This window comes from Cornus florida, unplaced genomic scaffold (genome assembly GCF_030987335.1).
Source record: "Cornus florida cultivar Cherokee Brave unplaced genomic scaffold, ASM3098733v1 CherokeeBrave_3.0.0_Hap2_Chr10, whole genome shotgun sequence".
Lineage (NCBI taxonomy): Eukaryota > Viridiplantae > Streptophyta > Magnoliopsida > Cornales > Cornaceae > Cornus > Cornus florida.
Genome location: NW_026775580.1, coordinates 46527348 through 46599436, shown reverse-complemented (window position 1 = coordinate 46599436; position 72089 = coordinate 46527348). Strand labels below are relative to the sequence as shown.

Sequence of the window (72089 nt, the reverse complement as noted above, 5' to 3'; positions counted from 1 at the left end):
ATTTTCGCCTTTTTGGCCGTCGGGGGGTCGGATTTTGCATCGGTCGTTTTTGGGAGCCGCAGACCATTCCCGCGTGCTTAAAATCACTTATTACGTTTGCGTGCATATTCCTTTCAGCCTAAAAGTGCATTTAGGGTCAAATGTATGATTGATGCAAACTCACATTTTTGTCGTTTTGAACCTAAACTGAGCATAAGGGGTTTTCACATGAAAAATAAATGTTGGTCTTGACATGGTTGACTAGAAAACATGATTTTAAGGGGGGCTACTTCACAACTTTTTTTTTCCAAAAAAGGCCTAGAAAGTCCTCAAAATCACATTTTAAACTCAGTTTTCTGTTAAGCCTTCAGCAGAACGAGCGCTCGAAGATGTCGCACGAGCGCTCGAAGTTGGGGCAAAGAGTTTTGGCCCTTGGGCGTGTGTTGTACAAACGCTTGAAGCCCTTGCACGAGCGCTCGTGGTACTATTCATGCGTGTGTGTGTTTGTATCTTGGTTCAGCACTGCACCTTCGACTTCAAACTATCATATCTTTTTCGTTTTAACTCCGAATTGGTCCGTTCTTGAGTCTAAATTGACCGCGTTGAAATAATATTTCCAATGGTACCAATTAGAGTTTCAGATTCTTCTTGTATCTCAAGATATTCAACTTTTAGTAAGGTAGTGTATGTTGGTTCGAACCGAGATAGGGTTTCCCTTCCTTCGACTTCAGAACTTGATATCTTTGTTGTCCGGATTCCGAATCATGCGATTCTTGAGTCTATTCTTGTTGATTTTTCATTATCTTTCTAATGGTATGCTTGGTAGCATCTGTTTCTCTATGAAATGACCATTTTACCCCTTGGTTCATTTCTCTTCGGATTTGGCATTCTTGCTTCATTGTTTGGCTCATTTGAGTTCCATAGCTTTATGTGGAGTCATTTTGGTGCCTTAAGGATGACGTACATCTCCAAAGGTCACCTTTCTTCTTTTGCTTCCGCATTTTGGATCTACTTCGGGTCATCACAGGACACACTGGGTTGAAAAATTCAGGGTCGTCACATGTGAAATGTGGACATGCACGCAAACGTAAAAAGACATTTAAGACGCGTCCCAATAGTCCGCAGCCTCAAAATGTCCTAAATGCAAAATATGACTGCTCAACGGCCAAAAATGCCTTAAAATGCAATAAATGAAACCAAGGTGCGAAACTAGAACAAAATGGTGTTTAGCCCTTGGCCACACCTCATGCATGATCACAGAAATTCTACGAAAGAAAAAGAATGGAATTCTCACACCCGATGCAAACATGTTGAGGCAAAGACTTAACATTTTTTAATATTTTCATAGTGAACTTTAAAAACGAAAGTGCCTAGAATACATATTTGAATGCCATTGGCCTATGGCCTCAACTCATACATGTCAAATACATTGAAAAGAGTGTACTTATGTACACATTACATATATGGAATCAAAGATACAAGTTTCAATATACAAGGCTACAAAAAGACATTCCATGTTAACATTTGCATGAAATGGAAATTTAAAAGTTACAAGTCATCCAAGGAATGATGAGCATCACAAACCAAGTCTTCATACCTGAAAATATCCCAGTAACTTCGGGGTGAGTAACATAAAGCTACTCGTAGGAAATGGGCATGCATAGACCTAACATGCTACAATAATATCACCTTAAGGTGAAACATGTTAAAGGGACTCATGCCACCTAACGTTTATGTCAAAATGAGACTCAGGAAGCATCCTAAGCTACCTTAGAGTGTAATCAACAAGAATCATGATACATATACATATATGAAACGAATCAAGGTTGGGATAATCCAAGGAACATGATAGGATGGATACTTGAATATAAATCAACATGAATTGCATTATCAACACAATTAAGCAAGGTTTGGAATAATCCAAACAACATGACAAGAAGGGTACTTAGATATAAGTTGACAAAAATTACATTATCAATGCAATTAATATGATTGGAGCATTTCAATTAACACGATAGGGATAATACATGAAATCAAGAACATGACATAATATCTATGCAATTAACAAGATTGGGCATTTCACATAACACGACAAGTTTTAAATCTTCAAGGAATAGCAACTTGAAATTTAAAGAGTGAAATCAACCACTGTGGAAACTCGAATATCGCCCGAATTAAAACCGTACTCTTGGGACCACTTTAGGGCTACTAACCCATGGGTACCTTCCCCTAGTGTGCACTATAGTGTAGGGAACTCTCTATCTCCCGTACTAGAACCATGTCCTAACCATGTCAAATCTTGATTGATATCCCAGGTCCCAAAATCAACAAGTTGTGCAACCAAGAGTGTATCAAAATACAAGTAATGCATTAAACCACATTTCATGTACAACCAAGATTTTGGAACACACTAGTCATTCCCTAAGTTCTCAATTATGATAGCATGTGAAATGTCAAGAAATCATAGTGTGCATCTATATAGATTAGAACCAAGATATATAGCATATGAAATCTGTAAATATACCACAAGTATAATATTAATGATTCAATTATTTACTACGCAACACATGAGTAATTAAACCATTCCAAGACAATATTGTAAGATCATTAAGTACATTAATGAAACCAAGTTACAAGGGTCATGATGCTTGATAAAAAGATAAAAGTCCATGTAATACAAGTCCGGTTTATAAGTTTAACAAAGATTTAAAATCAAGGTATGATTAACTCGATGGAAGCTTAAAAGGGAATTTAATTTACTTAAGGGATTAAGTTCTCAAGATTACAAGGCAAGTCCACATTCTACGAGCAAATTATGTCAAGGATCATGTCATGGACAAGTTCAATATCAAGTTACAAGTTCATTTCATACAAGACACAACAATGTGAATTAAGCTCCATACAAAGGAAATAAATAAATGTAAGTCTCAAAACTTATCCGATCATTTTCAAACTGATACACGTGAATGAACTTGTCAAGAAAATCATGAATACCAAGTTAGAACTTAATCAAGCTCATAGAATTATTGAATGGATTTTAATTAATTCTCTAGATTTTGAAACTCATCCAAATGATCTCAAATTAATATATGTTATACAACATGTCAAGACTTGTTTTAAAAACATGATACAAATGAATTCCATGCAAGGTACGGCCATGAGTATTAAACTTTAACACTATAAAATAATTAAATGAAAGGTTTCAAAGCCTAATCAAATATTCCCGATTTAATATATATATATATATATATATATATATATATATATATATATATGAAAGTATATGGCATGCACATCAATAAAATGAAGTCAAAAATCCAATAGAGTGAATAGTGCACTTGGAATAAAATTAATTAATCTAATTAATTAATTATTACTAGATTTTAAAACATCTCCGATTACTCTCAAATTCATCTATGTTGAAGAGCCTGCTAGGGCCTAATATAATATGACATCACATATTAATTTCAAGCTAGATAAGGCCATATGAATTAAATTTTCATTTTAGAAAAATATTAATTAAAATCTTCAATACTTGTTCAAATGCTCTCAATTTAATATATGTCAATGAACATATCAAGGGTAATATAATTCCATACCACATGTTTAAACCAATCTATAATCAACCGGGAAAATCAAATCTCATACAAGAAAAATAAATAATAAAATTTCTAAATTTGATACCAAAGCATGTAAATAAGTTGCATAAACATCAATAGCATGCAATACTTCAAGAACATAAACTATAACACCCCCTATCTCAATTTGAGATGGAAATCTCAAATCCCCACCGAAAGAAAAGTGTTCCGAATCCGACGATACTTCGGGGTTTTGTCGGAGACAACACGATGATCATTAACCCCAAGGAAGCCCCATGGAAATCACGACTTAACCTCAAACCCAAACTCACAAAATAGTCAGAAATGGGTTCTAATAAGGGGGAAAGGTGTGCGTCGTCAAGGCGAACACAAAACACTAAGGTACTACAACGTTTTACATGAGGGAAGAGCTTCAAAGGAAGAGAGAGAAGGTGGCAGCCATGACTGCCATGGAATCTGGCCAAGAGAGGGGAGGAAGATGATGAAATCTGATTTTTTTATTTAAGACCCCCTATTTATAGAAAAACTCAAAAAAAATGCTCTGAACGGGTTCCGCCAGGTTCGAAAAAGTGAAATTTGAGCAAACGCGCTCAAACGGTGAAATTCTGTGAACAGAAAAGAACCAATATAAGTAAATATGAACAACGGAAGAAACGACGTCGAAAATTGAGTCCCGAGTAGAGAGATATGCTCCGAACAAGTTCGGCGGTAACCGAGGCCAAAAACCCTGAAACTGGAGAAAAATGACCAGAAGGAAATTCTAAGAGTACAGGACTAGACAAAATGTGAAAGTGAATTCTGTATGAGGATCCAGGCTCAAAACGAGGTATTTTGCAATAACTTTCGTTAATTGCATAATGGCCCCTTCAAAAAGGTTTAATTGCACTAATGACCCAGATTGAAAATATCTTCCAAAAATATTTTCTTAAAAACACCTGAAATAAAATATCTTTAAAAGATATTTATGAAAAACATCCCAATAAAAGAAAAAGATTCTGAAGAACTGTGCATCCATGCCCCTATAGACACCGGGAGCAACCAGAGTATTTTTCTACAAAAGTAAAGATACGTATTTCATGAAAACCACTTAGGATGAAGGCACGTGAAGTCACAAACCAACTCCACGCACAAAAAGTGAAATTGTGCCAAAAAGTGATAAACGGGGAAAAGACAAAATAGGGAAAAGGACGAAAAGTGAATAATGTCAAAAAAAATAAAAATGTGAAAATGACTCGGTCCTTAAACAAAGTTGTCAATCCAAATGAAAAAGTCTCAGAAATCATTTCTAAGCACTTGAGACGACACCAAGTGACAAGAAACAGAACTCAAAAAAGGAAATTAAAGGAAAAAAAAATTTCCATAAAATTTGAGAAAAGGAAAGGGAGGAAAATGACCGGGTCATTACAAAACCTCTATTTGTGAATTCTCACACAGGGATGGAGAACTCCTACATGAAGTGTGGGAGAGATTGAATGATTTTCTTAGGAAGTGTCCACATCATGATATTCCAAAATGGCAATTAGTGCAATACTTCTATGAAAGCTTATCGGAAACCCATAAGGGTATGGTAGATACTTCGTGTGTTGATTATTTAAAAGTATGAGTGAAAATTCTATGCATAGATCGTTATCATCTAGCAATCAAGCATCTTCCTCTCCCCATCATCATTCCAAAGAGATGTGCATGACATGTTCTAGTGTGCTTCATAATATTTCTAATTGTCCTCATGGATATGTTCAAAGTGAGCAACATGAACAAGTAAATGCCGCTTTCACAAATCAAGGGAACAATCCATTTTCTAATCAATAGAATCCGGGATGGAGAAATCACCCAAACTTTTCTTGGAAAAACCAAGGGGTTAGTGCAAACCCTCCTCAAAATCAAGGTTTCCAAGCTAAGTATGTTCCCCTTTATTTGCAAAATTCCAATTCTCAAGGTTATCGTCCATTTTATCCATCTCAAAATGTGAATCAATACTCTCATCCTCAAAGTTCCAATCCTTAATCATATTCTCAAGGTCCTTCTAGGAACACCGCTTTTAAAGAAAAAGTCTTGTAGGCTTTAGGTACCTTAGAGGCCAATACTCAGTTGCTTCATTCCCATTCTCAATCAATAACAAAACTAGAAACCCAAGTAGGACAAATAGCTAGCACTTTGAATGCCAAAGAGAAAGGGAAAATGCCTCTATAACCCGCACCTAATTAGACGGCCCTGGTTTTTCAAGCCAGTGTGTTCTGTGATGAACTGTAGTTTGACCCGATAACGGATCCGAAATGCAGAAGCGAAAATAGAAAACAAGTCTCTAGGGATATACAACATCCATAGGACACCAAAGTTACCTTCCATGAGACCATGGAACTCCACGAGAACTGACGAGGAAGAAAAGATCAGAAAAGACCAAATAAGCCCCTAAAGGCAAAATAGTCTTTTTACATGGAAGCAACATTTCTGGAAATGTACATCATTCCCAAGACACATCCATGACTTTGAATTCAGAAGAAAGCATAGCGGAAGCAAAATAAAAAGAAAAACAGAAAAGTTTAGCCCCAAGGGCAATCTGGTAATTTTTCGCAAGGTTTGAGAGTTACCGAGCACACCATTGGAAAGATGATAAAAAAAATTAATCAAGTTAGACTCAAAAATCACTTGATTCAGAGTCCAGATGAAAGAAAAAAGTCAAAACAAAGTTTTGACGTCGCTGCGGCTGTGAATAGTATTTTGACAGTAATGAATAGTGTTTTTTACTACAGTAAATAGTGTTGGGCAGAAAAATGGTGAAACCGGGTGCCGTTTTGAGGCACTAAACGACTTTTTTTGGAAAAACACGAAGAAAAAACGCCCCTCAAAATAATTTTTCCAAGCTAACCATGTCGAAAGAAAATTTTATTCTTAACATGAAATCCCCAAAATGTCCTTAAAATAGACTTTTTCAAAGAATGCATGTGTGCACAAAAAATTAGATTTGACACGGGGTTTTCAAGACCGAGATGGAATTTTCTGGAAAAATGTTGTGAATAAACCCCCCCTAAAATCACGTTTTCTATGTGAACATATCAAGTCCGGAATTTATTTTTTAAAAACAATTCCCAAAATGCCCATAGATCATATTAGGTCAAAAACGATAATAAATAAATAAATAAATAAACAACTTTGTACCAAGTGTTCATTCAATCCTAAATGGTGTTGTGTGCTAAAATATCATGCACGAAAATGTAAATAGTGATTTTAAGTGCGCGAAAATGGTCCACGACTCCCAAAAATGTCCGATGCAAAACACAGCCTATCCGAACCTCAAAATGCAAAGAAAATGCTTTAAATGGAAAACTTGAGACCAACAAGCATCCATTTCATACAAATGTGATATTTTGTGCAAGGTTAGCATTCACACAAACATAGTATACATATTTACATGCATTCCAATAGCCTACGGCCTCAATAGTCGCTAAATACAAAATATCACCTATTAAATCTCAAATTTTGCCAAAAATGGCTTTTAAAAGAGAAACTTGAAACTAAAATTATCAAATGGTCCCAAAAGTCCGTTTGGCCATTGGCCACACTTGATTTATAATTAAAGGGAACCTATGGAAGTGCTAAAGTCTACTTCCTACCACCCATGCAAATGTAGTGATGCTAAAACATGCCATTTTTCTATTTTTCAACATTATAACTTGAAAGTAAAAGTACTTAGGATACAAAATAAATGTCATTGGCATGGCCTCATCTCATACATGTCAAATACGTCACAAAAGGTTTACTTATGTACACATTACATATTTAGAACCAAATATACCAGTTTTGACATAAAAAGAAAAAAAATAGCATTTCATGCTAACATTTGCATGAATCAAAATTTTCAAGTCTACAAAGCATCCAAGGCATGATGTGCATGCCAAATCAGGGTTCCTATACTTGAAAAATATCCCCACTACGTGGGTGAGTAACATAAAGCTACTCGTAGGAGATGAGCATGCATAGACCTAACATTTTATTGTTTATTAAATTGATATAAATCAATACAAACAGTCCATGCCACCTAGCGTTTATGTCCAAGGTGAGACTCAAGGAGCATCCTAAGCGACCTTAAAATATTTCTAGTGTAAACTACATCATTCACGTAATTTAGGCAATATAGAAGCATGCGGTACACGCAACAAGATATTCAATATAGAAGTAAATGATGTGTGTTTTATTTATCAATAATAAAATACCACTCGCAATAGAACGAATCCTTGTAGGATAGGGCTATGTTGAGGGTGTCGAACCTCACGGACTGTGGTGGTTCATCGAGTCTTCAATTAATTACTATTTTAATTTAGAAGGAAGATTTGATTTACTGTGTTGTGAAGCAAGTCAATAACAGAAAAGAAAATAAACGCAAGAAAGGGATTGAGATCAAGAGATAGAAATACTTAGGGATTGACTTCACCACGAGCCTCATACTATGGTCAACTGTTCAACCTTGGGATTTCAATAATTATATATCATATGGAATTAAACTCAATAACAGTCATTTAATTCAAATTAAAGAAAGATGTTTCATGAATTTCAGTTAATAATAACCTATCTTCGGTTCTCACGAGTTATCTACCTACCTACTTCTAACTAATTTTGCAGTATAACTCGTCTTCCCTAGGCATAGATTATGAAAACATTCATACATGAAAAACGTTTGAACACCGTTGCATGATCTCCATTCTTATATTCGACAGGGCTCCGCCAGATATCGTCTAATAAGAATAGGTTGAATATAATTTAAGAATAATTAAATTTTTTACAAGGTATTAATTATTCAAAAACTATTTAATCATTAAAAATCAATTGAATTAAGCAATTGCCCAAAATCAAGCAATCAAAATACATATTATATTAAATTCCTAAAGTATAGAACAATCAAACCATAATATTCGGATTCGGGCTACATCAAAGCCCCAAGATAAGAATTAGCTACTCATGACGACGCAAGATATCATTTGTGTTATTGTGGTCTTCATCGCTATGGACCACCAAAACTCCTTTGGGATCTTCTTCTTCAAAACCCTAAAAGCCGTAGTGAGAAAGAGATAATGGATTCTTTGATATGATGGCCATGTGCCTCCTTTTATAGAAGAATTAACTTCTAATAAGGGTTGGACGGGCTTTTAGGTCTTTTGGGGTAATCTGGGCCCATAAGGAAACAAAGAAATATGATTTTTGGTCATTTCTGCATGTATTTACGACTTCCAGGATGTCCAGGCTTGAGCTTCAAAGTCCAAGGCTCGAGCATTGAGATTCAGGCTTGAGCATTTAGGTTCAGGCTTGAGCATCACCTGCCAGTAAATTGTTCTGACTTTGTAACGTGATTTTGACCCATTTAGAGTACGAATTTGGAGATGGCTATTAGAGGCAAAACTATTAGACTTCGAGTCTTTTTTCCATAGCCATTAAGTTTGCTCAATTTAGAGTTCTGAATAAAAAGTTATGGCCAAAATACTAAAATAGGTTTAGAGTTTTCAACCATGCTCGAGCATGAAGTGTTAGTGCTCGATCCTTTTGATTCGTGCTGGAGCCTCAAAGCTGATGCTCGAGCTCTAGGATCAAAAATTGTCTGGAACATCTTTTTATTGATGGTGCTTGATCATTTTTTCATGGTGCTCGATCCCAAGGTGTTGGGCTCGAGCTTTGGGGCTGTAGGCTCGAGCTTTAGGTGTTGATGCTCGATCCTTGAGGTCTGGCACGAGGTCTGGAAGCTTGGAAATCAATTCCTCCAAATTCCGAAGCCTCATGCTCGAGCTTGAGGGTCAAGGCTCGAGCACCCTTGGTTAAGGCTCGACCACCCTCTGGTCAGGCTTAAACATCATTTGTTCAGGCTCGAGCCTGAAGGTACAAGGCTCGAGCTTCAATGCCTTATGCTCGAGCTTTGGATTCTGACTTTTTCCAAACTTCACCATTTAAGCTCTCAGCTTGCTTTGAATAATCGGCAATGACGCAATAAACTTCATTCTCAATCTTTTCATCATAAAACACAAAATAAACATAAATCAGTATAAAATAGGATAGATGTATCACTTTAGGTCTTAACATATGTATATTTAGGGGTTCGAATATGCAATATTCAACGCTCATCACCCCCAAACTTACATATTGCTAGTCCCTTAACAATACAGAACTAAAAAACCGCTTTCGTGGAAATCACAGTTGTATTTAACCTATGCAACTAGCCTTTAAACCAGTGAAGATATCCACAAACTTCTCAAATCAGTGCCTTAATTGCACGATAAGCTTATTCAAACCTGTTTTCATATCATAATATCCCAACAATGCATCAATCAGTCAACTACAACAAGTATAAGGAACTATATTAAACAGAAAAAATCTCCAACTCTCAATATCATATCAGCAGCCATGGTCCCCATTTGTCAGTTTAATCACATGTTTAACAATCTCGATCTCCAAAATCCTTTTTAATAATAAACTTACAATTTTAAACATGTAGCCTACCATCTATACTTACATCTAACTCATGTTATCCCTCAATTCACAAGTATTTTTCCTAATTTTCTACAGGTATGCATTTTTTATTCATCACTCAATTTTTTTCAGTTTTTTTTTATTTTTTATTTTTTATTTTTTATTTTTAAGGGTACTGTGCAATGCTCAGGTTTATTAAGCTTTCTAAATCACTTTTGTAATGAGTTTTCAGCTAATGACTCCAAAACCAGATGGCTTTAGGGCATTAGATGTTAAAACACCCCTACGGACCTAATTGCTCAAGTAATCTAGGCAACCTAGACTTCTTATGTAACGAACTTTTAGCCAATGACTCCCAAACCAGTTAATTTTAGGGCATTAGGTGTTGAAACATCCCTAAGGACTTATTTGTTCAAGCAATCTAGGTACAAACCCAAACTTGACCATTTTTCTCTTTTTTCATTTGTTTCTTTCTCACTAGTGAAGATTTTTTTTTATTTATTTTTTTTTGTATACATACCATATTATTTCTTTCATTGTTTTTTTTTTTTTTTTTATACCTTGGTTCTCAAAATCATCAAATTCACCTGCTCATTTCAGTCTAATACAAATTAGAATAAGATTTCAAGTTTATACCCTACAGAATGCATGTAAGTGTGAACATGTGCAAAGTGAAGTATTCTAGGAATCAAAATCATCAAATTATAACTATCCTGACAAAGTGGACCACAGGCCACCAACTGATATCAAAAATTTTCAAAAATCCCTATTTAGCATGAATTGGCATACAAGCCATCTTAAACCAATATCAGACTGTATATGGACATCACAACAATCAACAGACATAAAATCATGCTTAAAACAATTAAAATGCGTTTTCTTATGCATACTCTATCAACAACAAAATTTTAAAGGACACTTCCTTACCCCCAAACTTAAGATGCACAGTATCCTCAATGTGTGAAAACAGATATAGAGATAGAAAGATATTACCAAATATGCCGAACCAGCAAAGATCAAGAATTGATAGCTAAGAGGAATGAAATCATCACCTCACCCCCAAACTTAGTCCTTTGTACCTGACAAAATAATCACACTCCACAATACACATCAGAGTATCAAGTATATTGAGTAAAACAGATATATCAATATCATGCACAAGTAAAATCAAAAAAAGTTTCTCTTTTTGTTTTTTATTTTTATTTTTTAAAATCAAAACAAAATAAAACTAACCTAATCTAAAAATAAAAGAAAAATACACAAATAAACTAACCTTTTTTTATATTTATTTTTATAAAAACAAACCTAAACTAACTTAATCAAAAAATAAAAAGAAAAATACAAAAATGAACTAAAAACCTAGAAAAACTAAAAAGAATAAAAAAGAAAAAGAAAATAAATCAAATCAAACTAAAGTACAAAACTACAAGTACTAAGTTTAACGTCGATAGCTTGACAGCATGCTAAGTTTAACGTCACTAGCTCGACTGTACACCACGCCTTAGCCTGTATCCAACAATTTAACTACCTCCCTTATCCCAAAGTCAGTTCTATGGGTGATTATGAAATTTGAAACAGGAGGAACCAATGTGGTTCAATTAAGACCCATGAAAGAATATTCAAGCTTATCCGGTGGTGGCTTAGGCTCAAGTTTGTGAGAGGATTCACAAGAAGGACAAGGAGGACTCGAAATCACAGGAGGAGGATCTTTTGTTGGAAAGATGATGACTGAATCCTCATCCATGACATTAATAAAGAAGCACTCATCTTTCTCTGAGGAATATGGATTGGCATTGAAGATGTTTAATTTGAGCTTCATGTTCCCAAAAGAAACATCCATAGCCCCAGTCCTACAGTTAATGTTGGCATTCACTGTAGCTAAGAATGGACGACCAAGGATCACATGAATATATCTATTAAGATCGTGAACAAATTCTGTATCCAGGACAAGAAAGTCAACCGGAAAATAGAACTTATCCACTTTAATGAGAACATCTTCAATGATCCCACGTGGTTGCTTCATAGATCGATCAGCACCATTGTTGCGGGTTAAAGCTCTTCCAAACCTAATTGCTCATACACCGAGTAAGGAAGAAGATTAGCACTCGCTCCAAGATCAAGAAGTGCTCTGTCTATCACATTGTTTCCAATGGTACAAGATAGGGTAGGAGCACCAAGATCTTTAAACTTACGAGGAATGCTATGTTGAATAAGTGCACTGACTTGCTCAGTGAGATAGATTTTCTTAGAGACTTGGCTTTTTGATTTTCTCTTTTGAGTATACAAGTCTTTCAAAAATTTCGCATAGGCAGGGATTTGATTGATAGCATCTAGGAGAGGAATATTGACTTTTACCTGTTTGAAGACGTTCATCATGTCTTGGATTTTCTCTCCTTGCTTACCAAAGTAAGAAGGTCCCTTGAGACGTTCAGGAAAATGCGTTTTTGGCTCATAAGTTGTCTAAAGGTTGGGAGTAGATGAAGAAGTGACTTCACCTTCAACTCTTTTGGAGCTTGATGAAGTAGGATGTGATGGAACATCTGTGGGATGTGGATTTGGAAGAATGGGATTGATAGGAATCCTATGCCTCTCTTTTTCTACCTCTTTTTCCTTAACTTGATTATCAATGATCTTTCCACTCCTCAAAGTAGTGATGGCATTAACTTGCTCATGATGAGAACTTGAAGGAGTAGTCTCATCAATCATGTAAGTCTGCCTTTTTGGATTTGCAATTAGCTGACTTGGCATTGTGCCTTCATCTCTTTGAGTCAACACTTTAACTATTTGCCCAACTTGAATCTCTATCTTGGCTATAGATTGGGAATGGGAATGTACCAATTGAGTGGTGGACTTAAAATCATTAATTGCAGCCAAAACCTTCTCTTTAAATTCAGATAAGTACTTAGGAGGAGGAGGATCAGGATTAACTTGATTCCTAAACTGAGGAGGAAAGTAGATGGAAGATTAAATGAAAGAATTATTTTGCAGAGGATTGGATGAATTGTGGTACTGTCCCTGAGATTGGGGAACAGTATTGCCTTGGCTTTGATTCTGCCATGATAAATTAAAACGATCTCTCCAGCCAAGGTTATAAGTATTGAAATTTAGATTGTAACCCAAACTGGAGAATGTAGCATTGGTTTGCACCTGTGGATTTTCAAAAGAGTGACCCAAGAGAGGATAACTATTAGCATAATGAGATGGACTAGCGTAGACAGAACACACCTCTTTGGGCAAAGATGAATGCTGAGAAGAACTAAGAGTACTGATAGCTGACAAAACTTAGTTAAACTTTCGATTCAACACTTCCATTTGAGTGGCAAGCTCTCTAGATTTTTCTACTTCATACAAACTTTCAACTTGATGGATACCAGGAGTGGACCTAGACCTAGAGCAAGAAGCATGTTGTACAGAATTTTCACTTAGGGCCTCAAACAGTTCCTAAGCGTCATCTGGGCTCTTATACAGGAAACCACCATTACTAGAAGCATCTACCATGTTCCTATATGGATCATGTAATCCATCATAGAAGATTTGCACCAAATGCCATTTAAGAATATCATGGTGTGGACACTTTTTTAGAAGATCATTGTATCTCTCCCAAGTATCATGAAGTTGTTCATTCGGGATTTGGGAGAACGCCATGATCTCTCTTCTCATTTGTGTGGTTTTACCCACAGTGTAGTATTTTTTTAAGAACTCTTGTTGCAACTTATCCCATGTGCTTATGGAATTATGAGGTAGGGAGTGCAACCAAGTTCTAGCTTTGTCCTTGAGAGAAAATTAGAAGAGTCTCATCCTAAAAGCATCATCAGAGAGAGTGGACAACTTGGTAGTTGAACATAATTCTAGAAATTCATCTATGTGCTTATAGGGATCTTCAGTAGCAAACCCATGGAATGTTGGAAGCATTTGGATCATAGCTGGCTTGATCTCAAAATGGGTTACATCAGATTGTGGAAATTGAAAGCAATAAGGGGATGTATATGAGGTGGGAATGAAGTGATCCCTCAATTGTGGTTGTGGTGGAGGAATAGGTGCGTGTGGCGAATGTGCCCCATTGGGATTATCACCATTATTAGCCATGTCTTATTTAGAGAATTCTCTAACAATTTAAGCTAATTTCAATGGTAATAAGTAGTAATCAAAAGAAAAATTTCAAGTGAAGAAAAACTACAAAAACTCATAAAAGGTCCTGAAACCGAAGCTTCTATTCCTTAGGCATTTTCTTCCTCGCTGCTAGATTCTTGCACTTGAAAAGAAAAAGAAATAAGGTGAGATATCAGAAAGTCCTAAAACTATAAATTAAACTAGAATTAATCTCGAACTCAACAAATCCATGACACAGTCCCCGGCAATGGCGTCAAAATTGATGTGTGTTTTTATTTATCAATAATAAAATACCACTCATAATAGAACGAATCCTTGTAGGATAGGGCTATGTTGAGGGTGTCGAACCTTAAGGACTGTGGTGGTACATCGAGTCTTCAATTAATTACTATTTTAATTTAGAAGGAAGATTTGATTTGTTGTGTTGTGAAGCAATTCAATAACAAAAAAGAAAATAAACGCAAGAAAGGGATTGAGATCAAAAGATAGAAATACTCAGGGATTGACTTTACCACGAACCTCATACTATGATCAACTGTTCAACCTTAGGATTTCAATAATTATATATCACATGGAATTAAACTTAATAACATTCATTTAATTCAAATTAAAGAAATATGTTTCATGAATTTCAATTAATAATGACCTATCTTCGGATGGCACGAATTATCTACCTACCTACTTCTAACTAATTTTGCAGTATAACTCGTCTTCCCTATGCATAGACTATGAAAATATTCATTCATGAAAAATGTTTGAACACCATTGCATGATCTCCATTCTTATGTTCGACAGGGCTCCGTCAGATATCGTCCAATAAGAATGGGTTGAATATAATTTAAGAATAATTAAATCTAAGACAATGTATTAATTATTTAAAAACTATTTAATCATTAAAAACCAATTGAATTAAGCAATTGCCCAAAATCATGCAATCAAAATATATAATATATTAAATTCCCAAAGTATATAACAATCAAACCATAATATTCGGATTCGGGCTACATCAAAGCCCTAAGCTAGGAATTAGCTACTCATGACGACGTAAGATATCATTTGTGTTATTGTGGTCTTCATTGCCATGGACCGCCAAAACTCCTTTGGGATCTTCTTCTTCAAAACCCTAAAAGCCGCCGTGAGAGAGAGATAATGGATTCTTTGATATGATGGCCTAGTGCCTCCTTTTACAGAAGAATTAACTTCTAATAAGGGTTGGATGGGCTTTTAGGTCTTTTGGGGTAATCTGGGCCAATAAGGAAACAAAGAAATATGATTTTTGGTCATTTCCGAATGTATTTACGACTTCCAGGATGTCCAGGCTCGAGCTTCAGAGTCCCAGGCTCGAGCATTAAGGTTCAGGCTCGAACATTTGGGTTCAGGCTCGAGTATTAACTGCCAGCAAATTGTTCCGATTTTGTAACGTGATTTTGACCCATTTAGAGTGCGAATTTGGAGATGGCTTTTAGGCTTCGAGTTTTCTTTCCAGAGCAGCTGAGTTGCTCAATTTGGAGTTCCGAGTCAAAAGTTATGGCTAAAATACTGAAGCGGGTTCAGAGTTTTCAACCATGCTCGAGCCTGAAGTGTTAGTGCTCGATCCTTTCGATTATTGCTCGAGCCTCAAAGCTGATGCTTAAGCTTTGGGGGAAAAAATTGTCCGGAACGTCTTTTTGTTGATAGTGCTCGATCATCTCTTCATGGTACTCGATCCCAAGGTGTTGGGCTCAAGCTTTAGGGCTTTAGGCTCGAGCTTTAGGTGTTAATGTTCCATCCCTGAGGTCTGGCACGAGGTCTGGAAGCTTGGCAATCAATTCCTTCAAATTCCGACGCCTCATGCTCGAGCACCCTTGGTTAAGGCTCGAGCACCCTTGGTTAAGGCTCGAGCACCCTCTGGTCAGGCTCGAGCATCCTTTGTTCAGGCTCTAGCATCCTTTGTTCAGGCTCGAGCACCCTTTATTCAAGCTCGAGCCTGAAGGTGCAAGGCTCAATCTTCAATGCCTTATGCTCGAGCTTTGGATTTTGACTTCTCCCAAACTTCACCATTTAAGCTCTCAGCTTGCTTTGAATGATCGGCAACAACGCAAGTAAACTTCATTATCAATCTTTTCATCATAAAAGCCCGGTTTTAACAGCTTCGTTGTGAAATCACCTAAAAACACGAAATAAACGTAAATCAGTATAAAATAGGATAGATGTATCACTTTATGTCTTAATATATGTATATTTAAGGGCTCGAATTTGCAACATTCAGCGCTCATCAGTATACGAACACAAGTATACAATCAATATTGAAATGCACTTAAGACAAGTATACAAGACACAAGTATACTAGGTTATCTCGAAAGTAAATCATCAATATACAAGTGTGCATACTAAGTACGCTAAGCAATATTGAAATGAAAGTACAACATATATATTCAAGTATACATTTCTAAGTGTACTAAGTAATGTTGACATACATGGCATACAAGTATACAAATCCAAGTCTACTAAGCAAGAAATGAAGTATCATGCATCCAAGCACAAGTTAAAAGTAATCCAAGATTACAACTAGGAATTGAATGAGAAATCAACTAGTGGTGGAAAGACAAAGGATATATGGTCTCAAAGACCAAGCAAGTGATTCCGGGTTACTAGTTCGCAAGATACCACCTAGTGCGCACTAAACCCGGAATAAAACCTTTATATTGGTATTTTTGGGTTACTAGCCCTCAGGGTACCACCCAGTGCGCACTATATGAAATAGAGGGAACTCTCATCCACCGTACTAGAGCCATGCCCTAGCTGTAACAATTTTCAATGTCCATACAAGCTTTCCAAAAATCATCAAGTTGGGCAACAAGTATATTACATATACACAATGCACCAAAATTAATTACCACGCACAACCAAGTCATGGAATACATGCAAGCCATGCCCTAGACATTCAAACTACAATGGCATATTAAATGTCATATAAGTAAAATGTGAATACTTAAAAGTTAAATCATAACTTTAACTCATGGAATACCATCATGTAATCATATAACAAGTTTCGAACTACAAATTAAGTAAGAATACAACATCAATGCCTAATTACCTCAATGGAAGCATAAAAGGGAATTTAATTAACTTAAATAATTAAATTCTCAAGATTATAAAGTAACTCCAAAAATTCTACAAATCAAATATGTCAAAGGTCATATCAAGACTATTTTAATTCCATGATACAAGTTAATTCTACACTAGACATCACTAGGTGAATTAAATTTCATGCAAGATAATAATTAAATAAAGTATTCAAGACTCATTTAATTATTCTAAATTCAAGGTATGTTAATGAACATATCAAGGCCTAATTTAAAATCACATTACAAGTTAATTATGCACTAGTTACAACTAGGTAAATTAAACTCAATGCCAATAAAATAATTAAATAAAGTTCTCAAAACTTATCTAAATATTCTCTATTTAATATATATGATAGAACATGCCAAGCTCATTAACAATATCAAGTCATAAATCCTTTCAAGTGAATAAAACACTTAAAATAAAATTAATTAACCTAATTAATTAATTTTCTCTAGATTTTAAAACAACTTCAAATGCTCTCAATTTAACATATGTTAAAGAACATACCAATGCCTATTTTAATATCACATTACAAGTTAATTTTATGCAAGTTACAACCATGTGAATTAAATTTTCATTCAAGAAAATAATTAAATAAAAGTTTCAATACTTAATCAAATACTCTCAATTTAATATATGTCAATGAACATATCAAGGCCTAATTTAAGAGCATGCCACAATTTAATTTCAAGCTCTTTACAACCATGTGAATTAAAACTTACACCTAGAAAATAATAAAATTAAATTCTATAATTAATATAAAAGCATGCTTACAAGTTGTATACGCTTATAAAATAATCAATAAAACATATATATAAACTTAAAACATCCCCTACCTCATTTTGTGATGAAATCACAAATCCTCACCGAAACGGAAACGCTCCGAATCTGACAATACTTCGGGGTTATGTCGGGGAAAACGAGGGGAACAACAATCCTTCACAAGGCCACACCAAAATCCCAACCTGAACTCAAAACCCGAACTCAAAAATGGTCGAAACATTTCTAATAAGGGGGAAAGGTCCGCCTCGCCAAGGCCTACGATAAACACTAAGGCACTACGGCAAAATTCAAGAGGGAAGTGGCCGAAAAAAGAAGAAAGAAGGTGGCAGCCCCTTGGGCTGCCATGGCTGGTCTGGAATGTGGGGAATAGAAGAGGAAATATCTGATTTACTTTTCTCAAGCCCCTATTTATAGAAAATCTCAAAAAGTGCCCCGAACGGGTCTCGTCAAGTCCAAAAAAATGAAATTTGAGCAGACGCGCTTAAACAGTAAAACATTGTGAACGAAAAAGAACCGAAATGAAAACAAATGAAAAATGAAAGAAACGGCGTCGTAAACCGAGTCCCATACAGAGAGATATGCCCCGAACAAGTTCGGCGGCAACTGGGGCCAGAAACCCGAAAACTGCAAGTAATGACCAGAAGACAATCCTAAGAGTACACGACTCGATAAAAAGTAAAAATGAATCCCGTACGAGGATTCAGACTCAAAAAAATGCATTTTGCAATAACTTTCGTTAATTACATAATGGCCCCTACAAAAAAGGTTAACTGCAAAACTACCCAGAATAAAAATATCTTCCAAAAGATATTTTCTTAAAAACCCCTAAAATAAAATATCTTCAAAAGATATTTATAAAAAATACCCCAAGAAACATTAATGTTTCTGAAGAATCCTTTCATCCACGCCCATGCGGGAGAAAGAAACAACCGGCGAGCTTTTCTCCAAAAGTAAAGTTACGCGTTTCGAGAAAATTAATTGGAATGAAAACTCGTGAAGTCAAAACTCAACTTCGAACACGAAAAGTGAGGTTATGCCAACAAAGTGACAAACGGGGAAAAAGATGAAAAGTGCATAAAGTCAAAAAACAAGAAATGTAGAAATGACGCGGTCCTTTAAAGAAGTTGTCAATCCAAAGGAAAGAGTCTCGGAAACTATTTTCGAGCACTCGAGACGATACTAAGTGACGAGTAACTGAACTCAGAAAAGAAAAATCAACAGAAAAAATTTATCCGTAAAAATCTGAGAAAAATGAAAGGAAGAAAAATGACCGGGTCATTATACCTAAACCTCAATATGTGGTGGAAACAACTCACCCATTGGGATGTCCTCCACTTGAGCAAGCGAATGCGATTACCACTTTGAGAAGTGGGAGAGTGATTGATAACAAAGTTGATATCCCTAATGAAGAGAGTGAACCGATGCAACCAAGTGTTGACACCCATCCCGTTTCCGATCCTATTCCTCCTTTACCTAGGCAAAAAGATCACATTTAGGAGAAACCATCATCATCTGATGTTTTTGAAAAACCTTGTGAGCCAAAGGCTCCATTTCCGCAAGCTTTGAAAAATCTTCATCTTTTGAGAAACAACAAGGTAAAGTCAATGAAATAATTGAAGTATTTATGTAAGTTAAAGTGAATCTTCCTCTACTTGACGTCATTATTCAAATACCGGTTTATGCAAAGTTCTTGAAGGACTTGAAGCACCTAGAAAAGTGTTGCTAACCGAGCAAGCTAGTTCCATCTTGCAACACAACACCCTCCCAAAGGTCAAAGTCCTCAGTTCTTTTACCACATCATGCACTATTGGTGATCGTGTCATTAATAGGGCTCTTTTGGACCTAGGGGTGAGTGCAAACTTTCTTCCTTATTCGGTATATGCTCAATTGGGTTTGGGTGATTTGAAGCCTACGTCAGTAGTTTTACAACTAGCCGACCGCTCCATTAAAAAACCCCAGGGAATCAGTGAGGATTTCTTGATCAAAGTTGATAAATTCTTCTTTCCCGTTGATTTCGTTGTCATAGACACGGAACCGGTTGCCAATCCAAAGAGTCAAATTCCCGTTATCCTTGGCCATCCTTTCTTGGCCACCGCCAATGCTAATATCAATTGTAGGACGGGGTTAATGAAAATATCTTTTGGCCACATGAAAGTAAAGTTAAATATCTTCAACCTGACCCCTAACTCTTGTGATAAACATGAAGATGTCAATGTCATTGAGCAAAGTGTTGAAAAAGTGGAAATTTCATCTCTTGTTGAAGTACCAAAATCAATTGAATTGCCTTCCAATGATTCTTCCCAAGGTTGTGTTTCAAAAGTCAAGTTTGAAAAGGCATGGAAGCCTAAAAGTCCATCTTTGAGTTTTGACAATAGTCCATCAAGCTTTCTTGAATCAAATCGAACAAGTTCCTTAGTAAATGGTTTGTTGGGTGGAATTCAAAGTTCTTTGCATCCCATTGAGAAAAGGATGTCAAACAAGATTTTTGATCCGAACTAAGTAGCCCAACCTCTTACCAGAGACGTTAAACACTAGCATTTGTAGGTAGGGTTTCAAACCCTATTCCCCCCTCATTTCTTTTATTTTTTATTTTTTTTGCGTCGTCTAGATAAGTTTCAATGTGTTTTGTTTGAGTTTTCGGGTATTTTTCTGCATTTTCTACAATCTTTGTGTCTTCCACAATCGATCGCCAATTGCAGAGTCCATTTTTACCTGAAAATCACCTCTCGGTATCATCCTTTGTTGGACTCCACGATTGATCGCCATTGTGCCTCAAAATTTTCAATCTTCCAGAGTATCCTTCGTTAACTTGACGATCGATCGCCGATTGCAGTGATCGATCGCACTAGAGCCAAAAATTCCTTTTCTAAAATTCAATTTTGGATTCGCGATGGATCGTGAATAATTCAGCGATTAATCGTCGACCCACGATCGATCGCCAAAGCGACTGATCAAATTTCAAAAATGCTTTAGCCGTTTAGCTTACCAACCCTAATTTTTAATCTTTCTTTTTCTCTCCTCTCTCTTACCTTTTTTTCTTCCTTCATTCCTTTTTTTTTCTTTTTTCTCCTCCCTCATTCTCCCTCTAAACCTCTCGACTTCCACCTTCCTCTCTTCTTTATCTCTCAATCTTACCTTCTCCCTCAACCGAAGCTCTCAAACCCTTGCCCCTATCTCCCTTCCATCTCACAACCCCTCTCATCCCTCACCACCATCCACAACCCCGAAGGCCAAACCTCTCATTCTCTCTGTTTCCCGAAGCCCCAAGTTCCTCTCTTTGCGCAGCCGTGATCTCGTCGTCGGCAGAGCTCTTGGCCAAAAAGGCTTAGCTCTTCTCCTTCTCTCTCAGTCCTCTAATCTCAGTTCTCTCTATCTCCCTTTCTCCGACCGACTAAGGCCAAGGAGAACCGCCGGCATCCTTTGCATTTTCCGGCGACATTTCAGCCGGAATCTCTCAAGTTCTCTTCCCTTCCTTCTTTGATTTCGTCTCTCGGGTATGTATTCATTTTTGGATTTTATTTTTCATTTATTTTTGTTGTTATTCAATTTTTCCTTGTGTAGATTTGCATCTTAGTTTAATTTGTTTATATTGCATTTTGTTTAAATTGAAATTGAAAAACCAAAAAGAAAATGAAAAACTGAAAAATCAAAAGAAATTGAAAATTGAAAAAGAAATTGATTGTTGGGACTTTAATTAAAAGTTGAACTATGGACTATGGGACTTGTTTGTGATACACTGTGATGTTGATTTTATGGATGGAGGTTGGGCAGTGATGTATTGAAAGGAGGATGGGCTGTGCATTGGTTTTGTTGTGGTTGTGGTGTTGTGAAAATGGAGAATGGGCAGTTGTTGTTGGGTTGCGACATGAATGGATTTTGTGAAATTTTCTTGATGTTGTGTTGTTGGGATTTGGACTATGAAATTAAATGGATGTTTATACATGCTATGTTTGTCTTTGTCTGAGAATTATATCATTGAGTTTAATGCATTTATAAGTTTTGAGAGATAATAATATTGAAATTTTTGGAAAATAAACTTGTGTTTTGGTTTAAAAATCTCTACATGGAACTTGGGTATTTTTGTAGATTTAATTGAAAAATGGAATTTTGTTGGAAAAGAATTGGAGAGTTGATTGTTGAGTTAAATTGCTTAAAAAGCAAAGTGGATTTGAAAAATTGAAATTGAAATTTGAAATGTCGAATTGTGTTTGAGATATGTTTGATTAGAAAGATACTTTGTGAAGCATGAATTGTTTGAAATGGAAATTGTTAGTTGAAATGAGATTGCTTTGAACTTGGAAAATTTCTTGAAAAATTGTTTGATGTAAATGATCCTTTGAGTTGAAATTTTTGGGGCATGCTCCCCACTTCATTTCATTTGTTAGGCCTAAGTGTGAATTGCATGGATGTTTGTTCCAAGTGTTCAAATGCATGAATTTTGTGACTTGAATGCAAAGTCTTGTGTTCTTAAGTCTTGAAAATGAAAAGTCAAATCTAAATGCATGAAAATGTTTTGAAATTGAACTTTTCGAAAAGTTTTGGCCTTAAATTGATTTATGCTCATGGTTAAGGTGAAAATTTGGAAAAATGATCTTTGAAATGTTGGAAATGTCATTTGTGCACCACTTCTTGGTTTTCAAAAAGTTGAAAAATAAATTTTGTACTTTGAATTGAAATGTGAAGTCAAGCTTTTAAATTCCTTCAAATGTTGAATGTTCAATGCATGATTCTTGTCATGATGAGTATCTACAATGCATGTGACTATTTGAACCCCAAAGTTTTAAAAATTTCAATTTTGAACCGAAGTTTTGAAAATTTCCAAAGTTGTCGAAAATGCCCTTAAATGAGTTGAACTTGTTCCATTTCATCTATTCTTTATCCAAATGCATGTATCAAATGCTATTGAGTTGTTCTTGTTTAATTCTTGATTCTTGCCATCTGAGGGCGTCTATTTGATATCTTTTGAGCTAAATTGTTGAGAACTTGAACTTTTCTTGAAAAATGTGTTGAAATGTCATCTTGAACCCAACTTTTTGAATTCAAATGTTATGATGTTGCCTAATAAGCTTGAAATCAGCCTAATGTGATTTTTCTTTGAATAAATGTTGTGCTTCTTGGAATCAAATGCAAGTTTCCTTGCTTGTAAATGCTTTTGTCCATAATTGCACATACCTTTGTCACATTATTGGTTTTGGAAGCATGTTTGCCCTTTTGAATAAATATTTGTTGCAATATCATAATTTCTTGATCTTTTACTAAGTTTGGGGGAAATTGGATGTTTTGAGTTCAAATTGAAATTCTAGGATATCTTGTCATTCTTTGGCCTTAGTACACACTTGTGAACTTGAATTGAACTTTGAAATGTCATTTAAAATAAGTTTGGGGGAATGTTATCTTGCTTCATTAGAATGTTGTTTTGGGCCTAAATGTGTTTAAACTTGAACCAAATTGTCAATTGTGGTTAAGTTTAGGAACGTGAACATGAAATGCCATCATCCTTGCATTATATCTTTGTGGTCCTTTCTTGGAAAGCTTGTAAGGGCTTGGACCGAGGTTCTTATCCGGTCATTATTTTTTATCCAGAAAGGGGTAAGAATCTCATTTATCTCATTCTATACCATTCCTTGCTTCTATTTTGTTTAGAAAGGGGTCGCGAGTCATAAGCGATCATTTTTGTCTCTATATTGCTTAGAGGGGGTCACGAGCCTTGAGCGACCGCAGGTTATTGATTTTGTGAAATGGAGGACGGGATATTTTTGTGAATGGAGTTTGACTTGAAAATTGCGCATCATTTCTCAAATGCTACATAGGTTGCATACCATGTTTAGAATTCATCTTTTGAACTTATTCATCATAACATGCTTAGGATAAAAGTTTTGCAACTGTGCATTTCACTTGGTCTTTATTTCATGATGTACATGCTTCTTGAGTTTTAGATAGATATTTGCCATGACTTGTTTCCTCCATATCACTATGATTACTCCATTGGTCTTAAATGTTGAATTTGTAGACATTCTTGCTTAAGAAATGATACGATGTCATCCTAGGGTCTACTTGTCTTAAAATTGCAAAATCTTCTTTAGTTTTAGGTTTGTGAACACATGTTGCATGTTCTATGTACATCACATCCTATACTTGTCATTTTGGTCTCCTTTCTGTAACCTCTTTGCTACCATTGCACCATGTTGCATGTTTGAGATTGTTTATTGTACCATGATCCATTCTTAATCTGTTGAAGCATGTTTAAGTTCTTAAATGTTGAAAAATGGTTTGAATGTTATTCCTGAAGCTTTCTTGTTAATTTATTGCACAGGCATGTCCATATCTGTGTATTCTCTGTTTCTAGTTGATTCAGACATGCTTAGTGTTTTCATTTCAGAAACTTACCTTATTTCTATACATATGCATTGACTTATATATATATTGTTTTTCCAGATACAGTGAAAGAACTCAATTGCTAAAAAGAGAGTTACCAGGCCTCGACAGCCACTTCCTTCTCCAGAGGAGGAATCTTCTTCTACAAAGTCTGAGGCGATTGCATCATCATCTACATTTTCTTCTGGTCCCGCATCTATGAATACAGAGGGCCCCATAGTCAGAGCAGTTCTTGACCCCTATTTTTCTGAGAGAGATCAGGAGTCGAAGCACACATTTGATACTGATTTCTTTGCCCGGTCTGAGCAAACCAAGTGGGCTTTTGATGAGATGACCCGGTACGGCATCGCAGCTATTCTTATGCTAACCAACGGTAAGGTGTATCCCTGGTTGGTTGCATTGTTCTACCAGCACCTCCGACGGGAGGAGGATGATCGACAGATCTTCCATACTATTGTGGATGGCCGATATATTACCATTTCTACATTCTCTATAGAGATTGCCTGCAGATACCCCCACATGTCTTCAGTGGTTACCGAGTCTGAGCAGCCTTTATATCCGATTATTACAGAGTTTCCTTTAGATACGGATATGGCTGCATCTCTCTCTCCTCAGACAGCTTATTTAGGCAACCCTTATGCCGAGCAGATGGACATTCCATCCAGATTATGATTTATTGACTTAGTGCTTTTCCGCAATGCCTTTTATCTGGGCATAATACTTAGAGGCAAGAGGAGATTTTGAAGGCCCTGTACAGTTTCAATCAGGGATGCTGGGTTTCGATTCCTGCTCTTATCTAGGAGATTATCCAAAAGTATTGGGATAATCTAGTGTTCAGATGGAATGAGAAAGCAAAATCCTGGTCCCTACCCTTTCCACTTGATTACACAGATCCTATTCGACCAGGGCTTTCCATTTGACCCAGAAGAGGAGACAAAGCTGCCCATCAAGAAGGATAAGAGGAAGTATGGTGCTACTTAATGGAAGAAAAGCTACAATGCCTATCAGACCAGTCTAAAAAAGGTTGCGTTGAAAAAGTTTTAGACTGCAGATTCACATGAGGGATCTCAAAAGGGATCACCTACCTCTTCCAGGCCCAGATCTAGATAGCGCACCACCTCCGGCACATCCCAGCCTCCCATAGCTTCCTAGTTCCCGACCGGCAATTCTTCAGCTCCACCTCCGCCTCCAGCAACTCAAACAGGCCCATCCTCTCAGCATGCCAACTCCGCGTCCAGTCTCCGAGGCGATGTTACTCAGCTCCAGTATGAGCTCCGACATTTGATGCCCGGATGGTTCAGCAAGTGGCCGATGTTAAGAGAGGTATCACCGATGCTAGGAGAGATATTGCATTGCTCAAGACTGATGTTGCACAGATCCGCACTGATATGACTAGCTTCCGCGGCGAGGTCACCGACATGCTTCATCACATCACTGATCTGCTGGAGCCGGATGTCATTCCATGATTACTCCACTCTCTCTATTACTCATTTACTGCTGTGATACTTATTTGCTACATTGCTATTTTGGGGATTTATATTGTTTTAATATATTCTGCATGATTTTGGATTCTTAGTTTTGGATATTGATTTTTGGATCATTGTTTTGGATTTCTGGTTGTGGATTTACTTTCAGATATTGGTTTTTGGATATCGATATATTTTGACTTTGAGTTTTGGATATTTTGAGTTTGATATTGCTATATGCCATGATTTTATGCCCATTCATTCCCAGTTCACCATTCTATCTCTCATTTTCATCACTAATGCATAAGCTTTGACAGTTGCTAGTGTGACTATTTTTAGACAGGTTTTTGGAATCTAAATTTGGGGGTACGCCTTCGAATGTTAAGCTTTTCATTGTCGAGTTCTATATGCTACGCCCATTTGGTATAATCTTTCCACTATTTGTTGCATTTTTGTACATTGAGGACAATGTACATATTAAGTTTGGGGGTGTTTAAGCATGTTGCACTTTATTTTCTATGCATGTGATATGATTTAAGAGCTTAGCACTGATTTTGATCTTTAGAGGTCTCTGCTGCTTAGAATTTAAAAATTGTTTGACTTGAGAGTTCAATATTCCTTGTATGCCTTTTGGATGCCATTTAGGAGCAAATTTTTTCGAAAGATTGATATCATGCTTGTTTTTGTGGTCTACATCATCTTGTTTGTGAGATTGTTTTGATATTCGACTTTAAAGTTCTACACTTACACAAGCACACACTAACATTCATTTGTGAGATACATGCTTAGTTGATTATTGATTTGGTTATATCCTAATTGAGTTAGTATTGCTTTGAAAGCTTTCATTCTTGACAAGATGAATAACAAACCCTTTTCACTGAGTAACCGGGAATCGTGCCTCATTAAGTATAGATTTTTGCGTAAAAAGGTGAAGGGCTCAAACTCTAAGTTTATAAAAATTCAAAAATAATAATTAAAAAAAAATGAAAAAAATAAAAAAAAGTGAAGACTTCTTGCCAAAGGTGAGGAGTAAGGAAATGATTAGATGAGAGTTATTTTGATTTGTAAGTTCTTAAGGGTATCTCTACACCTAATACCCTAAAGCCGTTCGGTTTGGGAGTCATTGACCTAACAATCGTCAAATGGATCTTCTAGAAAGCTTAGGAGATCACTACATTGTACCATGCTTTCTAGAGTTGTTTTGATTTACATGATTATCTTACTTGATGTGTGGAGGACCATATTTGCTTACTTCTTGTTGAAATTTTAAGAAATTGCTTAGAGATGGTTGAAAAATGGCATACTTAAGGTAGTTTTCTTTCAATACTTATTTGGAATGTTGGTGCCTCTTAAGTGAGAAGAGCTTGATGTTTGTGAGTATCATTTTTGGAAACCTTCACGAGACTTCACTCGTCCACTAGGGGTAACCTAGGGATTTAAAAGGCTTATTACATATGCTAAATGCAACCGTGATCCCTACGAAACTAGCGTTATCCTTTTATTGCTTTCTAGTTCATAGTTATATAGTTGTTCATTTCTTTCTTTTCATTCCGTAGTTTATTGTTAGGAACTGGCAATATCTAAGTCTGGGAGTGTGATAAGTGCTCAAATGTTGCGCATTTTAACACCTAAGTTAGGGTATTTTAGTCCATTCATCTATCTTACTTTCCCGTTTTAGTTCGAATTTGTGTTTTTGTCTATTTCAGGTCAATAAGGTTCAAACGGGCTAAAAACGGCCTATTAAGCCCTTTTTGGAGTCAAGAAGAAAATATGGAAAAAGTCAGAAAAACTGCGTTGGAGTAGTGGAGATCGATCGCCAGAGCTGGCGATCCATCGCAAAAGACTCGCGATCCATCGCAGCCACCTCAGTAAAGGATAAGACTACCACCTCATCATTCGTTCCAAATGGCGATCGATCACAGACATTGGCGATCCATCGCAATGCCACGTCAATACCAGCTAATCAGATGAGGTTAATCGATCACCGTGGTTGGCGATCCATCGCTAAAGCCGGCGATCAATCGCCATCCTGCTGGCAATGAGCTGTTTAATTCCCGAGCGCTTCCAATCTTCACCTAACTTTGGGCTGTGTGATTAGATATTTTAAAGGCTTATTTTCTGACTTGTTATGCACCCAAATGGCTTTATATACAAAGTAAAATGAACCAATTTGTAGGAGTTAGCTAGTTTTACATAGATTGAACTTTAGACATTAGAAATTCTCTCTTTCTAGATTAGGGTTCTTTAGAAGAAAAAAGGCAATATATTCATTATCCCTAAGGTTTCTACCAAGAAGACCAAGAGGAAGATGGATCCAAGCTTGAAGATAGTCCTTGAGGGTTGCAAGACAACATCCTTGAGTGGCTAAATTACCCTTTTGGGGCTAGGAAAAGCCCTAGGCTTGCACTCTAAACTCTAGACCTTTGTTATTTTTGGGGATTCTTATTGTAAATAATGTATTGACCTTGTGATTATATGGATCTTGATTTTATACATGATTTGTATGGTTTAATTCTTCCAATTAATTCTCCAATTTATTTACATGTCTATGTGTGATGAAATGGATGATTATATCTCTACACTAGGTTCTCTAGATTTGATGCATGTCTATGTGTATTTGAATTATGAATCTAGTGATGGTCAATGCATGGTTATTATTGGTTACTCTTATTAATTAATTTGATAGGCTATACTTATGTTTGATGTATTGTTCTTCACCCTTAGTTAATTAGTTTAATTTCATGTCTTAGTGTAGTTGTAGTGTAATTGCATTTCAATACCTAGATAGGAAGACAATCCATGTTTGTGTTTGATAGTCCATGTTTATGATTGCAAGTAGTACATTTCCCTGGATTAATGTGTGCTACAATTGTGGGTTTTGATGAGCGCTGAATATATGCATATTCGAGCCCCTAAATATACGTATGTTAAGGCCTAAAGTAATAGTTCTATCCATAGTTAGACTGATTTATGTTTAATATATGTTTACGGTACTTTCCCAGAGAAATGGTTAAAATCGAGACTTTATGATAATATCGAAACCTATATAGTCGTTGCCGGTCATTCAGAGCAAGCCGAGAGCTGATATGATAAAGTTTGAAGAAATTCAAACCCCAGAGCTCGAGCCCAGGTGCTGAGGCTCGAGCATCACAACAAAGAAAAGAAGAAAAGCCAACAAGGTATTAAAGCTCGAGCCTTGTACCTTAGTGCTCGAGCCCTAACTTAAGGTGCTCGAGCCTTACCTAAGGGTGCTCGAGCCTTGACCCTTAAGCTCGAGCATAAGGCATCAGAAGTTGAAGAGTTGATTTTAATTGAAAGGCTATGCTCCCAGGTTTCGTACCTCACCTTTAGGATCGAGCACCATTCATTGAAGCTCGAGCTTGGAGTCCCAAATGCTCGAGCCTAGTACCTAGTGCTCAAACCCATGAAGCTTGGATCGAGCAATGTTAACAGATTTCAATCCCAAAAATATTCTAAGTGTTAAAGAAAAAGACGCTTCAGAAAATAGTTGAAGAGAATTGGCTAAGTGTCAAAGTGAAGATCGAGCACCAATTCTTGAAGCTCGAGCATCAATCCAGAGAAGCTCGAGCCTTGTTCCTAAAGCTCGAGCCTAAACCTTAAAGCTCGAGCCTTTGTCCCTAAAGCTCGAGCCTTCCATGACATGGCAGATTTAAAGTACGAGATTGTTCTCTTTATTAGCCTTATCTCATCCCAGATGGGCCAGAAGACCTAAAAGCCCATCAAATCCTTATTTTCTTCTATAAAAGAAGGCGTAAGCCTTGATAGAAGAGGTTCGAAATTTTAAGTTCTTTTTACGGTGGTGTTCAGAAAGCTGATAGCGTGGTGACTTTTAGGGTCTCTACTACCTTGAGAGTGAAGATCTTAAGAAGAGAAGTGTCAGCCGTGATGATGGAGATAACTCCAACACAAATGACACCGACATCGTCATGAGTAGCTAATTCCTTTCTTAGGGCACTGATGTAACCCAATCTAGTATTATGTTTTGATTGTTTTAACTCTGAGATTTTATTTTAATATATAATATTTTCTTGATTATATGACTATGAGCAATTGAGACAACTCAATTGGTTTTCATACTTTAGTAGATTTTAAATTGTTATCCCCTTGTCTTAGATGTAATAGTTTATTATCTATTCTCAACCTATCTTGTTGTGCAATATCTGGCGTAGCCCTACCGGACACAAGAATAGAGGTCATATAATGGTGTTCTAATGTTTTTTGCAAAAGAATGCTTTCATAGTCTATGCTTAGGAAAGGTGGATTGTTTACAAAGTAGTTAGAGTAGGTAAGTGGATAGTCCGCGCTAACCGCAGATAGGTTATAGTTAACTGAATTTTGTAAAACATATTTCTTTTAAATCCGAATTGAACGAATGTTATTGAGTTCAATTCATTTGAAAACATAATTGGTTAAATTCCCAGAGTTGATTCAATTGATCGTCTATGATGATTGTGGTGAAGTCAAAGCCCTAAGATTTTCTCTCTCTGATTACTTAGTTTATTATTTCGGTTTAATTTTAGTTTGTTTTTAATCGTGACAACCAACAAACTTTCCAACAAAGTTACCTGTAAACCATAAAACGAAATTAAAGACTGAAATAAATCTCATCTCCCTGTGGGTTCGACAGCTCTTTCTATAGCACTATTCTACACGGAATCATCCTATTGTGAGTGGTAAAATTAGACACACATCAATTTTTGGTGCCGTTGCAGGGGAGATTAGTTTTTATTTAGTTTTAAATTAGTTTATTTTGGTTTACCAGTCTTCGGACTTTCTGATATCTCACCTTAATTTTTTTCTTCTCAAGTATAAAGAAGTAGCAGTGAGGACAAAGACGCTTAAGGGATAAAAAGCCTCGGTTTAGTAAACCCTTTATGAGTTTTTATTGTTTTTATTGTTACTTGGAATTTATTTTTTTTATTTTTTATTTTTTTTTGTGTCACTGTTTAGGATTAGTGGAACCAATGCATGTTAACTCGCCAAACTAGGTCAAAACCTTTAGTGCATGATCTTGAAATAGAGAGAACTTTGAGTCAGTTAAGAAAACTTAAAAATCATTTGAATAATATAGATAGTTCCTCTGATAACATGGCTAAATATCGTAATGCATCGGGTAATAATGGTAATGGTAATGGAGAACGGGATCCACTTGTACTTCTACCACAACCACAATTGAGGGATCATTTTATTCCTACCACATATACTTCCCCTTCGTGCTTTGTTTTTCTGGATACTGATGCAACCCATTTTGAGATCAAGCCGGCTATGATCCAAATGCTTCGTACCTTCTATGGGAATGCAACAGAGGATCCTTATAAGCACTTGGATGTGTTTTTGGAATTGTCTTCAACTACCAAGTTAACCACTCTTACCAATGATTCATTCAGAATGCGTCTTTTCCAATTATCTCTCAAGGATAAGTAAGAACTTGATTGCAGTCCCTTCCAACAAATTCCATATCTACATAGGACATGTTACAGCAGGAGTTCTTGAAAAAATACTACACTGTGGGTAAAACCACACAAATGAGAAGAAAAATCATCGCATTTTCCCAAATCCCGGGAGAACAGCTCCATGATGTATGGGAGAGATATAATGATCTTCTAAGAAAGTGTCCACACCATGATATTGCTCAATGGCACTTAATACAGATTTTCTATAATAGTCTTACAGATTCTTATAAAATCATGGTAGATGCATCTAGTAATGGAGCTTTTCTGTGTAAGAGTCCGACTGACGCTTAGGAACTGTTTGAGGCCCTGAGTGAAAACTCAGTGCAACATGCTTCTTCCTTTAGGTCTAGGTCTTAACCTGGAATGCATAAGGCTGAAAAACTTTATAAGGTAGATAAATCTAGTGAGTTAGCTGCTCAAATAGAAGCCTTGAACCGTAGGTTTGATTAAATCTTATCATCTAGCTTCACTCTTGTAGTTAATCCACAAACTGTCTTACCAAATGAAGTTTGTTCAATCTGTGTTAATCCTAACAATTTTGCTAACACTTGCCCTATGTTGGGACAATCATATGAGATCCCACAGGAACAAGTGAATGATGCATTCTCTAAACCAACATATAATCCATATTCTTCTACATATAATCCTGACTGGAGAGATCATCCTAATCTATCATGGCGTAATCAAAATCAAGGAACCACTGTTCCTCAGTCCCAGGGGCATTAATTCTTTCAACTAATCTAGTATTTACCGTCCACCTCAGTTTAGGAATGAACCCACTCAAGCTCCAAATCTTCCACCTCCTCCTAGAAATTCTACTTTTGAGGAACAAGTACTCAATGCTCTTGTTGATATTAAAGCCAATACCCAACTTCTTAATTCTTATTCCCATGCCATAGCAAAGCTAGAGGCACAAGTTGGGCAAATAGCGAGTACTCTATTTTGAATAGAGGATGGAAAGTTGCCTAATCAGCCAATAGCCAACCCGAAAGGGCAGACTTACATGATTGATGAAACCAATTCCTCAAGTATTCATCATTAGCAAGTTCAGGTTATCACTGTATTAAGGAGTGGAAAAGTGGTTGATAACCAAGTTGCAAAAAGATAGGAGGAAAAAGAAAGGATTAGGATTCACATTGTTCCTATCATTCATAATCCACATCCCAAGGATGTTTCCTCAAATTCTATTATACAATCCATAAGAGGAGTTAAAGGTGGAGCACTTCTTCATCTACTCCTAATCCTGAGACAGCTTATGAGCCAAAAGTGCCTTATCCTGAACGTCTTAAGGAACCCTCCCACTTTGGTAAATAAGGGTATAAAATTCAAGATATGATGGAGGTCTTTAAACAGGTCAAAATCAATCTTCCTCTGCTCGATGCTATAAAGCAAATTTTAGCCTACTCCAAATTTCTAAAGGACTTGTATACTCTTAAGAGAAAATCCAAAAGCCAAGTTCCTAAGAAAGTTTGTCTCACCGAGCATGTCAGTGCTATTCTTAAGTATAACTCTCCTCTTAAGGTTAAAGATCCTCGTGCTCCTACAATTTCTTGCATCATTGGAAATAATGTGTAGAGCGAGCACTTCTTGATCTTGGAGCAAGTGTGAATCTTATTCCTTACTCGGTGTATGAAAAGCTAGGTTTGGGAGAGTTAAAACCTACGTTGGTTGTTCACAGCTTGCTGTTCATTCTGTCAGACAACCACGAGGTATTGTTGAAGATGTACTCATAAAAGTGGACAAGTTCTATTTTTCGGTCGATTTTCTAATTCTTGATACAGAACCGGTCCACGATTCCAAAAAGTATATTCCAGTTTTTCTTGGGCGACCTTTTCTAGCCACAGTAAATGCTTGCATTAACTGTAGGACTAGAGCCATGGATTTATCTTTTGGGAATATGAAAGTCAAGTTAAACATCTTTAATGCTATTTATCATCCCCACGATGATAGTAAATGCTTCTTCCTTGATGCTATTGCTGAGTTGGTTGAGGAATCACTACCAACTATTTTATCCAAGGATCCTTTAGAAGCTTGTCTGAATCACTTTAATTATGAAGAGTTCGATATCGATTCTTCAATAGCTGAAGTGAATTCTTTGCTAAATTCCACTCCTATTATAGATTTTCCTCCATGGAAATCTAAGTTAGAGCCTCTTCCACCACTTTCTAGCACTCCGCCTATTCCTTCTTTAGAGTCTCCACCTAAGCTTGAGCTTAAGCCACTACCGGAAAAGCTCAAGTATGTTTTCTTGGGTTTAAATGACACCCTCCTGGTGATCATTGCTTCCAATCTTACAAGTTCCCAAGAAAATAGTCTCTTAAAAGTTCTTGAGCAAAATAAAGAAGCTATTGGGTAGAGTGTGACTGATTTGAAAGGAATTAATCCCACCATTTGCATGCATCAGATTCATTTGGAGGAGGATTCCCGAACATTTCGGGAACTCCAATGAAGATTAAATCCTAATATGAAGGAGGTAGTTTTGAAGTTGCTAGATGCGGGAATAATCTACTCCATCTCAGATAGCGAGTGGGTGAGTCCCACAGATCGGTTGATCAACTATACATCAACCTTCGCAATAGCACGAATCATTGTAAAATAGGGCTATTGGTCGGGTAAGTCGAACCACTGGGACTGCACTAATCTATGGCAACCTAAGTGTCTAGAGTCATTTTAGAGTGATAAGGGGTGTTCATAGAGGGTTTGTTTTGTTTGTCACTAAACTACAAATTCAGAATGCATAAAACAATAAATTGAAGGAGATTAAAATAGAAGATTTAGAGAAGGAAGTCTAGGGAAGTGAATCCACTCCAAACCTCTACACAAGCTAATTATATGATTGATTTGGGGAATTAATGTAGAAATGACCTTGATATATAATAATACATGACTACTATAATATCTTCAAGAAATTCAATTAATTAAAGAGTAAGAACAACCTATCAAAGCTTCACATGGTTGAGTTACCTAAACTAAGATCCAACCCTAAACATGCTCACTAAGCTAGAGATTGTCAAACAATTAATCAATTGGTGGAAGCACATGATATCAAGTCACAAGATTAACTCATCAAAAGAAATTCTTAAGCTATGGATTAACAAACTACTCAAAACCATGCCATTAAAACCGTTCCATAATCTTAGTTCCATTGTCACTATGAAACTATAAGTCGTACAACTATGAGATTAAATAATCTAAGACAAGAGTATGTAAATCAACATAGTCATTCAAACATTCAAAATCTTCATTACAATTTGTAATATGCTCTAGACCATGGAACTAGCCAAATATACATTTCATTCCCCAAAATAAATCAAAAACTAGACATGCTTACAAGGTAGAGCTTCATCACCTCCCTAGATGGAGGTTTAGTTACCCATTGATGCACTAGAGGAAGGAGGAAGCAAAGCCTTGACCTCCATTTTCGAGCTCCCCTCTTCTAGCTCCAAGAACACACCTTTTTTGCTCTCTTCTCTCTCCTCTATCTTGTAAAAATGAAGCTTATGAAATGTGTGGCTCTTATCCCTCTTATCTACCACCAAACTAGGCTCTCTCTCTCCTCCAAAAACATCCCCAACCACCTCATAAAAGAGGGCCATCCAAAATTGGAAATTTCAGAGCACAAGTGGGCTGTCTCGTGGAGCAAACTGCCCAAATTTCGAGTGCTCGAAATAGGGCCTCGAGCACTCGAATTTAGTGTGAAAAGCTCCATGCTTCACTTGTTCCGCCCAGACCTACTTTGATGAAATGGCCATAACTTTGCGCTCCAAACTCCGAATGATGAACCGTTTAAAGATTTGGAGAGCTGATTCAGAGCTTTAAAAACTTCATGTTTTGATGAAGACCCAAATCTCAAGTGTGGTTGGTCGAAAATGGGGAGAAAGGCAGTACTTCAGTGCTGCCAGGCAGTTCTGCGCACCTCTGGTAACAAGGCCATAACTCTCTCCTCTGAGCTCCGAATGATAAACCGTTTGAAGATTTAGAAAGCTAATTCAGAGCTCTAAATCTTTCATGTTATGATGGAAGTCCAGTTCTTGAGCTTTCTGGGTCAAAATGGCGAGCAAAGTCCTAACTCCACTGCTGATCTCGTGAAGCAATCTGCCCTAATTTCGAGCACTCGAAATAAGGCCTCGAGCAATCAAAAATTGGCCAGAATGCCCTATGCTTGGTTTGCTCCGCCCGGACCTACTTTGGTAAAACGGCCATAACTTTGCGCTCTGAACTCCAAATGATGAACCGTTTGAAGATTTGGAAAGCTAATTCAGAGCTCTTAAAACTTCATGTTTTGGTGGAGATCCAATTCTTAAGGATGGTTGGTAGAAAATGAAGATCAAGGCAGAATTTCATTGCTGCCAGGCAGTTCTGCGCACCTCTGGTAACAAGGCCATAACTCTCTGCTCCGAGCTCTGAATGATGAACCGCTTGAAGATTTGGGAAGCTGATTTAGAGCTTTAAATATGCCATTTTATAATGGAAGTCCAGTTCTCGAGTTTACAAGGTCAAAATGGCGAACAAAGTTCGGGCTTCACTGTTGCCAGAATTTCAGAATTGGCACCTTGATATTCAAAAACTCTACAAAACACCCTTCTTGCTCCTTTATTGCAATTGAACCTAAAAATGCACAAAAACATACAAATGAAAGTAACCTACATAATTAAACGAACAATGGACTTAACTAATGCAATTAAGGGCGCTTGAATATGCAATATTCGGCGCTTATCATACCCCTAAACTTACATTTTGCTAGTCCCTTAGCAAAACTACAATGAAAAGACAACCGTGGGCATGCTACTACAAAAATATCATCCATGGTAAAATGAGATAGATACATAGCTCAAATACAACTTGAAACAGACAAAAACTGGAGATGGGGTCATTAGAAAAACTACCTTGCATATATGAAGCATTGATACAAAAATTGGCTAAATACATTTCCACATACATGCATCAACATCAAAGTCTATATAAATAACTCAATTATCATCTCTTGAATGGAAATCAACTCTAGCTTCAGTGAAAGTGAATTGGATTCTCAACATGCGGCTTTTACTTTCTTTTCCAATTCCAAAGCACAAGTTTTCAAATCATTAAATTCTCCTTTAAATGAGGTCCCTAAGGCATGATTTTATTTACAAGACAACTTTTATTGCTTGTTGACAATTTATTGTAACTCATAAGTGAAACATAGAATGGTTGTGCAATGCTGAAGTCCCTTAAGCTTTCTAACCAACTTATGTAGCAAGCGTTAGGCCAACAACTCCCAAACCAGATGGCTTTAGGGTGTTAAGTGTAGAGACACTCCAAAGGGCTTAATAGCACAAGTTGGAAAGGCTACGAACTCTAGCGAACCATGTTTATTATAATTTTTTTGAATGACCATGCAATGTTTAAGTCCTTTAAGCTTTCTAACCAACTCCTGTAGCAAGCGTTAGGCCAACATCTCCCAAACCAGACGGCTTTAGGGTGTTAAGTGTAGAGACACTCCTAGGGCTTAATAGCTCGAGTTGGAAAGGCTACGAACGTCAACTGGTCATTATTTTCTTTCCTTCTCAGTTTTTTTTTTTTTTTTTTTTTTTTTTTTTTTTAAGATTCTTGCCAAAAGTATTCATCCATTAGGTTCATCAAATCAGATTAACTAGGCCAAGATCAAGGTCAATCAAGTTGCATGCCTCACAGTTAAGTTTCCAATGTGCATCTGTGCATTGTGAAGCTTAAAAGAGTGTCAAATCCAGCGAGAATCTAATTGAGACATTTATACAGACTAATTTGAATCTACATGATCATTTCAACTCAAATTTTTCTTTATTTTCAAAAATGTCAATTGCTTCTATACACAAGGTATTAAACATATGCTTCGTCTTCGACAAGTTTCAAATTACATTATCATTGCTTAGCAAAAATGCAAAACCAAAAATGCATAAATGCACCCCCAAACTTGAATGTCACATTGTCCTCAATGTGAGAAGACAAGTAAATCAAAATAAGCGCAAAGAGGGTAAAAGAACAATAATACCAAGTGGAGTGACGACGACGTAGATGTTCAGCCATGTGAGTGCGCAACGGCGTCCCCCAAACTTGGATATGAAGACCTATCCAAACATAACTAATGTACACAGGTAAAAGCATAGGTCTCGGAAGAAAAACCAAAACAGAAATAAAAAGACGAAGATGAATTTTATTGAAATAAAAAGAGCATACGAAACACAAATTTGCACACATTAGCCACAAGTTTGAAATGGATAACAAATTAATGCCAAAACGGTGCCATTTTACACTTCTTTTTTTTTATATAGTTATTATTATTATTATTATTTTATTTATTTATTTATTTATGTTGTTATAATAATAATAATATTATTATTATTAGATATATATATATATATATATATATATATATATAGTAATAAGCTTTTGTTTTTTTTTTTTTGACATGGAGGCATGGCTCGGGTGGAGAGAGAGAAGGTTTGTGGGTGATGGGGGTGTGGGTTTGAGGGTGGTTTGATGATGGTGGTGAGGTGGGGGAGGTAGGAGGAGGTTGGGTTGGTTTTGGGTGTGGATGAGGGAGGAGGGTTGGTTGGGTTGCCGAGAGAGAGAGAAGGTTGGTTTGAGAGGGATGGTTTGGGTAGGTTGCAGGAAATGGGGGTTGGTTGGTGGGAGTGGAATGCATGCCGAGAGAGAGATGGTTTGCATGGAGTGTGGGTGGGTTGGGGATGGTGTTTTGTGAGGAAGCCGAGAGTAGGTTGGTTGTAGGTTGAGGTGTGGAGTTGGGTGAAGGCGAGGGTTGGGTGGTGTGCTTGAGGGCATGCATGGTGAGAGGTTGAGGGGGGGCCGAGTGCTCGGATGGGGCATGGTGGTAAGAAGTTGAGTAGCTGCGAGCACTCGAAGCTTGGCTTCGAGTGCTCGAAAATTCTGCAGAGAGTGAGAGATGAGGGATGGTGATGTATGGTTTGGTTTGGGAAGAGAGAGGGAGGAAGGTTGGTGTGCATGGTGTGAGGTTGAATGGTTTGAAGTTGGCATGTCTCAAGTTGCCGAGAGAGAGAGAGAAAGGTTGGAGGGGTGTAGATTGGTGATGGTGGGTTGGAGTTGAGGGAGAGTTGATGAGGGATGGTGGTGGCTTGCATGATGTGCATGCATGGTGAGAGGTTGGTGGGTTGGAGAGGGGTTGGTTGCAAGGAGTGGTTGATGAGATGGTTGTGAGGTGGTGGGTTTGGAAGAGATGGATGAGTTGCCGAGTGTGAGCTTGCATGGATGAGGTTGGTGAAAGCATGGTGGGCATAGGGTGAATGAAGGTGATGGTGGGTTTGTGGAGGAGAGGGAAGATTGGTTGTATAGTGAGGGAAGGAAGAAGATGGTTGTGCATGCATGCATGGGGCTTGCATGCATGCATGCAGGGCGTGGGAGATGGTTGAGGTTTTGGTTGAGAGGGTTAGTTTGGTGGTTGATGGTGGGAGATGAGTGAAAATGAAGGTGCATGCATGCATAGGGCTTGCATGCATGCGTGCAGGTCTGCATGGTGGCTGAGAGGTGAGGTGGTTTGCATGGGTTGGGTGGGCTAGTGGGTGAGATTGCATGGAGGTCATGGTTGATGGTTGACATGGTGAGGTGGTTTGTTGCATGAGGGGCAGTAGGTTGGTTGCTTGGTTGGTTTGGGGAAGGGGATGAGCCGAGAGAGAGAGAGTTGGTTGGGAGTGGGGATGGGTTTGTGGGTTTAAAAGAAAGAGAGGGAGGCTTGGTTCGAGAGAGGGAGGCTTGGTTCGAGCACTCGAAGGCTGTCTTCGAGTGCTCGAAAATGGGGCAGTGGGTTCGGAATGTGAGGATGGTGAATTGCTCCACACTTCGAGCACTCGAAATGGGACTTCGAGTGCTCGAAGTCTTGGCAGTGAGTGAGAATTGGTTGGTGCATGGAGTTCGAGCACTCAAACCAGAATTTAGAGTGCTCTAAAATGGCTCAGAAGGCTACGGAAGTTGGGCTGAAAATTTGGAGCAATCCAAACGGGAAGCTAGAGTGCTCTAAATGAAGGCAGTGAGCTTGGGATTGATGGTTCACATTTAGAGCACTCCAAATGGGAGCTAGAGTGCTCTAAATGAAGGCAGTAGGCTCATGGAAGTTTGGTTCACAATTGGAGCAATCCAAATGGAAGCTAGAGCGCTCCAAATACAAGTAGTAGCCTCGGAATGATGGTGAGGAAGTTTGGAGCAATCCAAATGAGAGTTAGATTGCTCCAAATTTTGACAGTAGCATTCGAATTAATGGTGAAGACATTTTTTTGCAACTGCTGCACCTGATGCCAAGCAATACATAGATGGATTTTCAGACCTTGCATGCATTATTCCAAACCAATGCATGGATGGAAATCAAGAACTTGGCAACTTCATGCAATACATGGAAAATTTGGAAAATGCTTCAAACTGTACAAATTTTTTACAGTATGGAAAATTTTTAAAAATTTCAAATTCAGTCCATTCCAATGCATGGGTGGAATTTGGTTTCTTCAAATGCATGGATGAATGTAGGAAAATTTTTTAAACCTTGCAAATTCATTCCATTCCAAAGCATGGATGAAAAATTTTGAAAACTTTTCAACTTCGTTCTAATGCATGGACAATTTTCAAACTTTAGAACTTCAATCCATTCTAATGCAAGGAGGGAAAATTGTCAAACTCTACACTTCATTGCAATGCATGGAAAATTTAGAAAATTTTCAAATTGTGCAAATTTTTTTTTTTTTCAATGAGTGCATGGATGATTTCAAGAAGATTTCCCAACTTTTGCAACCTCACACAATGCATGGATGATTTTGAGAAAATTTTCAAACTTTGGAACATCTCTTCAATGCATGGATGAAATTAAGAACATTTCAACAATGCATTGAAGATGAGAGGTTATGCATGTGAGTGTCATGTCGAAAGTCCGAGAAAATTGCCTGATAGAGCCGGAAACTTCCGGGAATGAAAACAAGAGTTGAGAAGGTCTAAGAAGCCGGTCTAAAATTGTGGAACACAACTGAAGAGCATTCCAGGAAAATCAAATTTTTGGCTTTTCGAAACCATTTCCCAGAAAATTTCAAGGCTCAGGCAATTGAAAGGAGGGAAGCTTGGAAATTGAAAGAATTGCTTCCCATGAGTGCTAAATTTAGCGTCGATAGCTAGACGCACCGAGATCAGGTTAGTCCTCATCACCCTATACCATGTCTCTCAAGAGATTCAAGCTTCCCTAAATAAGAAAGTTCTTTTGGAAGCGGAAGAAAAAGAGCTTGAAGACAGAAGTTGGAAAGAGGTAATGGAAAGACCTCTATCCACTCTTCATCCTCAATGAAGAATTTTGGATTATGGGGCTTATTTGGATTATAGGAAGATGGAGTAGGTGAGGGTGCACCTAGCAAAGGCTTTTGAAGGGTCATATTGAGCACGGGAATGCTCGACAACTTATCCTTCAAAATTTCAACATCCTCTTCACACTTATCCGGCGGTTCGGGCTCAACAACTTGAGACAACTCAAGTGAGGGAATGGGATGAGATGCAAGCTCCCAAGAGAGTGATACATTTGATGTTGACCAAGGAAGAGAATGAATAGGTGGATGAATATTAAGCAAAGAATTCACCTTCGAAATGGAATTGTCAACATTAAAATCCTCACAATTGAAATGAGCCAAACAAGCTTTTAGAGGATCCTCCATTGAAGGAGGTGCATCAAGCAAAGGATTATTTAGGGGTTGTTCTGGAGTTTTAAAAGATGCAATCTCATCATCTTTTTCCTCATTTTTAACCACAAATTCTTCCATTTTATGAGTGGCAACAATTTGATCTTCAATCACCATTTCATCATTTTCACATGTAATAACCACTTGATCATTCTCATGATGAAAGTTACTAGGAGTAATCTCATCATTCATAGAATTTTCTTTTGGATTGGCCATAAATTCAAATGAAAATGTTTCCTCCTCTTCAAGATTTTTAGCATTAATCCTTTGTTGAATTTGAGATATTTGGTCATCTATCATTGCACTAACTTGGGACTGGTGATATGGTACCACTTGATTGATAGACTCTACTGTGTATTGCATGCTAGCAAGGGAGGCCAATAGTTGATTGTTGGAGTCCATCATTTGCGTGTGCATAGACTCCATCATTTGTTTGTTAGCAACAATTAGCTCATCCAATGGAGACGGTGAAAAAGGAGAAGAGGGCTGGAAATAATGATCATTGGGTTGAAAATTGGCTTGAAAATGTTGCCCATGAGATTGTGGGGCTGAATTTTCCATGTCATGCCACAAGAAATTTTGGTGATCTCCCCTACCCGAGTCATAACCATTGAAGTATGGATCACTACCCGGTTCAGAGAAATTTGCATTTGGTTGCTCTAGATAAAAATCCAAGAATTGTCTCATTGGAAGACAATCTCTTGTATGATGTGTATTACTAGAGCAAAAAAGCACAAAACGCATGTGGTGTGTAGAATTGAGTTGGAAGATAACTACCCTCCATCTAGGACTTAAACATCAACAACACACAACATAATCAACACAACAATTCTTTATCATCAACTCCACATACAATGATCCCTTTCTCCTCAATTATCAACAAGATAGGAAATAAATGGCCACGACAAGGACCGATGCTTTGCAATATAGTAAAACAAAAATAGCCTCGACAAGGGCCTCACAAATAAATTAACTACTTCTAAGCTTAACACATGCACAATATCCACAATTCGAAACTAGAAGTCACGAGACTTACCTGGGGTCCTCTAGACTCACAATTTGCTAGCATTCCCACGGCGAGCTTCGAGTCCCTAGGATCTCACTTACAACTTAAAGATGATTAAAACACACAAGGAATATTCACAAAACACGATATTAACAATCAAACTAAAATTAACCCTAGAACTTTGGTCGCTAAACCGTATGCAAGTCCCCAGCAACGGCGCCAAAAATTGATCGGTTGATCAACTATACATCAACCTTCGCAATAGCACGAATCATTGTAAAATAGGGCTATTGGTCGGGTAAGTCGAACCACTGGGACTGCGCTAATCTATGGCAACCTAAGTGTCTAGAGTCATTTTAGAGTGATAAGGGGTGTTCATAGAGGGTTTGTTTTGTTTGTCACTAAACTATAAATTCAGAATGCATAAAATAATAAATTGAAGGAGATTAAAAGAGAAGACTTAGAGAAGGAAGTCTAGGGAAGTGAATCCACTCCAAACCTCTACACAAGCTAATTATATGATTGATTTGGGGAATTAATGTAGAAATGACCTTGATATATAATAATACATGACTACTATAATATCTTCAAGAAATTCAATTAATTAAAGAGTAAGAACAACCTATCAAAGCTTCACATGGTTGAGTTACCTAAACTAAGATGCAACCCTAGACATGCTCACCAAGCTAGAGATTGTTAAACAATTAATCAATTGGTGGAAGCACATGATATCAAGTCACAAGATTAACTCATCAAAAGAAATTCTTAAGCTATGGATTAACAAACTACTCAAAACCATGCCATTAAAACCGTTCCATAATCTTAGTTCCATTGTCACTATGAAACTATAAGCCATACAACTATGAGATTAAATAATCTAAGACAAGAGTATGTAAATCAACATAGTCATTCAAACATTCAAAATCTTCATTACAATTTGTAACATGCTCTAGACCATGGAACTAGCCAAATATACATTTCATTCCCCAAAATAAATCAAAAACTAGACATGCTTACAAGGTAGAGCTTCATCACCTCCCTAGATGGAGGTTTAGTTACCCATTGATGCACTAGAGGAAGGAGGAAGCAAAGCCTTGACCTTCATTTTCAAGCTCCCCTCTTCTAGCTCCAAGAACACACCTTTTTTGCTCTCTTCTCTCTCCTCTATCTTGTAAAAATGAAGCTTATGAAATGTGTGGCTCTTATCCCTCTTATCTACCACCAAACTAGGCTCTCTCTCTCCTCCAAAAACATCCCCAACCACCTCATAAAAGAGGGCCATCCAAAATTGGAAATTTCAGAGCACAAGTGGGCTGTCTCGTGGAGCAAATTGCCCAAATTTCGAGTGCTCGAAATAGGGCCTCGAGCACTCAAATTTAGTGTGAAAAGCTCCATGCTTCACTTGCTCCGCCCAGACCTACTTTAATGAAATGGCCATAACTTTGCGCTCCAAACTCCAAATGACAAACCGTTTAAAGATTTGGAGAGCTGATTCAGAGCTTTAAAAACTTCATGTTTTGATGAAGACCCAAATCTCAAGTGTGGTTGGTCGAAAATGGGGAGAAAGGCAGTACTTCAGTGCTGCCAGGCAGTTCTGCGCACCTCTGGTAACAAGGCCATAACTCTCTCCTCCGAGCTCCGAATGATGAACCGTTTGAAGATTTAGAAAGCTAATTCAGAGCTCTAAATCTTTCATGTTATGATGGAAGTCCAGTTCTCGAGCTTTCTGGGTCAAAATGGCGAGTAAAGTCCTAACTCCACTGCTGATCTCGTGAAGCAATCTGCCCTAATTTCGAGCACTCGAAATAAGGCCTCGAGCACTCGAAAATTGGCCAGAATGCCCTATGCTTGGTTTGCTCCGCCCGGACCTACTTTGGTAAAATGGCCATAACTTTGCGCTCTGAACTCCAAATAATGAACCGTTTGAAGATTTGGAAAGCTAATTCAGAGTTCTAAAAACTTCATGTTTTGGTGGAGATCCAATTCTCAAGGATGATTGGTCAAAAATGAAGATCAAGGCCGAATTTCATTGCTGCCAGGCAGTTCTGCGCACCTCTGGTAACAAGGCCATAACTCTCTGCTCCAAGCTTTGAATGACAAACCGCTTAAAGATTTGGAAAGCTGATTCAGAGCTCTAAATATGCCATTTTATAATGGAAGTCCAATTCTCGAGTTTGCAAGGTCAAAATGGCGAACAAAGTTCGGGCTTCACTGCTGCCAGAATTTCAGAATTGGCACCTTGATATTCAAAAACTCTACAAAACACCCTTCTTGCTCCTTTATTGCAATTGAACCTGAAAATGCACAAAAACATACAAATGAAAGTAACTTACATAATTAAATGAACAATGGACTTAACTAATGCAATTAAGGACGCTTGAATATGCAATATTCGGCGCTTATCACCCACTCAGGTAGTACCTAAAAAGACAGGTATTACAGTAGTTGAGAATTCCGAGGGAGAATTAGTTCCACAGCGCACTACCACTGGATGGCATATGTGTATTGATTACCGAAAACTCAACTCCGATACTAGAAAATATTATTTTCCACTTCCATTCATTGATCAGATTCTAGAGCGATTGGCTAGACAGAGCTATTATTGCTTTTTAGACTGATATTCCGGCTATAATCAGGTGGCCATTGATTCTAAGGATCAAGAGAAAACTACTCTCACTTGTCCATTCGGTACGTTTGCATATAGACGGATGTCTTTCGGATTATGTAATGCGCCAGCAACATTCCAGAGGTGTATGATATCTATCTTTTCGGACATAGTTGAAAAGTTTCTCAAAGTCTTTATGGATGACTTCTCTGTTTTCGGGTCTACATTCAAAAACTGTTTCCAAAATCTTTCCCTAGTGCTTCAGCGTTGTAAGGAAATTAATGTTATTCTTAGTTGGGAGAAGAGCCATTTTATGGTTCAAGAGGGTATTGTTCTAGGACATATCATTTCAAAGAGAGGTATTAAAGTTGATAGAGCTAAAGTAGATTTGATCTCTAAATTGCCTCCACTTACCTTCGTAAGGGGAGTGTAATCATTTCTTGGGCACGCCGGGTTCTATCAACACTTCATTAAAGATTTCAGCAAAATTTCCCTTCCTTTGTGTAATCTACTTGCAAAGGATGCTCCTTTTGTCTGTAATGAATCGTGCCTTAAAGCTTTTTAAAAGCTTCGCTCTCTTCTTTCTTCAGCTCCTATAATGAATCCTCTGGACTGGGCTCTTCCATTTGAGATTATGTGTGACACATCTGATTATGCTATGGGTGTTGTCTTAGGATAATGAGTAGATAAACTTCCTCATGTTATTTACTATGCGAGCAAAACTCTATCAGATGCACAATTGAATTATACCACAACTGAAAAAGAGTTGTTTGCAGTTATCTTTGCTTTGGACAAGTTCAGATCATACCTATTGGGTTCCAAAGTCGTAGTCTATTCTGATCATTCTGCTTTGAAACATCTTCTTTCTAAAAAGAAAACCAAACTCCGTTTGATTCGATGGATCATCTTACTTCAAGAGTTTGATTATGAAATCCGGGATAAGAAATGGTCAAAGAATGTGGTAGCTGACCATCTTTCTAGAATTTTGATTGAGGATACCTCAACGTCACTTCCAATTTGTGATTCCTTTCCGAATGAACAACTGTTTACCTTGGTTTGCTGATATTGTGAATTACCTCGCAATAGGCAAAATTCCTTTGTCTTGGTCAAAGCAGGAAAAAGATCGATTCTTCTCCCAAATTAGGATGTACTATTGGGAAGATCCCCAGTTATTCAAATATTGTGCTGATCAAATCATTTGTAGATGCGTTCCTGAGAGTGAGTTTCATAGTATTCTAACCTTCTGTCACAGTTTGACATATGGAGGTCATTTCAGTGCAAAGAAAACTACAGCTAAAATTCTTCAATGTGGTTTCTTTTGGCCTTCGCTCTTTCGGGATGCATATTTATTCTGTAGGTCATGCCTTAGATTTTAGCAATTAGGATCAATTTCTAGGAGAAATATGATACCCTTGACTCTAATCTTAATTATTGATGTGACGGCCCAAGTTTTGTAAACCCAGTGCGTCAATGATGACCAAAAGATGACCCGATAACGGATCCGAAATGCGGAAGCGAAAGGTGAAACAACGGTCTCTAGAAATACAATGCGTCTTTAAGACACCAATGTGACCCTCAATGAGGTCATGAAACCCAAAGGAAAACAAATGCGGAAGTGTTGTTTCAAAAACGGACAAAAAGGAACCTAGGGGCAAAATGGTCATTTTTAAAATTAAAAAAAAATGGATTCAAGTGCTATCGAGCACACCACTGGGAAGACAATGAAAAACTAATGATGATGGACTCAAGAATTTCATTATCCGGATTCCGGACAAAGGAGAAACGACAAAACAAAGAAAAACGAGCAATAAAGCTAAAAGGGTAAACTGGTAATTATCCCGAAATATCTGGGTGTAACCGAGCACACCGTTGGATAGATAATGAAAAATTAATTAATTTTTTAAAAAAAAACTCATTTGATTTGGAGTCCGGATGAGGGAGAAAGGTTAAGAACAAAATCGACGTCGCGGCGGCCTGATGAAGGCCGTGACAGCTACAGTGCCATCAACCCACTACTGCTGCAATTGAGAGTAAAAACGGGTATCTAAACGGACTTTTCTGGAAAAACTCAAAGAAGAAACCCCCCCTAAAATCAAGTTTTCTACCCAACATCGATGACGGAATCGAAAAAACTCACTGTAAAATCCCCAAAATGCCCCTAGATCATTCTTGAGTCCATCTTGATTAGTTTTTCGTTGTCCTTCCAGCGGTATGCTCGGTGGTACCCGAATCTACAGTTTTCAGAAATGACTATTTTGCCCCTGGGGGCTTATTTGTCATATTTTCGATCTTTTGCTTCCGCATCAGTTCTTGTTGAGTTTCACGACCTCATAGAAGGTCACTTTGACTTCTTAGAGTCTTGTTTTCTGTTTTCGCTTCCGCATTCGGATCCGTTATCGGATCATCCTTACGGTTCATCACAGGACACAATTGAGGTTTTTGATGTTTGGCGTATTGATTTCATGGGTCCTTTTGTTCAGTCTAATAAAAATGAATACATTTTTGTGGCTGTAGATTATGTGTCTAAATGGGTTGAAGCAGTAGCTACTAAAATCGTCGATCACGCAGTCGTGGTTGAGTTCATTTAAATGAACATTTTTAGTCGGTTTGGTATGCCACGAGCTATTATTAGCGATGGAGCTGCTCATTTCTATAATAGGTATTTCCGTACTTTGGTACAAAGATACTCCGTCAATCATAAAGTTGCTTCTCCCTATCATCCTTAAATAAGTGGCCAAGTAGAAATATCCAATCGTGAAATTAAGAGAATTGTTTAAAAAATGGTTAAGCAAGATCGTAAAGATTAGTCTTATAGACTGAATGATGCTTTGTGGGCTTACCGTACTACTTTTAAGATTCCGATTGGTATGTCACCTTACCGTCTCGTCTATGGTAAAGGGTGCCATCTTCCTGTAGAGTTAGAACATAGAGCTTTCTGGTCCATAAAAAAGCTCAACTTTGATATGATATCTGCGGGTTCTAATAGAAAGTTTCAACTAACTGAGCTTGAAGAATTACGTAATGATGCTTATGAGAGTGCTAAGGTTTATAAATCAAAGACTAAGGCATTTCATGACAAGCATGTCTTGCGTAAGACTTTTGAGCCTGGAAAGAAGGTTTGGTTGTTTAATACATGACAGAAACTTTTTCCTGGAAAGTTAAAGTCACGTTGGGAAGACCCATACATGGTTATTTCTGTTACGCCTTACGGTGCAATTGAGATACAAGACTGTAAGACTAGAATATTGTCTAAGGTTAATGGACAGGGACTAAAACCCTACATAAAGGGTAGTATGCAGAGAGGTATAGTTGAGGCAGTAGAACATCATGATCCTATTTACTTGGACTAAGAGAGTCAGTTTACGTCGAACTATCGACGTTAAACTTAGCATATTGTTAAGCTGTCAACATTAAACTTAGCATTTGTATGTTGTACTATAGTTTATTTTGATTTTTATTTCTTTATTTTAATTTTGATTTCATTATTTTCTTTTCTAGGTTTTAGATTTATTTTAGTCTTCATTTAGGTTTAGGTTAGTTTAGGTTTGAATAAAATAGAAAAAGAAAATAAAAATTGAGAAAAATCCAAAAATATGTCTCAATGCTCGAGCCTAAAAGTTAGGGCTCGAGCATATCTACCATAAGTCTTTCTTTCAGAAGTATTGTACTGATTTCTGATATATATACATGATTTTTGCTTCTATTTTCCTTGTGTTGATATTTTAGTTCACTATGATATTTCTCTATGCTTACTCCATATACTTGATACTCTGATATGTGGTGGAGTTTATTAATTTTGCCAGATACTACAGATTAAGTTTGGGGGTGATTTGCTTAACAGCACCATTTGGTGATTTTGAGAGAAACCACTATGTTGAAGGAGACGATGCTGGATATTCATTTTTACCCGTTTGTACATTATTTTGTCATATCTTTGCTGGTCTACTTGAATGGTAATATCTTTCTCACTCTCTTCTGTTCTCACACATTGAGGACAACGTGCACACTAAGTTTGGGGATAAGGTTGTGATGGGAAATTTTTAATTTTTGGCTTAATCTGTTTACATAAGGACATATTTTGATAGTTGATGATATAAGCATGTGTTTGAGTCTGTTGATGGTTATGTAATCTGTTTGTAGTCTGATGTTGGTTAAATATGGTTTGTATGCTAAAATATTGTGAAAAGGGATTCCTTGAAAATTTTTGAATCAGTTGGTGGCCTATGGTTCACTTTGTTAAGATGATTATTGTTTAATGATGTTGATATCTGAGATGCTATACTTTGTACATGCTCACACTTACATGAATTCTATAGGGTAGAAATTGGAAGTCTTGTTTTATTTTGAGTTAGACTAAGATGAGCAGGTAGATTTGATAAATTTGATGACCAAGGCATAAAAAATAATAATAAATAAATAAATAAAATAAAATAAAAAGGAAACAGAAAAAAATTGGTATGTATGCAATACAATAAAAGAAAAATTATTCACCAGTGTGAATGCAAAAGAAAAAAAGGTAGAAAAGGATCAAGTTCAGATTTGTACTTAGATTGCTTGAGTGATTAAGTCCTTTGGAGTGTGTTCTGACACCTAATGCCCTAAGATCATCTGGTCTGGGAGTCATTGGCTGAAAGCTTGTTACATAAGGAGTTTAGGTTGCCTAAATTACTTGAACAATTAAGTCCTTAGGGGTGTTTTAACACCTAATGCCCTAAGATCATCTGGTCTGGGAGTCATTCGCTGAAAGTTCATTACATAGGTGATTTAGAAAGCTTAATAAACTTGAACATTGCACAGTATCCTTTTTGGAAAAAAAAACAGACTCATAGAAAAATAATACTTCCTTGGGAATCGGACTTTGAAAAGTTTGCCCGTGAATTGAGGAATAGTAAGGAATAAATGCAAGTATGGACAGTAAGCCACACGTTGAATTATAGGATCACTTTCGAAAAGTGTTTTAGAGATTAAGATTGTTGAATAAATGATTAAACTGATATGTAGCGACTATGGTTGCTTAATTAAAATTGGAAGTTGAAAGTTTTTCTTATTACATGATTGGTATACTTGCTGTATTTGACTGATTAATGGAATGCAGGGATGATATGATTTGAAAACAGGCTTGAATAAGCTTACTGTGCATTAAGGCGCTGATTTGAAAAGTTTGTGGGTATCTTCATTGAAACCCTTACGAGACTACAACTCATCCACTAGGGGTAACCTAGGGGTTTAAAGGCTTGTTGCATAAGCTAAATACAACCGTGATTCCTACGAAAGCGGCTTTTTAGTTCCGTATTGCTACGGGACTAACAATATGTAAGTTTGGGAGTGTGATAAGTGCTGAATATATGCATATTCGAGCCCCTAAATATACGTATGTTAAGGCCTAAAGTAATACTTCTATCCATAGTTAGACTGATTTATGTTTAATGTATGTTTACAGGTACTTTCCCAGAGAAATGGTTAAAACCGGGACTTTATGATGATATTGAAGCCTACATAGTTGTTGCCGGTCATTCAGAGCAAGCCGAGAGCTTAAATGATAAAGTTTAAAGAAATTCAAGCCCCAGAGCTCGAGCCCAAAAATATTCTAAGTATTGAAGAAAAAGACGCTTTGAAAAATAGTTGAAGAAAATTGGCTAAGTGTTAAAGTGAAGATCGAGCACCAATTCTTGAAGCTCGAGCCTTGTTCCTAAAGCTCGAGCCTGAACCTTAAAGCTCGAGCCTTTGTCCCTAAAGCTCGAGCCTTCCATGACATGTCAGATTTAAAGTACGAGATTGTTCTCTTTATCAGCCGTATCTCATCCCAGATGGACCAAAAGACCTAAAAGCCCACCAAATCCTTATTTTCTTTTATAAAAGAAGGCGTAAGCCTTAATAGAAGAGGTCTGAAATTTTAAGTTCTTTTGATAGTGGTATTCAGAAGGCTGATAGCGTGGTGACTTTTAGGGTTCCTACAACCTTGAAAGTGAAGATCCTGAGAAAAGAAGTGTCGTCCGTGACAATGGAGACAACTCCAACACAGATGACATCCGACATCGTCATGAGTAGCTAATTCCTCTCTTAGGGCATTGATGTAACCCAATCTAATATTATGGTTTGATTATTTTAACTCTGTGATTTTATTTTAATATATAATGTTTTCTTGATTATATGACTATGAGCAATTGAGATAACTCAATTGGTTTTCATGCTTTAGTAAATTATAAGCTGTTATTCCCTTGTCTTAGATGTAATAGTTTATTATCTATTCTCAACCTATCTTGTTATGCGGTAACTGGCAGAGCCCTTCCGGACACAAGAATAAAGGTCATATAATGGTGTTCTAATGTTTTTTGCAAAAGAATGTTTTCAGTCTATGCTTAGGAAAGGTGGATTGTTTACAAAGTAGTTAGAGTAAGTAGATGGATAGTCCGCGCTAATCGCAGATAGGTTATAGTTAACTGAATTTTGTAAAATATCTTTCTTTAAAATCCGAATTGAATGAATGTTATTGAGTTCAATTCATTTGAAAACATAATTGGTTAAATTCCCAGAGTTGATTCAATTGACCGTATATGATGATTGTAGTAAAGTCAAAGCCCTAAGATTTTCTCTTTGATTACTTAGTTTATTATTTCAGTTTAATTTTAGTTTGTTTTTAATCGTGACAACCAACAAAATTTCCAACCAAGTTACCTGTAAACCATAAAACGAAATTAAAGACTGAAATAAATCTCATCTCCCTGTGGGTTCAACATCTCTTTCTGTAGCACTATTCTACACGGAATTGTCCTATTGCGAGTGGTAAAATTAGACGCACATCAGGTGTATTGAATGGTTAATGCCTTAACTTGATGAGTTGTACTACATACTAGCTTAAGTAAACAATTCACACTTGTTTTGTCATCCATGCTCATTGTTTCAATTGGTAGCACACACTTGGTTTACAACATTGAATTCCCCTAAATTGTCAAAGGCTAGTTGTTTAGAGGAAGAGCTTAGTGGTGACTCCTATGCCTTAAGACCTCTCTCCTATTCTCTACGCTCTATCTCATTTAACTTGTTTTCTCTTACATTGCTTAATTTAGTTAATCATAGCTTAATTCAACCAACCAAACCACTCTCTTGATCATTCGACCTACTAATCTGAATTTAATTCCAAATACCCTTGCAATCTCTTGGGACGATCCCTTCTCACTTCATACTACATAATATAAGTGTTAAGTGGTTTTTATAAATTTTTAAATGTAGTGGCCACTTTTCACACTCTTTTTGTAGCATATCGGGGTAAACACCACTTTGGTTGTGCTTGTTACTCTTCTTTTTCAAGGCTTGGGTGTTGGGGATAAATGTCGGCATTTTATTCTGGAATTCTAGACTTCTGAGTTTCTGAATTTATGGACTTCTGGATCTCTGGATCCATGAAATTCGGGACACCCTCTAAATTTCTGGATCTCTGGATCTCTCTGAATTCCTGACCTTCTGAGTCTCTCAATTTCTGGCCCTCTAGATTTCTGAGTCTCTGAATTTCTGAACCCATCCTCCTTCCTCCATGCCTTTATTTATAGGTTTCTTGGATTAAAAGGACGATGACATGTGTCCTCTCTTGATAAGGACATAATTATAACTGGGCCGAGCCGGTTATATTGTGATAATTATCCATTAAAATAATTATTCCAAATGTATTTTATTAAGAATAATTATCTTTTTCTTTAATCACATGGGTTGGGCTAATTAAATAATTTAAGTTGACCAAGTTTGGGCAAATTAAATAATTTAATTAAACACGAGACCCATATTTGATGGGTCAATTTGTCAAAATAAAAACCCATGAAATTTTAGTGTCTACACTTACTCCTTAATCCTTGTAGAAGAGTTGCTAGTAGAACACGAAAACTCCATGAATGCTCCGTCCCTTCGTAGATCGATTAATTCCTCATTTCCTTCAAATTTGAATTGGTGAAGGTAAAAGAATAACTCTGCTTTTTTTAACGTAGTAATGGATCTTCGATAACTTAAACTCCATTAAGAGAAAGAATAACATCCTAAATCACTCATATGTACAGTATGCGCTCTCAAATTGAAAATAAACACTCTAAAAATGTCATGAGTGGCTCTCCCAAAAATTACAAAAATTTGATTTCAAAAGCCATTAAAACCCTAAAAAAAAATAATAATAAATAAAAATAAAAGTTATATAGTTTTTGTAGAGACCTAAAACAACTTGTAAAAGAAGTCTAATTCGTGCAAAATCGTCCTACAGAAAATCTGATAAAAAATGAAACCAAATTTGAGTAAAATTGAAGTTTCTAAATTGGTTCCAGATGAGTTAGACTGGTCCAAGGAAACTTAGATTGGTTTAACTTTCACAATTTCAAAAACAGAGATTGCAAAAACAAGTTGGACCAATCCATGTTTGGTAGTCAAGAATATTTTATCAACCTCAAAACTTTCTTTTGACCTAAGACTATCTAAAATGAACACATATATCCTCACGCACACATACCTTAACTAATATTGTTGTTCTCTTCGACTCGGAGTATGTAAGCACGCTTCACAATATTGTTATTCCGCCTCTAAAATCGAGACTTTAGAATAAAACATAAAAATACAACTCGATTAGACTAGTTTTGACACCAAAGTTTATCAATTACAAAGTTTTATCTCACACCATTGCCACTACCACCATTGCCACCTCTTTTTTTCTTATTCTTTTCTTACTTGATCTTTCTTCCTACCGTTGTTGTCGGATCCCTCTCCACCACCACTGCCTCCCTATCTCCACTATCTACCCCTTTCCGCCATCATCGCTACCACTCCACCATTCTTTCTCTCTCCATCCACTATAGTTCTTACTCTTTCTTTCTCTTCTTCCACTGCCCCTTCTCTCGACTGTTGAGATCGAACCCATCCACTGAATTCCATCAATGGTGCCACCAATTCTCAACTCAAACACACGACAACCAAGGGTAAGGTTCTTATTTCTTAATGCCCTAAAAACACAATCTCTATGAAACTGAGTTTTAGGGTTTGAGTTTTTGAACTAAAATACATTAAACTAGTAAGCGGTGAAATATATATAGGTAGGGGGAAGTCTGTTATTAAATGTAATCAAATGTGTCAACTTTATCCAACTTTTTGGTTGCATGTCCACTTATGATTGGTTGGGACCACATGATCCAGACTATGTAATAATTTCTCAGCATTTTGGTTGCGTGTCTGCCTATGATTGGTTAGGACCACATGATTCCAAACCATGTAATAATTTCTCCTTGAATAGAGCCTAAAAGGGAATTTCAAATAATAAACATTAAACAATTGCTAGAAACTTCCACGGGGAAAGAGAGAAGAAAGAGGTGGTGATGGAAAAACGAAAGAGATACATTGATATAGGAGTGGATGTGGCGGGGCGTGACATCCAAATTAGATGTAATAATTTAGGGAGGTGGTATTCACACTCCATTTTTTTCCAGTTGCACTCCATTTACCTTTTTCTTTTAAAGGAAATGACAAGAAGGTCCTTAAATTCATTAATGCACCATCCCTTAATTTATATAATGTCATAACTACCATTTATACAACTTTAACTTTTTTTTACCTTCTTTACTTTCTTTACTATTTTTTTTTCCTTTTTTTTTTTTCAGAGGTCCTCTCAAAGAAAATAATTTATTCATACTAATAATTTATTTTTGGCAATAAAAAGAGATCATTTATTCCATAGTGACTTTTTTTTAGTACAATCGAAAGATATATTTATTCAACAAAATTAACTTTTTCAATAGAAAGAGATAATTTTTATTTTTTGGTAATTTTTATAGGTCTTATCCAAAGAAATAATTTATTAGATAAAAATAACCTTTTTTTTTTTTTTTTTTTTTGTCTTATCAAAAAAGATAATTTATTCAATAGAGATATATATTTTTAATCCCCCTTTTTTTTTTCTTTTTAGGATCATGACAAAAGAGATAATTTTTTTAATGGTTACATTTTTTTTCTTCTTTTTTTTGTTTTTGTTTTGGTCTAGTCAAAAGAGGCAATTTATCCAACATAAAAAAATAAAAATTCAAGAAACCTAAAATATTAAAGATTAAAGATAATAAGATTTGTAAAAGAAATAAGGAGATGAAATCTGAAAGGGGCAGTTGTGTCATTTAAAAAGTAATAATTATTTATTTATAAAATTAGGGTTAAAATTGTCGTTTCATTGAAGATTGTAGTGCAAACGTTGAAAAGTGGAGTGCGAATATCGCCTCCCATTTCAACGGACCTGGCCTAACAATATCAATTTCTTATTTCTCAAAGAGAGATCAGGGTTCAAGTTTCAGAAGAGATAAGTGTGTGTTAGTACCAACTAGAAAAAATATATATATATATCGCCTCCCATAATTTAATAAGGTTTAAATTGTTTATATAGTGATTTCATTTTCTTATTGAGGTTATTTTTGTAATTTGTTATATAAGGACATTTTTATTTTTTTATCTGATTTTAATTAGACTAGCAGTCAACTAACGGGAAAGTGGTCAAAGTTAGTCCGCCTGAAGAGAAATTCGCCACTCTTTTCTACTATTTTAACTCGAGGGTCATAAAGGCAAATCTCATGAAATGTCGGGGTGATATATTTAAAACATTTTCTGTAACAAATTTATTGAAGAATGTTTCATAAATAAATAAAAAATGAATTACTTTAAAAAAATTATTTTTACATTATATTGATTTTTTTTTTTTTGTAAAAAATCTCATTACAACAATTGCCAAACAAGCCTCATAATAAATTTAAAGAATAAGAGAATATATATATATATATATATATATATATATATAAGAATAAAATTTTGAAGAAGAAAAAACAAAAACAAAGAAGAAGAAAATAAAAATTAAGAGAACTTTGAAAGGAAAAAAATCGGGTTTGATTGAAGATAGAGAATGTAATTTTTTTAAGAGAGCGAGAAAGAATTTGAAGAAAAATAATAAATATAGTGAGAAGGAAAAGAAAGAAATATTATAAAGATTTAAAAAAAAAAAATTTGTATAGGGGAGTATTCTGCAAACTTTTACAAATCTTATAACATAGATGATAGATGTAAGAAAAATTAATGGGGCCAGGGCCGGGGCAGTTGCTCCCTTTGTGCTCATATTTGCTCCGCCCCTATTGATCGAGAAATTATTAATTATAACGGTTGTGTCATGTCATTCGTGCAACAAACAATATAAATATGGGTTAAAGTAAATGGTCTTATAACAACTTAATAAATTGCGATGAATCCAACCATTTTACTTCAAGGAGTTTTTGTATTGGTTAGTTACACGAATAACATTGACAAAATGTATGCTACAATAAAAAATAAAAGTAAACTATCACATCATTATGGATCATTACGGATAGATATGATAATTATTCATTCATTATAAATATAATAAAAAAATATTAAAAAATTATCATCTTAAAAAGTTAGATTTCCAAAAATAAATATACATACATACATACATATATATATATATATATATATATATATATATAGTGTGTGTGTGTGTGTGTGTGTGTGTGTGTGTGTGTGAGGGAGTTAATTGAAGGATCTAACTTTCAATTTATGTCTGACTCTGACATGTTTGATTTCTTTGAAGTTTCTTGATATCTCTTTGATATGCATCTTAAAGCCCCAAATGTGCCTTGTGTTGCATTTGGGAGCACAAATCGGCGCCTCGTCGGTGCTCCCAAACATAGCCTTCTGTTCATGCTAACCATGCAATATAGGATATAGTATAGAAAACTGCATTTCACATTAGAGCAACATGGTTCTTAACCTGTGTTTGTATCTAGACCTTTCGTCACAATTTACAATGAAGGAGCAAAATAATCTTTAAAGTAGTTTTAATTCACAAGGTTACTTTGATTCTTAGTTCCAGTATTCAGTAAAAATTTCTCTTACAATACATGGTATACTTTAATTAAGAATTTAACTTAAACCACATTACGATCTTTTATTAGTTTCATCTTTATAATTAAAATATAGAGGACTAGATGGTCTCTGTTGCGGGTCTTTGATGGAATAGAAACATGATAATTATTCATTCACTATAAATATAATAAAAAAAATATTAAAAAATTATCATCTTAAAAAGTTAGATTTCCAAAAATGAATATATATATATATATATATATATATATATATATATTTTTGGGACAGAAAGGAGAGGGTTTTGAGATGCAATGGCTAAAAGCACTTTTCACAAAGCATTCATTTCAAAATCCTCCTAACTACAAAACGTCTACCGCCCAAAAAGTGCTTTTCTATGCCACCAAACATAACTTAAAAATCAATCTTTACATCAATCTCTACACTTTTTTAACCGGCAATATTAACGAGAATAGTACTCTGGGACCCAAACAAACCTTAATTTAATTAGAGTTGTTATACTAAATAGAGAAGAACAATGAAACAAGATTACAAGTTTTTGCAATTTTTTAGTTGCAGACTTGGGGCTGTTATTAACTTAGCACTATGTACATTGATTAAGATTTTAGTTTGTGCAAGTTTGTTAAAGCAAGAAAGCTGAGCTCATGGTTTACCGTATCAATCGGTTCGTAACATTTTTTTAAGGAATTGTGAAAAGAAATGTGATTCATTAGGTTGGTTAACCTTTTTATGGAGTCTGACTCATTTATTAAGAATGAGCTCAAGTTTATTTATTATTATTTTTTAAAAAAGAACTACATGAGCCAAGCTAGGAATAGATTATTGAGTGCACCGACTAATCCAAGTTGTACATTCACAATACGTGCTCGCGTACACACAACACACAACACGTACAGTTCAGACGAGCCTAGTGCACGGTACATCGGGCGCACCCAATACCTTCTCGCCGTGCTACAGTCAATTAGCATGGTTCCATTCAAACTCAAGCTCGAATAATCGAAGGCTTCTTAGTTAAGCTTACTTCAACCTGAATATAGCGTTTTTAAAAAATAAAAAATAAAAAAACCGAATAGAGCACTAATTATGATTCTAGCTACTTGGCATTTCAACCTGAAATATTGCCATCACATATATTTCAACTGTTTCAATCCAACTAAATATTTAACCAAATAATAACTACAATAATATGATAATAATATATGTTGAATTTCCTTTCAATATATATATATATATATATATATATATATATGTTGAATTTGGATTGAACATGAGCTTCCAATGTCCATCCAAAGGCCAAGTTGATTTCAGATTGGATCAAATTTGTCCAGCCAAATCACACCCCTACACAAAATGGTATATGGTATTTTGAAATCATTGCCAACACAAGAAATTCTGTATTGTTTGTATATTACACAATTGACTGCATAAAAATCAAATTTTATACTACGATTTTGGCGATCCTATTGTTATGATTATTGGAGTTAGTGGTTAGGGGAGGAGGAGGGGCAAGGCTCGAACACGGACTCCGGAACACGAGGAGCAATCCAATCACTCAAGCAACACGACACTTACCATCCAAATTTTCGATCAAGTTGATCCTTCAGTAAATAGAATTTTCTGAGATTAATCAATCACTACTCACTAGAGATAGCAACCGAGCAAATAAAGGAAAATCAAGAATATATTGCATTGAGACTTTAAACAACACTTAGCATAACTCGTCAGAAATCAAGACACTCTTCCTCTGCTGCCAAAAGGAAAAACACACGCAAACACACACTGTTCCTATGAGTAGTATCTGCAGGTCATAAGGTGATAACAAGCATTGTTTAACACTAACAATGGTCATTAATCTGCACAGTGATCAAATGGGACTTGTTTCACAAGGTAACCATAATAACCCTTCTGGCAATAAGTATCAAACGAGGACGAATACACTTACGAAGACCACAAGTTCAAGACAGCGATTCCAAGTCCTAACCTACAAAAAATTTAGTTTACAATTATCAATTTAAATTATTCCTCAAATTAAATATTTTTCAGTATCATCAAATCATAAAAAATTTAGCATATAAAAATGTCATACGAGTAAATAGAAATAAGAACCAATCTATAGGTATATTTATCATGACTTGCAATTCTTATTATTATTATCATCATCGTCATTAAATTTCGGCATGTCAAGCCTTGGAAAGGTTCTTTGCTTTACAACGAATTAAACCACAAACATACTCCCAACGCAGGATACTTGAAGCATTAGCTACAACACTACTAATGCCAATACACATAATGCCTATTATCCATCGTTTATGGCTAGAACTGCTGGGACATCTAATTCCAATCGCTCCCCTAGATTTCGCCTCTAATTGTCAATGTGGGCCCAATAGAGTGCTTTCACCATTGGTGTTCTTTCTGATCACTACACATTTCACCACTACCGAAAATTTCCCCTGCCCCTACCGTACTCTAGCTTGGAAACTTTCCACCACCTTTCAGAGTAGAGCCCTGGAATTTGACAGCGGACTTAAAAGTCACCTACACTTTACATCCAATCATTCTCGATAACGTTTGCATCCTCTGTATTAGCGCTGCTGCTAGCACAGACTTAGTTGTTTATTCCCTAGATTGCTTCTTCTCCGGAAAAAAAGTTCTTCATGACCAATAGGCCTTCTACCTCCACACGACATTGCTCAGGGGTGTGTCTAACGTGAACAAACCAGAAAAGGAGCCGCACTCAATGCAATATTATGTAAAAATCAAGGATAAAACATCTTTAAGAAGAGATATAAGTAAACATCAAAAATAGTATAAGAAATAGAAGTTATTGGTATATTGAAAAATACTTGGAACTCTTCACCCTTTACCGTAAAAAAGGAGAAAAACATAAAATGGAAAAACACACAATTTTAGAGCAAGAAGTGTCTGTCCCAAGGACACTTTCAATGTTCTCAAGAAACAACACATTAATTTTCTAAAGTGAGAAACCAGATTCATCTCAAGCAATCCTGCAGCAACTTCCATCTCATAAAATAAAGATTCCAATAAAAGTTGTGCCAACATTTCAATACATGAATTTCCAATCTTGACCCCTAACTTGCACAATCATTTTTCACACAAGTGATATACTAAGCAATTGGGGAGAGAAAATTTCTTCTCATACAATATAGGTGGGGACAAGTTGAAGGTATTACCTTCATTCACTACGCCTACGTCGTCGGAAATGCCTGAGAATAAAGCTGTCTGCATAGAGTGGATAATTTTTCCTGATCAAGCCTTTTATGCATTTCCAATATGAAAAGTCAACCAGCTCTCCATCCGTCCGGACAATGAACATACACCGTGAGCTTTCAAAATTAGGATGGTACCCAACCTGTCAACCAGAAACGAGAAACATGCATAATTCAGCAAATGAATTCAGGTGAAAATAAAATACTATAGCACACATTAAGAAACCTTTCCTAGTGAAATCTACTTACAAGTGCAGAATAAAACCTGTGGAAGCCCCGCAACATAAAAGAAATTGTTGTTAGAATATTATATTTTATAGATTCCACCCCAACTCCACCACCAAAAAGAAAAACTGATGTGTTCACATACATGTGTTCTCTTCATGAATTTATTTTCAACAAGTTATTATTTAAAAAGAAAAAGGCCCGGTAACCTCAAAATTCCTGCCTTCCTATAATTGTCAATTGCAGGTTCTTTCACCATAAAAGAGAGTTGCTATCCTCTGGGCAGCATTCTGGTGTCCATGAATGTATAGGATTTGTATTGACTGTTGAACAAATATGATGAAAAAGGAATTTATTTGTGCACTACATTTACCGTCAACAAATAGACTTTTGAGGGGATTCTAAACATACTTCAGCATGTTTTCAGCCATGAGCATGACACAAATAGCACTAATTGAATTCTAGTTTGCATGTTCACAAACTCAAGTGAAAAATTAGCTATGTTCTCAAGTAAACAAAAGTGATCAATAACACAATGAAATGTAAAAGAAAACTTTATAAGACAATTATTAGGTCAACTATTTTATACGGAGCAAAGTGTTGGTCGTTAAAAAAGAAACGAGAACAACGTACATGTAGCGAAAAAGAGGATGTTAAGATGGATGATAGGACTAACTAGAAGAGATTGGGTTACAAACTAACATGTGATAGAGAAATTAGGGGTGGCACCAATTAGTGATAAGAGAGGGTAGACTTTGGCAGTATGGGCATATACAAGAAAAGTTTATAGAAGCACCAATACGAAAAGAGACTAATTTGCATAGAAGGTAGGAGACAGGGAGGGCGACCGAAATTAATATGGAATGAAATCATTAGAAATGACTTTAAAAAGTGAACTATTATAGGAGGCATTGCTCGTAATAAAATAGGATGGGAAAAAGATAATTCATGTGGCAGCATTCATATGGTATTAAGGCAAGCATTAAAATTAATCAAGGGTTGCGAGCGAACACCCGTATGGTATGCATATAGAGTGTATAACCCCTATAAGTTCTAAAAATCCCCTAACATTCAATTTTGGAGCAAACGAGAACCTAAATGATGAAAAGACTTAAGTGTCCCTTTATAACTGAATTAAAAAAAAAAAAAAAAAGGTAAAAATAACAAATTAAATGTGAAATGACTATACTATCCCTCTTTTATTTTCTTTTTTTGATTTCTTCTTCAACATCACTGCCGCTAGCGATGAAGCCAGTCGCCGCCAGCAGCAACCAAACCCTCTTTCTCTCTCTCCACACCACCACCACCGTCCGCAACCACCCCCGAATTAGGCCCACAACCACCGTCCACAAGTATCAATAGATTTTCCAAAACTATTCATAGATTTTCGAACAACTGGTTCTTCAATCTGAGATTTTTCGGCAGGCCGTTTTAGGCCCTCCATCGGCAGAAACGACAGAGGGGCTGACTTGGGCTCATGGTTAGTGAGAGAGACTGAAAATTACTCTTGCTTGCTTCACCCAAAGGCTTGTCCTCAGAAAATGGTGTTTGGCACAACCATGACTTGAACCCAGAAACAGAATTAGCTGCACTATTATGATCAAATGGCACATGGTACATGTGATTGGCATGGTTAGTGTTTGGATGACAGTTCTGGATTTGGAGTGTTTGGATCATAGTAGTACTTTGTGGGTTGTCATTGTAATGGTAAGGTTGGACAAATTGTGATGGGTCTGTGAGATTATACTCTCCTCTGCCAATATTATCTCCATTAGTAGTGTTATTGAAGTTTGGTGGTGCATTAACATTGATTCCATCTTCTCTTGCTTGGCTATAAACTTTGGTCTATTCATGAGCAGAGTTTGTGCAGCAACAACCCAATAAATCTTCAAGCTTTGGTCCCTCTGTGTTTGAATCACTTGCACCCATATATATGGGTATATTTGTGTGTGTGTGTGTGTGTGTGTGTGTATATGGACATATATATAAGAGAGAGAAGGAAGAGATGGAAGAAGAATTGGTGGTGGCACTGTGGGTAAGTGGTTACCAGGTCGAGCTCCGGCGTCTGGTTGATCGGAGAAGAACTTCATTGTCGGCAGCATCAGTGTGTGTGTATATATATATATATATAATATAAGGGCATTATCGGAAGAGATAAGGGTATTTTCAGAATTTCATATCTTAATAGTGACTTCAAGCCCTTCTTTGCTCAATTTTCAAACTTAATGGACTTATTTACAATACACAACATAAGCCCTTATTTGCTAACTTTTTCAAACTTAATGGACTTATATACACAACATAAAGGATAGGAGTGTTATTTGCCCAAAATGTAAACATTAGGGGTGTTTTTTTCTCACTTTACCCATTAATCAAACTATTCAGCTTGATTACCCTAAAAAAAAAGAGTATCTCTTACAATTGAAACGACTATGAAATCAAGAAACCTTTCAAGCATTTTTCTGGTTGTTGAGTTTGCACGATCCACCTAATTTCAAAGTGCTTGTAAAATGTAACAAAAAATGATGATTCACTATACCAATTTCAAAAGAAAAAACAAAGGATAAAGGAAAATTATATTTTAGTGACCCAACCTAAATAAAATTGCTTTAAAGTGACCACAAAGTCAACAAAAGATGAATAGTCACCAATTTTAAAACTTAATGCTAATAAGTGACCTTCAAGGATAATTTAGCCAAGCAATTAAACAATTTAAGAAAAAAATCAATAACGTTAGGGTTTTAGTTGGATGGTGGATTAACGCTCTCACAAACTTCATCAAACCTCTGATCAGAACTTCACTGCCGGAGATTAATGTAGCGTCAGTTTCTAACTATGATTCCAAGGAGTCTTCGACCTCTGTTCTTCAGTTTCATCCTATTGAAGAGGCAGAGACTATTAAACAGAAACCTCCGGACAAAGCTTCATTGCCAAAGGTTGATGTAGCATCAATTTCCGACTGTGATTCTGAAAAGAAGTCTCCAATCTCTATCCTATTTGATTTTGATGAAAGCAATGCCCAGTAAAGAAGTAGAGATAAAAGGGTTTGGAAATCAGTTGAACAAGTTACAGAGGATATGAGTTTATCAGATGAACGTTGCCCATTGTATAAGAGTTTCTCGAATGAACCTTTTGATTTCTGCTCTCCATTGCCGATTCTTTTTGACAAAGTGAGAGTATCAGAAGATTTTTACTGCGACGTTTTGGTGATTTTAGATGAAGCGTGGTCTGCCACCATATCTACACCCATTGGTACCTCCTCCAAGCCCCGTGACGCAATCTCCACTGCCATCACAGCACTCACCTCGTCTTCTATGTCAATCCCAACAACCACAATGCCACAGCAACCACCGTCACTACCCCAAGGCATAGCCTCAACGCCTCCATCCTCAGCTCCCTCCCTGTCTTTGCCTACTCCTCCAGGACCCACCCGACATGCTAGAATGCACCGTGTCCTTATCGGACAGCAACTTGAAGCAGAGAGTGTTTAATGTATAAGGGTAGATTTGTCTACTTATAAAATAATTTATTATAAGGGCATTTACATAATAAATCATCAAATGATCACTTTTTTTCCCCTAAGTATCATCAAATGGTCAACTATTAGCATTTAAGTTTTAAATTTGGTGACTATTGATCCTTTCATGACTTTGGGGTTACTTTAGAACAATTTTGTTTAGGTTGTCACTAAAATCTAATTTTTCCAAGAAATAATTGGAGGCAAAACAGTTCGCAACAGACATTACCACTTGAAGGATAATAAAGAAAAAAATATTAAAGAGATTTCATTCATTAAAATTAAGACCCAGTGTATCAAGAAAGACTCCCAGCTGTATATGCTTTTACCCCAAGAACGGCATGCTTTTACCCCAAGAATGGCGGGTCAGACATATATGAGTTTAGCAAAACGAAACTCTTACCTATCTCATAAGTATATATATTTTATAAAGCATGAAGAAAAATGAATTCAGCATAATGTTGCAAGTGTATCTTTTATGACTTCTATTGTAAAGTAATTAAAAAGGTGAAAAAATATCAGAAACTGGTTATCAAATGCCTTATTACACAGAATTAGAGATGACAGAATATCATGTGTCATGGATGTAGAAACTAAGTTGAAGCTCCCAAGAGGGTGTTACTAAACAAATTATTATCAACTAAACTTGGTTCTCTGTTATGGAAAATGGGGGTCAGAGAGAGAGAGAGAGAGAGAAATACTGTGATGTAATCAACTCCACATCCGATCTTCTTTTCACACTCCGGATGGTATGGAAGCAACTTCTCTAGAATGGTTTTCTCATGCTCAGGGCTTAATCTATCACCACTCCCGTACCTGCAACAAGAATTCCCACTTGCATATGATGATAACTGGCACCAAAATAACTAACATAAATTAAGCAATGACTTTAGCGAATGATGAACTTTTAGGGTAATATATTTAATAATAAATTTAACATGTAATATTATATAACGATATGTTAACATGTAATATGATACTAGAAATACTCAACTTAACAAAAACATCTTTCCAACTATTTGTATTCGACTAAATGAATCTGTCACTCCACTCTGTCTAAAGGTCAAAATCTTAGTCAAAATCAATGCTATCGTATCTTTATTAACTATTTCAATCGATGTTAGTTTTGGCCTTCCCTTTCTCCTACATTCATCTTCAATGAGAACTACATCACTTTTCCTAACTCGTGCAGTTATTAGTTGTTGTACGTGACCAAACCATCTTTAACCAGTTTTTCTCATTTTATCTCCAATCATTGCTACTTCAAGCATCTCATGAATGTTCATTTCTAATTTTATCTTTTTTTGGCTTGCCACATATTCATCTCAACATATGCATTTCTGTCACTCACTTTATGAAAATGTTACATCTTAGCAGTCCAACATATAGTCCCTTAAAGTATGGCTGGTTTAATATCAATAGTTCTCTAAAAATTTAGAGGTTGTTGAAGGATTTAAATATTAATGTTACACTCTCTCTAAGAGCTTAAGCTTTTAAAATAGATGGTAGTTAACATGGTATCAGAGCCAAAGGTCTCAAGTTGGACCAAAAGAAGGCCACACGTGAGGGGGCGTGTTGAAGGATTTAAATATTAAAGTTACACCCACTATAAGAGCTTAAACTTTTAGAGTAGATTGTAGTTAACAAAGGTTTATGCCAAAAGCACTCCTCCATTTAACCTATCCTACCTTAATTTTATGATTAATATCATCTCCTAGATATGCAAAGATATTTTTGCTCATCCCAATTACTTGAGCCAGTAAGTAATATATTTTTTGTTAAAAGCTCTGTAATCATGAATATAGACCATTCCTTAGTTGACAATGAACTAAACTATTCTGCTTGAAATTGTTCAAAAATCATAGATGAGCTAATTTTTAACTTTAACAAGACCTCCTATGAGATGCCATCAAGAGGGTATAGATAGGAAGTTGCAGTAAAACAGAAGCATCTGCATAATGTGGTACAGTGGCAGTACAGATCACAAAGCATTTGCATTAAGCCTAGATATATTGGAGAACATCATTTAACTCAGGTCAATATTCTTCACAGCAAATTGTACTTTAATGCCTAAAATCTCAGTTCAAATGGTATTTAATAATCCAAGATCAAAAGATGCTTACTACTCAGCTAGTGCATACAAATAGTAAGTTTATTTAGGTGCAAGTCATCATTGGAACATTGAAACTGCCACCATATATCATCAACCCCATATTTAGGATGATGAAATAGTATAGTTTAAAACATGGATTTGTTTTATACCTTAGGTATTGTGATAGGAAGGGAGGCTCTTCTATTTCCCAAACACGAGACTCCGATTGTGGCAATTTGAAGCTTCAGTTTATCTCCCCCCACTAAAAAAATAAAATAAAATAAAATAAAATAAAAAACCCAAATTTCTCCACTCAATACAAGCCTATGAATAAATTTTCTGAAATAGCTGCATCAGTACAATCTAAAATCACCACCAAAGGGTTGTAGCCTAGTGGTACTTCCTCGCCTTCTAAAGTAGAAGGTCAGGGGTTCAAGTCTCCACAGGGTAAAGTGGGTGTGTGAGTCTCAATTAAGAAATTTACACACACACACACACACACACACACATACAATCTGAAGCCTTAGTTCACTACTAGTGCTATTTGTGCCCTTTGACAAGCTTCTTGCCTTTGTGAGCATTCAACCGTGGCAAGTAGATAAGGAAGGCAATACCGAGGCTATCTATAACTAGTTTCTTGGTGCACCATTTCCATCAAGCAGATTACCAAGAAACTAAGAGCACTAACAAAATTATGCTTACTAAAGTATTAAATCGTGGCAGTGCCAGAATCCATGTATGTTAATATGAAAATGGAACTGATGTAAGAGGAATGTGGTACGTTTCGGTATGAACCAACAGTAAAGACCTGCAAAAGAGGTCACCAACTCTAGACTATTGCACATCTTATGGAAGTTGAGCCATTCAATTGCATTTTGCAACAGCTCAGAGGACTATATTGAATCTTCTATAGCACTTTAAGTGAGTCCATTCACTACCTTTATTGCCAAATTTGGGAGCACTTCTGTTCTTTCTGTTACAAGTCGCGAAAAAAGTTCCATTGTTCTTCTATCAGGGAAATGATACACAATGACATCACAATATTCAAATTCAAATTTTTTTATGCCCACGCGAATAGCTACTAAGGAAATGTAGTCCCACTTCAATTAAGACAATAAAATGAATCCACATACACACATAGATATGTACACAGAGAGAGAAATGAAGACCTTACTTGCCAGAATGAAGAATCATCCTAACAAAGCCAACAAGAGGTACAGTGTCCTCCAAAATCTGGTCCTCCCAATCAACCCATCCCTCTTCTTCCCTTCGCTCCTCCTCCTCCTCCTCCTCCTCCTCATCGTCGTCGGAGACTTTCGTCAAATCCTCACTGGAAGAATCCACCGGCGGCGATACAACCGGCTTCCTGAGCAATTCAGAATTGTAGGCATCTTGACTACTGCTCCTAATTTCACCACCGCTTTTGAGGGCACAGGAACGCAATCGAGAGCGATATGAAGGGAAAGATAGACTATTGGAAGAAGACAACAGTAAGTGGAGAGAGATAGGGTTTCTGTGGATGTGAATGTGTGGGGACGTCGAAGAAATTGAAGCCATGGTTAATGAGCTCTCTATATATATACGTGTGTATATGTATATATGGTTCTTGCTGCTATGGCTTTGCTTCACGACTCACCATGATTTTCTCTCTCTAACTTTGATCTTTTGGTTGTTTGTTTGGGTTTTGGACGATTTGGAGGAGGGAACGGCCACAGCTACTTCATCGCTTCACTGAAATCCTTCACTAGAAGATAAACACACAGTCAGCGACCGAGTGGGGTAACCCGACCCGGACTTGCTTGAGTTGGAGAATCACCGCAGCCTTGGGGAGGCGTACAAGAATTGGATAGGTTTGAAAATATTTTGAAATTAAAATCGTTAATAATTTCATAAAAATCAAAATTGAACAGAACTATGGAATCAATAGAATCAAACCGTGAGAAAAAGGCTTGTTTTAGTTTAATTTTACAGTTTTGAACTTTTTTTTATTTATTATATATTATGATATATAATTGAGTGGTTCAAAGATTAATCTTACTGTTTTATTATTTATATAATACAAAATATATAAATACATATATAATTTATAAAATGATTCGATTTGGTTTGGTATGGTCTTGTAGAATTTCAAAACGTAACATAACCATTTTTAAACGGTTTCATGTGTTTTGGAACCGTAACCAAATCGAATGGTGTAAAAATCAAACCAAACCTTTTAGTCCGGTTCGATTTATTGATTTAATCGGTTTTTTGTGCACTCCTACCGCAACCGCATGCCCATACATATATATACCACACACTCGACCGAGCCGTGCTACTCATGTGAAAATTATTTCCAGACATGTATTAAAAAAATAACATTACTTCCCTTTCTTTTCCTAACTAGTTCCCAAGTTGATGAGAATTAAAAGTTTCTTGTCGAGATGGAAATTATGTATTAACTTTCTTGATTCTTTGTTAATAAATATATCTTTAACTGAATATCAGACAGATGCATTGAGAATTTTTGGGTAATCATAGTCGTCACAATCTTACCTTCTTCACTAATGGATGTCCCCTTAACTATGAAAGATGAATATATATAAACTTGATTTAAGAGTTGCGGAATAAAATTTACATATTTAAGTTAAAGATTTTAGGGTTTTTCTCTTATTTTTAACTTTCTTGATTCGTTGTTAATAAACATGGATGTTTCGTTCTAAAGCCATCAATATCAGACGACAATTTTTCGGTAATCATAGTTGTCACTGATGGTTTTGTTTGCTTTGTTATAGCAAAATTTATGAATCGTAATTGACATTGGTTGCATTTTATATTATCTGTTATTTATTTAAATTCTTTGTATATATATAGTGTGAATTCTATGTGTTGGTCAGTTCGGGATTTGAATCGAGGCTGTCCACTTGATTACATAATGTGATTTGTATTTACATGAACGTGTTCATGTATAGAATGTACAAATTATTGAAATTGCATAATCATAATAAATGGTTTAGTGTCGGTGATAAATGATGAATTATTTATTAATAAAGAAATTAATTGGATCAAGAATAAGTTGGGCCAAATGTGAGAGTGGTCGTAACAATTGCTCCTTGTCATTGTCATGGCGAAGGACTCTCAAGCATGAGAGCGGTATAAACTCTTATATTAATTAATAATGGATTTGATTTATTCAGTGGGCCCTATGGTCTAATATCTGGTACTTTGATAATTATTAATTTTACCCAAGTATTGACTCTAGAAGAGAGTGAATAGAGTCTATACTAATTTTCGATTTATAGATATGCAATTTAGAAACAAATAACTTTATTTAATTGTGCAATAAGATGGATAGTATAACAAATAGTAAATGCACAATAATAAAGGAGATAAGGGAAGAGAAATTACAAACTATAACAAGCTGATTTATCGAGGTTCGGAAACTCCTACTCCTCAGCTCAAGACCCTCCTTGAAACTTTCCCAAATCCACTAAGGCTCCTCCTTTGTAGTGGAGAGTAAACCCTTACAATTTGAAACAAACTTGTTTCTTCTTCCTTTACTAATAGAACTCTTAGGCTTCATTTGGGTCATACCAACCCTTTGTAGTAAATGTAGTAACTATAAGAAGAATTTAATACAAGTGATATTTCTCAAAGATTGATTTACAAATCAAAGCTCACAATACTATAATAACAACTGAAGTAAATGAAACTCGAGTCTATTGATGAGAAGGAGAGAATGGAATAGTGTAATGAATGCTTAAATGCTAACTCTTAGTTACTCATAAATGTTCTCTCAAGACTTATATATGTTCTTCATCAATGTATCATGTATATATAGAGAGAAGAGAGCAGATTATAGCTGTCGGGGTAAATGAGAAGCATTAAATGATAATGTAGCCGTTAGATTCAAATCTGGCTAAGAGTCAGTCGACTGATGAAGTACTTTCAGTCAGCCGAAAGTTCTTGGTCGAACAAGCTTCCTTCAGTTGGCTGAAACGACGATTTGAAGAACCCAACTTTCTGTTTGGGTAGTTAGCCAATTGGCATGTTTCATCAGTCGACCAATCCTCCTCTAAAGGCTGTTTAATGGTCTTTAAAGTGCATTGAGTCTTCCTTTGAATCATAGGTCAAAGTATGAATGATATATGAAGTCCATGACCTATTCTAAGGATCAAATATGATAGTATGATAATGATGCATGATCTTAAATAGAGATGAGCTTCAAAGAGATTCATAAATTACTTTGACACTGAATCCTAAACACTCACCAAACCTATCTACCCCTTTCTTCAAGCACATGCATTGATCGTTAGTTTCTTGGGGATTCTTCTTGTACAATTGAATTGAATTCTTCATTTTGAAGTCTAAGTTTCTTGAATTGCTCCTTGACTCATCCTTTGAATCTTTAAGCCCTTCTTTAATCTTTGGGATGCATTGTATGAATATAGCTTACTTTAGACTTACTTTTGGTTCCTTTATTGAGTTGATTCTTGAAAATGTGTTATACCTACAACAAATACTCAATGTAAATATTGGTCCTTAAAACACCATTAATGGTTTGTAATCATCAAAATTACTAAATTGCTCTTAGTTTGAAGCCTTAGGGTTTACAATTAATTAATAAATTGGGAATATATTCTCAATAGTTGCATCTGCACTATTACACATATACTTTGACTTGATTAATTTGATCACGAGAAAATTCGGAGGTCTCCATGTGTTTTTTTGATAAGAATTGTTTATACATATATATTAAATATATATTTTTTTTATCAAATTAATCAATTTATGTGATTAAATAGAAAATAATAAAGGAGTCAAAATAAATGGGTTAAATAAGCAGTCGGATTGATTGCATTTATTTATCCGATAACTAATTTAGTATAGAAGGGTTATTACGCAAATTGACTTAGCAGTTAACCATTTTCTAATTGGAGTTCAATTATTCTTATTTAGTGGGGTTAAGAATAGTTAATTGGCTAATTGAATTAGGTCAATGGAAATTGACCGGGTCATTTTTTATCCCATTGGAGCCATGAAGGAATGGCCAAATGGATCCTCATTCCAAGCCCAAGGCGATGATTTACGTTGGAGATGGGATTTATCAACTTTTGATTAGAGAGTGCCTGATACGTTCTCTATCCATTCTTTTGTTTTCTGTTTGAATTTTGAAAATTCAAAAGGATGGATATTGTGAGCCAATCTGATATAACAATATCAGATTTTTAGGCTACATATAACAATGTACATTCACACATTCTCCCCCAACTGAGTTATCTCTCTGTTGCAAAAAATCTCATATGTTCCACAAACAGAACCTTAAATAGTTTTCACAGAAAGACAAAGTGATGGAGAACCGGGCCTAGCCCGAGAGATTGAAGACCACATGGCCCACGCCTACTATTGGAGGCGTGGAAATGAAAAATAGAATTAAGGATTTGTGTTTATTTATTATTATTATGGGATATTTCTGTAATTAAGGGTTTTATTTATGGTACTAGGTTGATTAGGGTTTTTCTTCGATGCTTATTCATATTTTGGTTTAGACATTGTGAAAGACAACTTTGATGATTGATTATTGATAATTATTCAGAAATTATTGTGTTTCTTCTTCCTCAATTCTGATTTATCCCTCTGTAACTCTTCTCTTCTCTCTCATTCTGATTTCTTCCCCTATTATTCTTATTCTATTTCTCTCTCAATCTCTTTCTTATTTACTTGAATTCTATTTTCGAATCGCCCCCTACCCATTGCTGCTTCAATTGGTATCAGAGTAAAAGATTCAAAGTTTAATTACTTCAGCAAAATAATCAAAGCATATCAGAGCAAAGATGCGTATTGTTCATCAACGATTAATCCATGGAAACCCTAACCTTCCGTTGTCTGCCTTTACTGAACCCAAACAATACCCATCACAGCGACCCATCACCTAAATCAAATTAAACCGCGCCTTCATCATCACCCACCACTGCTTCATCATCACCAAAATCCAAACAAACCATAGTTGCTAAAACCACCCACCCATACACCGTCCACCGCTGCCAGAGTCCCCCCCAAACTTTACTGTTCAGCAAACAACCAACCCACAGCCCCTCCAAAACTCTAGTTGAATACCGTCATCAAACCCAAATCCAAACATCAACAAGCCCAATCCCAAACCCAAACCTAAACTCTTATAAACCCCAACCCAAACGCGAAGCCAAACCCTAGCTGTCAGTCATAGGCGTCGAAGGCAACAGCCTTTAACTGCCACTGCAAATTCCCATTGGAAAATTTTCGCCAATAGTTACGCCATCGGAAAGTTCATCACAGATTGTCATCTTGCTGTCCTCACCATCACCATCACCATCAAAAAGCTTGATTATTGCCGTCATCTTTAATCTTCATCAGAGATTCTATCATCAGTCATCACTTTCGCCGTCGGTATTGAATCGTTCTTGAGCCATCGTTGTCGTTGTCGCTTCTCCAAGTCGCTATTTGCTCTTAGTGTTGTCGTCA

The 72089-nt window shown here is 36.3% G+C and overlaps 1 protein-coding gene, 1 long non-coding RNA gene and 1 other non-coding gene across 5 annotated transcripts; 1 reads left to right on the top strand and 2 right to left on the bottom strand.

Moving 5' to 3' along the window:
* Nucleotides 1-4978: 4978 nt before the first annotated feature.
* LOC132280314 (small nucleolar RNA R71) lies at nucleotides 4979-5084 on the bottom strand. Its single transcript, XR_009471548.1, has one exon. It is a non-coding gene; the product is annotated as a small nucleolar RNA R71 (small nucleolar RNA).
* A 15309-nt stretch (nucleotides 5085-20393) lies between these two features.
* Nucleotides 20394-25989, top strand: LOC132279236 (uncharacterized). The gene is made up of 2 exons (XR_009471269.1): nucleotides 20394-21523; nucleotides 24465-25989. It is a non-coding gene; the product is annotated as an uncharacterized LOC132279236 (long non-coding RNA).
* A 32222-nt stretch (nucleotides 25990-58211) lies between these two features.
* On the bottom strand, nucleotides 58212-67365 carry LOC132276444 (protein DCL, chloroplastic). 3 transcript variants are annotated; one of them, XM_059777867.1, is made up of 4 exons: nucleotides 66784-67364; nucleotides 64219-64333; nucleotides 59740-59918; nucleotides 58212-58529 (listed from the first exon to the last, which is right to left on the bottom strand). In XM_059777867.1, the coding sequence occupies exons 1-3, from the start codon at nucleotides 67164-67166 to the stop codon at nucleotides 59742-59744; spliced, it is 675 nt and encodes a 224-aa protein (XP_059633850.1). In that variant the 5' UTR covers nucleotides 67167-67364; the 3' UTR covers nucleotides 58212-58529; nucleotides 59740-59741. The 3 variants fall into 3 exon arrangements, with proteins under 3 accessions (XP_059633850.1, XP_059633851.1, XP_059633849.1); XM_059777868.1 differs by lacking the exon at nucleotides 58212-58529 and adding an exon at nucleotides 58642-59250 and having other exon boundaries at nucleotides 66784-67365; XM_059777866.1 differs by lacking the exon at nucleotides 58212-58529 and having other exon boundaries at nucleotides 59569-59918.
* Nucleotides 67366-72089: the final 4724 nt, after the last annotated feature.

What these genes read in the sequence shown, in the direction of transcription:
- LOC132276444 (XM_059777868.1), bottom strand. Translation starts at nt 67,166, where the DNA reads ATGGCTTCAATTTCTTCGACGTCCCCACACATTCACATCCACAGAAAC. An exon ending in ATGATTCTTCATTCTGGCAA is followed by an intron (nt 64,334 to 66,783) that starts GTAAGGTCTTCA and finishes TTCTTGTTGCAG; the next exon opens with GTACGGGAGTGGTGATAGAT. An exon ending in GTGGAGTTGATTACATCACA is followed by an intron (nt 59,919 to 64,218) that starts GTATTTCTCTCT and finishes TCTGGTTGACAG; the next exon opens with GTTGGGTACCATCCTAATTT.